Raw genomic sequence first — 72,089 nt, 5'->3', positions numbered from 1 at the left:
AAGACCTAGAAAGGTTGTTATTTGTTTAAGGTCATATAGCTAAGAAAGAACAAAGTTGGAATTTGAACCAGATCTCTCTGACTCTACGTTCTTAACCACTAGGCATGCCGCTCTTCTCTCTCTATTTCTCCCTTTCTAAAAATATGAATAAGGAAAACCAATCACAAGTAAAATGCATTAGCATCCCTTATAAAAGTCTTTTAGGGGCTCTGGAGAAAATAAATTTTGATAGCAGAATTATGCTGGAACATTTCCTATCACAAGGACTCAAGAACTCAGGAACTAACATTTCTGACAATTCATGAAGGTGATTTGTAGCTGCCACTGAGAACCAAAGACGCAGATCACGATATAAGATGCAAGGCTGGATTGTATCCTGCTGCCACTGAGAACCAAAGAAGCAGATCACGATAAGAGATGCAGAGCTGGATTGTATCCTGATTATTTGTGGAAAGATGAAATGAAAAAAGCAGCCAGCAATGATACCGCATACATGTTTATATCACAAGACACAAATCTTCTCTGCTATTCACATAGTCCATGAAAAAGCACTCCTGTCCCAAGGACTTAGTCCACAGAGAAATTTCCCACTGGTATTTCCAGCAAAAGGCCCTGATATTGTTATCTAAAACAAAACACAGTGATTGTTGCAAAATTGCATGGTGGGTAGAATTAAGTTTTCATTCATTCATTCAACTTACATTTATTGATTGTCTACTATACACCAAATATTGAACTCAGTGCTAGGAATTCAGAGATGAACAAAGCAATCAAGATCACTGGAGATTATATTCCCGAAAGGGGCAGGGAGAAAAGAAAAATTAAAAAAAGCAAAATAAAAATAATAATATGTTTTGAAAAGTGCTATGGAGGACATAAACAGAGTTATATAATAGAAAGTAGGAGAGGAATGCCCCATTTAGTGTAAACAAGGCCTCTCAGAGAAGATGACATTTCATCTGAGACCTAAAGAATGAGAATGAGCTAGCCATGAGAAAATAGCATTACACATAGGAGGTAGAGCAAGAGCAAAGCCTCGAGATAGATAAGGGTTTGCTTGGCATGTTTGAGAAACCAAAAAGAGGCCAATGTGGTAGAAGGAAGGAGAGGACTGCTATGAGAGAAGGCTGGAGAAGTGGTCAAGAGCCAGAATATGACATAATAGAGAGGAGCTGTAAGGTTTTTCATCAAAAGAATGCGATGATTTGATTGATTTGAAAAGATAACTTTTGCTACTGTGCAAAGAATGGATTGGAATGAGACAAGAGTAGAAGCAGGGATGCAAAAAATGAGGATGGGGCCAGAGAAATGGGAAGTTCTTTGCATTATGATCTGTAGGACAATACTTTCAAGAGATCCTAAGAGGCACACCTTGTTCCATAGCATCTCCATTTCTTTCCGAAGCATCTTGTTTTTCCTTTCCTGTTGGAGGAAAAAAAAACACAAACACACACACAAGTGTTTGTCCAGCCATTAAAGTAAGGTTGGAAAACATTACTAAGTAATGGTGGTAATGGTGGGGAAGGAATGCAGGGACATAGTAAACCACAGAGGAAATCAATGAATGGGCCTACACCAAAATCCAGAAACATGAGAGATGAGTTTGATGATGATGATGATAATGGAAAAATAGCAATTTTGAATAACTTTATTTATGGTAATTGTGGGATGGCATCAATAGAAATGAATTTCTCACATGTAAAACACTTAAGATGTTCTGATCACATTGCAGTTTCTCTGGGGCTTAGACCACTAATTTTTTTTTTATAATTTAAAAATTTTTTTTAAATACCAAAAAACACGAAACAAATGCAAACATTCTTAACATTTGATCATTCTGTTCTACATATATAATCAGTAATTCACAATATCATCACATAGTTGCATATTCATCATCATGATCATTTCTTGGAACATTTGCGTCTATTCAGAAAAAGAAAAAAAAAGAAAACAAAAAAATTCATACATACCATACCCCCCACCCCCCACCCCCATCGATCACCAGCATTTCACTCTAAATTTATTTAACATTTGTTCCCTCTATTATTCATCTTTATTCCATATGTTTTACTCGTCTGTTGATAAGGTAGATAAAAGGAGCATCAGACACAAGGTTTTCATAATCACACTAGTCACATTGTGAAAGCTATATTATTATACAATCATCTTCAAGAAACATGGCTACTGGAACACAGCTCTACATTTTCAGGCAGTTCCGTCCAGCCTCTTCACTACATCTTGACTAACAAGGTGATATCTATTTAATGAGTAAGAATAACCTCTTGACCCTGTTTGGAATCTGTCAGCCATTGACACTTTATTTTGTCTCATTTCACTCTTCCCCCTTTTGGACGAGAAGGTTTTCTCAATCCCTTGATGCTGAGTCTCAGCTCATTCCAGGATTTCTGTCCCACATTGCCAGGAAGGTCCACACCCCTGGGAGTCATGTCCCACGTAGACAGGGGGAGGGTGGTGAGTTTGCTTGTTGCATTGGCTGGAGAGAGAGGCCACATCTGAGCAACAAAAGAGGTTCTCTTGGGGGTGACTCTTAGGCCTAAGTTTAAGTAGGTTGGACCTATCCTTTGTGGGGTTAAGTTTCAAATGAACAAACCCCAAGATTGGGGGCTCAGCCTGTAGCTTTGGTTGTCCACGCTGCTTGTGAGAATATCAAGAATTCAACTTGGGGAAGTTGAATTTTCCCCCATTCTCACCATTCCCCAGAGGGGACTTTGCAAATACTTTTTTATTCACTGTTCAAATCCCTCTGGGATTTATCAGGGCTTCGCTCTGGACAAACCAACAAAATCTCATGTCCTACTAAAGGTTCCATGTACTTATGGTATTCAATTAAGCTGTCTACATAAGTTATATTAGGAAATGCACTAGTCAAAATATAAGTTTTGTACCAAATAAATATTTTTTGCTTTAGTCTCACACATAAGTTAAAATTTTTAAATGTTAATTACCATTTATTTTCAGCACCCTGCAGTAACAACATTCCTTTGTTATTCCTCATGCAAAAACATTTTTTAAATTTGTACATTTAGTCACTATCATTATACACTGTAGGCATTCCTAGATTATACCATCTCAGTCTTTATCGTCTATCTTTCTTTCTGATTTCATTTGTGCCCCCAGCCCTCTTCCCTCTATCATTCTCACATTCAGCTTCATTCAGTGTTTTAACATAATTGTATTACAGTTAGGTAGTATTGTGCTGTCCATATTTGAGTTTTTACATTCAGTCCTGTTGCACAATCTGTATCCCTTCGGCTCCAATTACCCGATATCTTATCCTATTTCTATCTCCTGATGGTCTCTGTTACCAATGAAATTCTCCAAGTTTATTCACTAATGCCAGTTCATATCAGTGAGACCGTACAGTATTTGTCATTTTGTTTCTGGCTAATCTCACTCAACATAATGTCCTTAAGGTCCATCCATGTTGTTACATACTTCATAACTTTATTCTGTCTTACAGCTGCATAATATTCCATTGTATGTATATACCACAGTTTGTTTAGCCATTCTAGACCACTAATTTTTAAGATCCTTTATGTTGTTGATTTTTTAAATCTTAAATACATGAATGTCAAAGAAAACTATTTCTCTTTCTTTTTCTATGATAGGTATTTTCTACTTTTTCTGAAATGTGAGTAGTTAATATGCTTGTTTCATTAACCCCCAGATGAAATGTTTTACTAACTAGTCCTTGTTCTTCCTAACATTCCACCTGACTCTATTTGGATTGCCCTGGACTTTGTAGATCAAGGAGATAATGGTGTTGGAACATCAGGTGCTAAAGATGGACACTCTGTCTTTCCTTCCACATCTGACATCAGCAATGGAATTAAGCTCTGTTCATGATGCCATTCCCTGGAGTGCCCACCATCCCTCTTACCAGGTTTTGCTTCATCTCCTCTGCTTCCTTGATGAGATCTATGACTGAGGATTCATCACCACCCTTTCCTGCCATGATTTGCCTCATGATCTGCAGACTATAAGGAAGAAAGACATCATAAAACATACATACTTCCTTAAGGGTAATATTAATGTGTGGCAACTTGTAAGAAAGTACTCTATCATGGAAGTTATATGGGGGCTATTGAAGGTCCTCTCATTATAAAAAAATCTCTGTAGTTAGAATGATTCTATTCCTAATTGACATTTGTCTTAGCTATATATTCTTTAAGTTCTGTGTTCTACAATACTTAAAAAATTAGGTCTCCAACAGCCAATAAGAGTCCTCTCCTCCCACTCAAAAGAGAAAATGTTTAAAGTGCAGCTCTGCTCTAGTGAATAAGCAGGTGGAAGAATCTGCTGTCTTCAGGCTAAATCCCAGAGGTATTCTCTACTTCATCTTTGTCTATCTTGCACCTTGCTGCCCTCCCCCATTCTTCTACATATAAATAAATGAAAAAAACATTTGAGCTTGCTGATGAAACCACTTATACCTTAGAGTAACCCCCAGAGAACCCAAGCCGTTAAAAAGTTTCTAAGAAAATCTGAATCAAAACCCAAGTTTTTTACTGTGAGTGAGGATGCTTTTTGTTTTGAGGATTTTTTTAAGACATTAATTTATTTGTGTGTTCCTTCCTAATTCTAAACAGAGACCAGGCCTTTATGTTCTCAGGCCGTGAGAGAAGTCTGTGTTGCTGGATTGTAAACAGCTTAACCACAACCACAAAAGATTTTCACTCTTTAAGAGTCTGCGTTCTTTGAGGTGCTTATGACAAGGATAGAGACTGGAGGTAGACCCATTGAGGGGAGATACCCTTGGACTAGAAAGGAAACAGAGCTCATGGGTTCTGACAGGTGTGAGGGCCCTAGTGAAGAATTACGACCTCAACTGTCTTGTATATTTACGGAAGCCAGACTCTACTACATGGGGCTCATAGGCTCAGAAAACATTGCATTGCTATTGCTTGGCATGGGAAAAGCAGAGCCATCCATCCATAAGGAACTCCAGAGCCATGAACAAGGAAGGCATCCATATGCTATGAGGAACTGAAGATTAAATAACCTGTCTCTGTTTCCTGAGACACCCTAGGAAGAAAGAGTTATAACTGTAGCCCATGAAGTTGAGGCTCTTAGTCACGTTTAATTTTACTAAAAGAAATTAAAGAATTTCTTAACAACCTGATTTTGTGATTACAAATTCATTACCTACTACAGCTGAATTTCTAAACATTTCCAAAAAACAAAACAAATGAACAAAAAAACAGCCAAATAAACAAATGTAAATAATCATCGATGATTCTGTGGAGACTAAAGTTCCCGGGCTTTCTAACTTTTAAAAATCTTGGAGTGGGCAGCCCTTACCTTCTTTGTTTTTCTTCCAAGTTAGACATTAACTTCTGGAATAAGAGGTTGTTCTCATTTCCTAGGGGTTTTAGCATCTCGAGCAGTTCTTGCTTCCGTAGCTTTAAGTCCTCATTCAATTCCTTTAAGTAGTTGTCATCTACTTTACAACTTCTGTGGGAGGAGATACCATTAGTTCCTGTCTTTGTCCTGTCCCTCTGGATAGTTACCACTTGACACCTCCCATCAAAACTCACCTTGTTTTTGAGGGCAAGTAGGTTCCTGAAGAGTTTGCACCACTCATCATCTTGAAGGGAAACTTCTAAGTTAAGAATAAAGAGGTCTTCTTAAAAATATGTGCCTTTTTTTCCCAGCCATTTAAGACATCATTTTTGTGCTGCTGTTCTTGAACCCCCCAAAGCATTGGACTTATTTTGGCTATTGTTTGAGGTCACAATAGCCCCAAGACTACAAAATCAACAGGTCTTTAAGTAGCTCCAACATCACTGGCAGTTTTTTGACTGAAAAAAAAAACTAACTACATCTGATCAGTTCTTGTCTTAGCTTTTACCAAATGGCAAAACATTGTATTCTGAAGTCCTTACTTGTATAAGAAAGAGTCGCACAACATCACATTATAGAATTCCTATTCTGTTAGAGTAATGGTAGCCGGTGAAAGATAATTCATAGACACCATCTTTCATGGCAATAAACCTCCATGGAGTACCTACTATGTGTGGGGCATGGTACTGGATTCTATAAGTGAGGAAGAGATAAAGACAATAGCACCTGTCCTCTGGGAACCTTAGGAAGAGGTTTTAATGCCTTAAGAGACATTACAAAAAAATTAGAAGTCAAACCGGCAAATGCAGGGTAAGGATATAATATTGCCTAATATATGAACCAATTGCCATTATTTTCCTCTCTTTAAAACTTGTTATATCACAATGGCAAGATAGAAGAATACTGGACATGTAGCAAGAGAGTATCATTTACGAAAGATCCATAGTTCGGTATGTCCTTCCACAGCCAAGCTTTGTCCTGGGAGACTGTAGTTCTAGGCTCACCTCCAGATTGTGATTCTACCTCCATTTTCCTCTCCTTATTTCAACTACATTTCTCTTATTAAGATCCCTCATCTTCATCTATGCCACCTAATGAGCAGAAATTAATGCCTTTGTTTCTTCATCCTCTTTAAACATAGTTTTAGGGCAGTATTTTTAGTGAAGGTCTCAAATTTGAACTAAGTCTTGTCAATTCCAAGAATTAACTGAACATTCTCAGGCATTTTCTAGGGGAATTCTCCAAGATAACTTAAAACTTTCTTTTCAGAGAACCTAAAGGTAGAGTTTTGAAGTGGAAATAACATAAGATTCAGTTTGTCAGATTTTGGTTTGAATTTCAGCTTCAGTACTTACCACCAGCCTGATTGTGAGCTCATTACTAAATGAGCCTCAGTTTCCACGTTTATAAAATGGGAATGGTAATACTGAGGTAGATTTGTTGTGAGCATGAAGAGTAATAGTGTATAAAGTACCTAGCATATGTTATGTGTCCTCATTTTAGTGTTTAATATCTCAGCAAGCAGTCAGAGACAAAATAAAAATCTAATTTATTTGAAGCTAATGAAGCTTAAGCTTCAGAGCCCTTCATTTTCACAGACCTCTTTAAAAGGCCCTGTACCTCATTTTTGTATTCATACTTTTGAATTCCTTTTTGGAAAGAGGGTCCCCAAATTATATGAGCTTTAGGGTTGCACAAAACCTGAATCTCTCCCTGGCTAGATAGGCTATGTATCTCTTCTAGGTAGCTTCTACATCAAAATTTTTCTTTAGGTAGTGTTCTGGTTTGCTAGCTGCCGGAATGCAACACACCAGAGACGGATTGGCTTTTAATAAAAGGGGATTTATTTTGTTGGTTTTTCAGAGGAAAGGCAGCTAACTTTCCACTGAGGTTCTTTCTTACGTGGAAGGCACAAGATGGTCTCTGCTGGTCTTCTCTCCAGGCCCCTGGGTTCCAACAACTTTCCCCGGGGTGATTTCTTTCTGCATCTCCAAAGGCCTGGGCTGAGCTGCTAGTGCTGAGATGAGGAATGCCGAGCTGCTTAGCAGTGCTACATTGCAATCTCCCATTTAAGCACCAGCCAATTAAGTCAGACGTCACTCATTGCAGCAGACACACCTCCTAGCTGACTGCAGATGTAATTGGCAACAGATGAGGTTCATGCACCATTGGCTTATGTCCTCAGCAACAAGACTAGGTATGCTCACCTGGCCAAGTTGACAACTGAATCTAACTAACACAGGTAGTCTCTACACATACTTTTTTCTGAAACTTGCATTGTCACTTGCAAGTTTTGTATAATATCTAGTCCAATACAACATTAAATTAGAATAGTTCTATCAGGTGAAGTATTGTGTAACTCACATTGATTGCTCTAAGAGTTCCCGTGGAAAAGTTTGGATTAAATAAGGGTGAGCAAACCCTTTATAGTGAAGAGAAGGTACTGAGTAGGTAAACACTGTAATTATTAATAGTAGCTTCTTATATTGCAGATTTGGCAAGTAGCAGCAAATAGTAGAGGACAAAATGGTATTGATCACTAAAGCATAGCCTCTTTAAATTTCAGTATGACGTTTGGTCAGCAGAACAATGTTATAATTTTAAAACATTTAATGGACAAGTAGTATCCCAACTCACCTTCCATTCTATCCTTGCTTGTGACTAATTGAAAGTGAAAGAACACTTGCTATTATGATGTGCTCTTTTCTATAGCCAATCAGCACATTTCATTTCCTAACATTCCAATGCCCATTTCTTTAACTTTTGATAGACTTCCAAAGAGAATTTCATCTTGTAATAATATACATGGACTTTATAATGAAGGGGTTAAAAACTAAAAAATGGATTTGAAAGAGAATAATTGCCTCACTAACTCATTCTCCGGGAAGGAGAAAGGAAGAGTGAAGCTATAGATCATGTTAGAAGTGGAAGGGAGGAAAATTGAACACCAATTTTTCTTCGAGTATGTTGTGTTGTCTGTTGATTGGGGATATGTGATAAGCAACCTTGGAAGAGGTTTGGAATAGCACTGTGAACAGTGGAAAAGGAAGCTAATTAGGGAAGAGTGGAAGGATCGCCAAGTGGTACTAAGGGTCAGAGTGAGACTTGAAATCGCAGATTTGTCAAGGCCCAAATCAGCAATTATATAGTTTTTTCCATCAGTACTTGGTGAACAAGAAACAATAGTAGAGAGAACAGGTGGTTATTTTGACTCAGGGTTGAGATTTGGCAGAATGAATAAGCAGAAGTTCAAGGAGTAAGAGGACTAAGGGTGCTGGTGAGAGTATTTGTGCTGGTTTGAAAAGATTTATATACCCTGGAAAAGCCATGTTTTAATCCTAATTAATCTTGTTAGAGCAACGGTTTCTTCTAATCCCTATTCAGAGATGTGACTCAATCAAGTGTGGGTATTAAACTTGATTAGGTGGAGGTATGTCTCTATCCATTCTAGTGGGTCTTGATTAGTTTACTGGGATCCTATAAAAGAGGAGACATTTTTTGGAGAGAATGCCTTTTTTTGAGAATGACGAGGAAGTCACAGCAGAGCCGAGCAGAGACACAAGGCCGAGAGAACCACAGAGTCCACCAACCATTGACCTTTGGAGTTTCTGAGAGAACAGAAAATGAAGAGACCTGGAGCCCACGCCACCCCTGGGGAAGCTTCATGAAATGAGTTGGAAGAAAAAACTAGCAGACTACGCCATGTGCCCTTCCAGCTGAGAGAGGAACCTGATTGTCATCAGCCTTCTTGAACCTAGGTATCTTTCCGTGGATGCCTTAGATTGGACATTTCAGTAGACTTGTTTTAATTGTGACATTTTCTCAGCCTTAGAACTGTAAACTAGCAACTTATTAAATTCTCCTTTTTAAAAGACATTCTGTTTCTGGTATATCACATTCTGGCAGCTAGCAAATTAGAACATATCCATCAAAAGTTTGATAATAGAATTCAGGCTCTAAAGGGAAGAAAATGAGAGGGGGTGACTAAGAGAGGGAAATCAGGAAGGGGTAGCGATGAGGACTGTGGGGCAGAAGAACAGGAAGTTATGGTCAGTGAACATCCCACTTAGGAAATAACTTGTAGAACTTGTCCTCAAGGTTTAGATAAACTATAGTCAATTTATAATTTTTCTGCAGTAAACTTTTTATCTATTGCCTTCTGTCATTGCATAATCTTCACTGAAATTCATGTGGTTCCTCAAAATAGGTCTTATAACAAGCTATTCACAATGACCTCATCTAACATTGTAGCATTTGATTTTAGTATCTGTTAAGAAAAAGCGTGATTGTTCTATAATTAGAGAACTCAGAGCAATACCATTTTAGTGTCAGTTTTCCCAGCGGAAAGTCAGATTAGTCTAATTGAGCCAGGTCTCCAAGAGTAGAGATAATTATTTTCATGTTAAAGCAGGAAAACAAAAAGCTTTCCTATCCTTGTTTCCCTCAGCTTTGGTTGTGGCAACAAAATTATGGAAGTCTTCAGGGAGAAACCAATCTTCTGGTTCTCTCTGACCTAGAGCCAGTTTCATCCCTAAGGGGATTTTAAGAATTCCATTAACTAAAATAAGGAGAGAAGTGCTGACAAAATCATAATAGCAAAACTTGTAGGCTCTTAAAGATCACCCACATCTTACTGTGCTATTATGATAATTTGTCCTCTTCTTCATCTTAACCTTAAGCTTGGATTATATTTGAAGTGGACCTAGGAAGTTGAGAACATCATGATACATTTCAAGACCCTTGAATTCTCCATATTATTGCTGAGGTCTTTTTGAAAGTCATGCTTTCTCTCAACATATCCACATACTTAACACAATGGTCTTCAAAGTGGGATATATAGACTCTTAAAAAGACTTCAAGAAATATGAAAGCAAGGGTAGTTTTCAGAGAATCTTTTCCTGGATCTTTAATTTCCATGAATATCTTAACTAAAATGGATCTGTCTGAGAATGCCTCTTGGTCTCTTCTTCCACGTCTCCATTCCCAATTGCTGCTCTCTCTCTTGTTAAAAAAAACGGAATATCTTTCAACCATCAAAACTTTCTTCATTAATTTGTCTTACGGTTCTAAAAAGACCTTCAGGGCACTAAACTAAATACAATTCAAAATGTTCATGTTGGGATTAATGAAAGTGAATGACTGTTAATGACTATATTACAAATTCTTTCAAAGATTAGGTTTCCAATTCTTTGCTTTCAACAAAATTGAATGAAGACCTAATCAAATTGTCAGTGTAAATTTATTTGTTCAGGCCCAGACCGAGTTTATGCAAAGCATGGGTTGGTGCTGCCACGAGACTGAAAAGCACACACAGAAGTAGACATAGATTTATTAGGACTTACAAACAGGAGAGGTTCCCCAGTGGCAGCCAATCCGGAGGGGTAACACCCCCAAAGGCACAGGAGTACAAGTGGGAATATGTATATGATTTTAGAACAAAGACATTCTATATAGTATGATGATATCAGGCCTCTAGTATAATCAGTAAAGGGACTTAAAACCTGATATTTTACTACAATTAATGTTTAAGACTAAGATACAATCAGTGCCATTTTACATCCATGATTACATTCTTCTCCCTCCAGGGACATTGTTTACTTTCTCTACCTTTGTCTTGGTTAAATTAGACTTATGTGCTTGAAGTTTCATTCCTATTTAGGAGGGGGTCCAGGCCCTGGACCACCACATTATTAAAAATAAGTTTTGATGATAAGTCACAGGAGTTCAAAGATTTGAGTCATGCTGCTATAACAAAGCACCTTCTGTTCCTATCTATTCATTTGCCTAAACAAGATTTTTACAAAAAAAAAAGTAGTTTTGCTTTACTGTATGTGAAGCAAAAAAAGATGGATAAAATTGATGCTGAAAACTGTCTTATTCTGGCAATAACTGATATTCATCTATGAATAAGTGAAATAACTGGAATAAAAATAATCTATCAAATTAATCAAGCATTTCCAAAAACAATTTTACTTGTTATGCTTTAAAGTTATTTATGAAAATGTATTTATGTTTTTGTCAGCTGTGTACTACTAATAATTATAATGCTAACTCAATTATGAAGAAATTTTAATAGAGCCTTAAGGTCATTGGAAATGAAAAAAATTTCAATGTACATACATATTTATTTTGCAGAGAAGTATGACAGGGTGACACAAACAATTTTCAAGCATAAAATCCATTGCATTAGAGTAAAATTCTATGGAGGAAGTAGAATGAAAATACAAATTTAAAGAGAAAAAATGTAAACATTTTGACTATTAGAGTTTGTTCATGTATTTAGATTTCATTGGATACATTTAAAAGTGATATAATAGATTTGTGTGTCAATATTATACTACACCAGGAGTTATATTTTTGGTAAGTATTTAAATTTACAAGATATTTTGGATTTCAGCTTTAAAATGTGTAAAAAGATACCTTGGTTTTCAAAATTCTCTTACAGCACACAAGCAAAGGAATCTAAAGACCACTGTTTGAGGGCAATGGTTGTTTGGCTTTGATGTATTAAAGAGTCACAAGGGGAACTTGTGAAAACTTCAGGTGTCCAGGCTTACCCCCCAAAGATTCTTAATAGGTAGAACTGGAGAATCTGAGTTTTTAAGGAGTACTCCCTTGTGATTCTAATATGTAATCTGTTGACCACCCTTTGAGGTTTCTTCTCAGATCCCAATGCATCACTAGAAATCTGCTTCCTGAATCATTTTTTTCAGGGCCATTTGTAGCGCTACCTTCTCAGAATCATATTTTGTATCACATCTTCACCTTTCACTTTGGCATACTCTGAGAAAGTTTTACAAAGCCCATTTCCTGCATTTGTAAGGAAAATTATCCAAGACATCATTCCATGACCAACTCTTCCACCACCACTGCCCATAGGTACAATATAAATTTCTTTCAGAATTAGTTACTCAAGAGAGTGTTACATTTCCTGGTAAATATTGGTATACATTTTTCCTTAGGGACAAATCACTTAACTAATTGTATATTAGTTTTCTTCTGGTTTACTAGGAATTTCAGAGGCAATTTTTTTGACTTTGGATATTTGGATCCTAACATCGTACTTAGGACTTTCTACTCTAATTTTTCTTGGTGCTGATGTTTAAAATAATTTTTATTACATTTTAAAAATTATTTTCATAAACAACAAGATTCTTTGTAGAGAGGTATAAATAAGTAAACAAATAAAAATTATTCTCTCTCAATATATTTATAAGAATGTGTATATAATAGATTGGTAAAAGTATTTTCTAGTTCGTTTCTAATATGTACATCTGTGTTTGTGTGTGTACTTATAGATATCTGTAGTTTGTTTTCCTTGTGGAAGTAGAGAATAAATTGATGGAATTTACTGTTATACCTTGGGTGCATTCAGCTGTATGGCACATTGGAATATCAGGTGTACTAGCTGAGTAAAGAGATGGACTAGAGGGACTAGCTGGGGATGCAGGTTTCAACTCCATCAGTATATACCAATTAGGAAAAGGAATTAGCATCTTCTAGTATCAAGTAGTCCAAATAGTCAATAAGGGAATACAAGTCCATAAAATTCACCTTGAAAGAGGCCCAGATCCCGCAGACTTGTGAGTATGAAAACACCAAAATTCCTTCAAATATAATTTAAATTTCTTGAGAGTCCTTGAAAATAATTATTGGTTGAGAGTATAAGCTAGAAATCGGTATTCAAGAATCATTTATTTGCCCTACATATTTTGATTCCTATTATATGCTCTCAACCTGATAAGCCCCAGAATTAAAAAAAACAGCAAGGGTTGTTAAACATGGACCTCTTTTTGTAATTAGTAAAAGATGTACCCCTGGTCAATAAGTCCCCATTGAGCAAGGCCTGGTAAGGGTAGGGGAAGAGAACTGGATTTCAGCCTTTACTGTCTCCTTAGTGCAAGTGTCCTTGTCAGGGATATATCTGCACATCCATATGGAGGGTAGGACCCTTAAATGAGAAAAACTAGCCAGGTGGATTGTTAAGTGCAAACTCAGCCCCCATTGCATAGTGGTTACTGTGCAGAGGTGGAGGCAGCAGAAAACTTGTCTATGATGGGGCAAAAGGGTGGGGAGCCATCACTCATCTCTGGCTGAGCATGCAGACCCATCCTACCAGTACTTTTTGATTTTTATTTCCTCTACCAGAAAAATTGTGGGTTTACAGAACAATTGTGCGTAAAATATAGGACTCCCATATACTGCCACACCACTAGCATCTTGCACTGGTGTGAAATATTTGTTACAATTGATGATAGCACATTTTTATAATTGAAATATTAATTAAAGTTCACAGTTTAATTTAGGGCTCATTCCAAATAAGGACACTGTACATTTTAAGTCTTAACTTCCCATTCCATATTCTCCCTACCCCTGGCCTGTGGAATCCTATATTCTACATTCTGAATTTGAGATTGCTTATTCTAATCTTCAAATCAGTGAGATCAGACAATATTTGTCCCTTCATGTCTGGCTTATTTCACTCAACTTGAAGTCTTGAGGGTTCATCCATGTTGTTGCTTGTATCAGGACTTCATTCCTTTTTACAGCTGAATAATATTCCATTGTATATATATACCACATTTGATTTATCCATTCATCACTTGATGGACACTTGAGTTGCTTCCATCTTTTGGCAATTGTGAATAACACTGCTATGAACATTGGTGTGCAGATATCTGTTTAAATCCCTGCTTTCAATTCTTTTAGGTATATACCTAGTATTGAGATTGCTAATTCATTTGATAATTCTATTTGTAGCTTTCTGAAGAAAGATCAGTCTTCCACAGTGTCTGCTCCATTTTACATTGCCACCAGCAATGAATGAATCTTCCTATTTCTCCCATCCTCTCTAACACTTGTTATTTTCCTTTTTTTTAAGTAGCAGCGTTTCTAATGGGTGTGAAATGGAATCTTAGTGTAGTTTTGATTTACACTTTCCTGCTGGCTAACGATGCTAACAAGCTATTCATGTGCTTTCTGGGTATTTGTATACCTTCTATGGAGAGATGTCTGTTCAAATCTTTTGCCCATTTTTTTTTAATTTAAAAAATATTTTTTGTCTTTTTGTCATTCAGTTGAAGGATTTCTTTATATATACTTGCTATTAATCCTTTGTCAGATATGTGGTTTCCAAATATTTTATCTCATTGTGTAGGTTGTCTTTCTACTTGCATGATAAAGTCCTTTGAGGAATAAAAGTTTTTATTTTGGTAAGATTCCATTAATCTATTTTTTCTTTTGTTGCTTGTACAAACTTTTTTGTTTGTACAAGCAACAAATAGTTGCTTGTACTATTTTTTTTGTTGTTGCTTGTGTAAACTCTGAGGAAACATTGCCTAATACAAGATCCTGAAGATGTTTCCCTATATTTTCTTCTAGGAATTTAATAATTCTAGCTTTTATATTTCGGTGTTTGATCCATTTTGAATTGATTTTTATATAAAGTGTGAAGTAGGGATCCACCTTCTTTTTTTGCAAAAGGAGCTCCAGTTTTCCAAGCACCATTATATAGAGAGACTATTCTTTTCCAACTGCCGTCTTGTCTAAAATCAGTTGGCCATAAATATGAGGGTTGATTTCTAAGCATTCAGTTCTATTGCATTAGTCTATGTGTCTTCTTGGGCCAGTACTATGCTGTTTTGACTACTGTGGATTTGTAATGTGTTTTAAAATCAGGAAGTGTGAGTCCTCTAACTTCATTCTTCTTTTTCAGAATGGCTATAGCTATTCAGGGCAATTTACTTTCCCATATAAATGTAATGATTAGCATTTCCATTTCTGCAAAGAAGGTTGTTGAAATCTTTTTTTTTTTAGCATGGTCAGGCACCAGGAATTGAACCTGGGTCTCTGGCATGGCAGGAGAGAACTGCCATGGAATTTTGATTGGGATTGCATTTTGAATCTATAAATTGCTTTGGTCATATTGACATCTTAATGATATTTAGTTTTCCAATCCATGAAAATGGGATTTTTTTTTCCATTAATTTAGGACTTCTTTTATTTCTTTTAGCAATGTGTTGTAGTTTTCTATGTACGAGTTCTTTATCTCCTTGGTTAGATTTATTCCTAGATAATTTGATTATTTTCATTGCTATTGTGAATGGATATTTTTCCCTGGTATCTTTTGTGGTTTTCTATTTCCTTTTTATCTCTTCTCTACTCTTTATTACTTCCTTCCTTCCACTTGCTTTGGGTTTAGTTTGCTCTTCTTTTTCTAGGCCAGTTTTGAGGTTAGGTCTCTGATTCAAAGTCTTTCTTCTTTTTTAGTGTAATTTGTTTAGAGCTATAAATTTTCCTTTGAGCACTGCGTTCATTGAATCCCAAAAGTTTTAGTATGTTGTATTTTAATTTTCCTCAAGATATTTCCTGTTTCACTTCTGATTTCCTCTTTAACCCATTGGTTATTTAAGAATATATTGTTTCAGATGAATTGTTAAACAAAGTGTGGTATGTATATATAATGGATTATTCAGCTGTAAAAAGGAATACATGTATCACATGTGTCTGATACATGTGACAATATGGATGAATCTTGAAGGCATCATGTTCAGTAAAATAAGCCAGACACAAAAGAGCATATATTATATGATCTCACTGACTTGAAATAATTCGAATAACTAAATTCAGTGTCAGAAACTAGAACACAGGTTACCAGGGGTCAGGATGAGGCTAGGGAATGGGGAGTTAAGGCTTAATTGGTCGGGAATTTCTGTTTGGGTTGATGATAAGGTGTTGGTAATGGATGGTGTTGATGGTAGCATTTTGTGAATATGATTGACATCAATGAATTGCATATTTGAATGTGGTTAAAGGAGAATTTTAAAATTATATATATATTACTAGAATTATGTATATATATATATATATTACTAGAAAAACTTAAATACACAAAAGTCTGTACAACACAAACAGTGAACTGTAATTTAGACTATAGACTGTAGTTAATAGTATAATTATAATAATATTGTTTTGATTATAATAAAGATATCACACTAATGGAAAGTATTCATAATAAGAGGGGATGGTATAAGGGAACTCTATATTTTCTGCAAGATTTTTCTGTAAACCTAGAACTCCTCTAATTACATATATATATATATTTCCTTTTCATATATATATATATGAAAAAAGAATATGTTGTTTAATTTCAATTTCATTAGCAGAGGGAGATAAGAATTTTCCATATCTCCCTCTGCTAATGATTTCTAGCTTAATTCCTTTGTGGTCAGAGAATATACATTGTATGATTTCAATTTTTTTTTAACTTATTGAAACTTATTTTGTGCTCTAACATATAGTCTATTCTGGAGAATGATCCGTGCACATTTGAGAAGAATGTGTATTCTGTTTTCTTTGGGTGCAGTGTTCTATATGTATCTGTTAGGTCTAGTTGGTTTAGTGTATCATTCAAGTCCTGTACTTCCTTACTGATTTTCTAACTAGATATTCTATCCATTATTCAGAGTGGTATGTTAAGGTCTCCTACTATTAATGTAGAAACTGTCGATTTTTCCTTTCAAATCTATCAGTATTTGTTTTCTATATTTTGGGGCTCTGCTATTAGGTGCAAATAAATTTATAATTGTAACATCTTCCTGTTGCATTGTTCCTTTCATCAGTAAATAATGACCATCTTTGCCCCTTGCAACTGTTTTTTACTTAAAGACTATTTTATCCAATATTAGTATAGCCACCCCAACTCTCTTTTGGTTATTACTTTCATGGTTCATATTTTTCCAGTCTTTCATTATCAACCTATTTGTATCTCTGACTTTAAGATGCGTTTCTTGCAGACAGCAAAAAGTTGGTTCTTGCTTTTTTATCTATTGTGCCAATCTCTGCCTTTAAATTGGAGAGTTTAACCTATTTACATTTAAAGTCACTACTGATAGTGCAAGTCTTCCTTTTGCCATTTGCTATTTAGCCTTTGTAAGTCTTGTGCCTTTAATCTCCTCACTTCCGTTAAAGCCTTCTTTTGTATTTATTTGCTTTCACCATATTGAGTTCCTTCTCATCTCTATCTAGATATATTTTTTCATCTGTTTTCCTTCTGGTTACCAAAAGGTTAAAACTTAACCTCTTAAGGCAATTTTCCTCAGCCAGCAGCCCAGGACGCAGTGGAGAGGCCATGCTGTCTGGGCCTTGGCCTCCAGGGGCAGGAGAAGGTGGAGAGGGCCAGGCTGGAGGACAGAATCTCACCTAAAGTATCAAAGATGACCCCCTTCTGGATGCCTAGCTTCTCCTGCATCTCTCAATACATGCTCATTTTAGACCCAGATCCCATCCTCTTCCTACAGTCATCATAGCAAATCTTTTCTTGTTCGTACAGGTTGTATTTGTTACTTTAGGATTTTTAACAAGCATTCTTTGTTCTTACCCTAATCCAAATATGGACAAGTACCCAGGAAACTACACTAACCCACTGAAAGTTCAGACTGTTATAATCCTTAGTAAAGTTATTTTGTGGACCCTGCATTTACTTCTTGAACGCTACATCCAGTATGACCACAGCATGATGCTCCACAGGGCATCTTAAAAGACTTGCATTCATGGTACACTCCACTGGGCAAACTGCAAGTTCATACACTCAATGAAGTTCTCAGTGGAAGCCAAGAGTCCTACTGTAGTAGAGACAGAAGCAGGGCCAAGTCATTTTGTAGCGACAAGTGATCTTGATTGACCTGGAAAGGAAGACTATTTACTGCCTAATGCTGAAAAGTCCTTGCTTTGGGCCAGAAGATGTCACTATAATCCTCCCCCCAAAATAAAAGCAGAAATTGTTTTGAACAACAACAAAACAAAACAAAAAGCCAACATCTTAAATATATGACAATTATATTTGGTTTGATGCCAATTTTATTTCAATAGCATGCACATACACTTTTCCTTAACCCTTCCTTCCCTCACCATTGTTTTTACTTGTTACCATTTATATCTTTGTATCTCGTATGTCCAAAAACTTAGATCTTATTACTTTTTATGTAACTGCATTTTAGCACCTGTTAGAAGTAAGAACTGAAATTACATACCAAACAATACAATACAATAATACTGCAATTTATACTTGCCTAAATGGCTACTTTTATTGCAGGTCCTTATTTCTTTATGCTGCTTTGAAGAACTCCATTTAGCATTGCTTGTAGAGCAGATCCAGTGGTAAGGAACTCATTTAGCTTTTTACTTATTTTTTACTTTTTTCCCTCGACTTTTGTTCATTTCAGAGTGTTTTATTCTGTCCCTCAATTTTGAAAAAGAGTCACACTTTATATAAAATTCTTGGCTGGCAATTGTTTTCCTTCGCCACTTTAAATATCTCAAACCATTGCTTTCTTATCTCTATGTTTTCTGATGAGAAATCAGCATTCAATCTTTTTGGGATTCCCTTTTCTGTAACACATTGCTTTTCTTTTACAACTTCAGATCTCTCTCTTTGTCTTTTGCATTTGATAGTGTAATCAGTATAAGATGGTGTATTTTTCTTCATGTTTATCCGGTTTGGTGTTCTCTGGGCTTCTTGGGTATTCCTATTCACATCTTTTGCTAAGTTTGGTAAGTTCTCTGACATTATTTCTTTGACTATTCCTTCTGCTCCTTTCTCTCTTTCTTCTCCTTCTGGGGGTTTCCATAGCATGTATATTGGTGCACTTGCTGGAGTCCCCTAGCTGTCTCATGCTAGTTTCATTTTTAATATTCCTTTTTTCTTCCCATTCCTCAGCCTGACTCATTTCAAGTGACTTGTCTTCAAATTCACTGATTCTTTTCTCTCCCAGCTCCAATCTGCTCTTGAAACCCTCCTGGGCATTTTTCATTTCAGTTATTGTAGTCTTCAACTGTGTTCTATTTAGTTCCTTTTAAAAATGTCTCTTTACTTAGACTCTGATATTGTTCATTCATTGTTTTCCTAATATCCTGTACTTCTTTGTCTGTACTTTCCTTTATCTCCTTAAGTATTATAAAGATCATTTTTTTAAAAGACTTTATTCAGTAGTATGTCCACATTCTCATCTTCTTCATCTATGTTTTCTATATTTTTATCCTCTTCTTTTGAATGGGACATCATTTCTGGTTTCTTTGTTCATCTTATACCCTTTTGTTGTATGCTGTACATTTAATATTTTAAATGTTAACTCTTGGATTTGCTTCCTGGAATGTCTGTTTCCTGGTTTTGAAACCAACTGATGATAAGACTGAGATTTTCTTGAGCTTCAGCCCTCTAATCAGGAAGGTTTTCCCAAAATGAATGCACTGAGCTGAGTTTTCTTTGTCTTACTGGGCCTCTGTCTTTTCCTCAGCTTTTGCTTGCTAGTTGTTTTAGAATTCCCCTGTTTACAGGAATTTTATTGTCTCCTCTGTTTCCCAGGGGGCAAACCTCCCTCTGAAGTGGGCAGGCCTTTGTCCCAGACTGTCTGTATCTATAGATTCATATACTCTTTTCATTGTCTACGCTGCTTTTGTCTGGAGGACAAATTCTGGGAAGAAGGTCACTCCTGGGAAGAATTTCCCAATTCGATCTTTCCTAGCCAAAGCACATCCCCATAAAGGGGGCTAAAGAGTGCCAAAAACTTATCCAATGGCTCCTCAAAGCTGAGCTTTCCTGGCCTATCCAACAGATACAGCCCTTCAGCTAACTTTCCCGTGGGGTCCTGAGGAAACCCTGCAAAAATCTCCACCACCTACACCTACTGTTCTGGGTGGTTGAAACAATGGCTGCTGTTGCCTTTGTCAGGGGTAGGTAGAGCCGTCCTCAAAGCCAGGACCCAGTGATCTGAATTTGCTAATCAAAAGCCATGATCACTGATCGGTGGTGGCCACCCCTGTTCTTGAGGAAGAGAATTTTTATGTCACTTTGTGTTAGCAGCAGCTAGCCACACTGGACCCTGTGACATCCTGCTACAAGAGTGGGGGATGGGTACCAGCAGCAGCCATGTGGAGAGAGCAAGTTATCGTTCTTTACAGTAATTTATCAGCCTCTTCCTCCTGTTCTTCCCTGGATGCTATACAGTGTTCTTCTGGGCTCTGCTGTTTCAAAATAGTTGTTTCAGACAGTTCCTGTCTGTATAATAGTTGTCTGGGGAGGACTGAGTCCTGGAGCTCCCTAGTCCTCCATTTTCCCTGAAAGTCTCTTCCTTTGCAATTTTTAAGAGAAGGTGGAAATCTAGATTTTCATTGTGGCTTCCTGACTTTTAAGTGCTGTAGAGATCAAACAACATATTCATGAGCTGCCAGCTCCCATTTTGAACCTCAATTCAAGATGTCAACCCATTTATTTTCTGTGCTAAGTTGTCTTGTAGCAAGCAGTCCTCCCTTTCTCCCCCTTAATTGGGCTGCCTTTCTGTAGAAAACCCCAGACCCCCTCTCCTGACCTCTGGGAATGGGTGAAGCTGCAGGCAATAAAGATAGATTCCTGGGGTAAAGACTTTCTCTCCCAACCCCGGGGAAGGGATGAAACTGCAGGCAGTAAAGATAAGACACATTCCTGGGACAAGGACCCCTCCCCTAACCACTCATCTGCTTCTGTAACCTGCTTCACGCCTCAAACTGACCGATTATCTTTCCTTTAATATTGCTATTTACCATATTAGGCTTGCCCTATCTATAGCATGTGATAGTGTCTATAAAAACCAATGTTGCCTATTGTTCGGGGCTCAGACTTTCGAGGTGACTTGGCTGAGCCCCGTGCGCACAAGCTAATAAATCACTTGCTTCCCGAAACTGCGGACCCTTAGTCTCAGCCTGCTCTAATTTCGCGGAACGTTCCTGGAGGCCTGCGGCCTCGATCCTGGTTTTCGAGCTACAGTCTTATCCCTTTCTTTTGTTTTTGCACTGAAATTATCATTTTTAAAGGAGACGTCTACATCCAGATATTCAAGCAGTGTTTTTCTTACATTGTGTAAAATGATAATTTGATCTTATTCCCTAATTTGATAGATTTAGATTCAGTGTGTCAAAGAGTGACAGACAGAGGTAACACTTCAAAATAAAGGGAAAACCAAAACCCCAAACAACATATTTCTTGACACATATTGTTAGGCATTATAGGGGACATGGAAAATAATTAGACAGATAAGATATAAAAATTGTAAAGAGTTAGGGGGTATACAATTTGTACAATCTAGTCATATTGCATAGCCCAAATCAAAAGTAGGCACAATAGTCTAAACTGATCAGAGAATTCTCTAGTTCTGCGTTAGCTGTCCATATAGGTTTATACCACCTAACCTGAAAAGATTGAACAATCAAACATATTCCAGGAATGTAATTTTCTTAATTTAATAATAACTATCTATAATTTTAGGCACTACGAGTAAAAATAAATGCCATATTACACACCTCTGTTCCCTCTACTCTTTCAATGATTAATTACTATAAGATATGACATTTGTTGTACTATTAAGCCTTTCTTCTGTATAGCAGTATTTTTCTGGTTTTCTCATTTGTAATTGCAAACAAATAGAGGACTGTAAATGATAACTAGGAAAATGTAAAGAAGCAGAGTCTTAGCAGGGACTGTATTTTTTAAAGGATATGTGGTCCTAGGTGACACAATTCAGAATCTTCCGGCTGCATAAGCTATTCGTTGTCATACAAAACAAGTTTAGAGACTCCCTCCCCAGTTTCAGTTTGGGGATACTGTAGCAACCTTCCTGAGTGTTGCAAAATGAAATATCAAATAAAACTATTTATGAACTACAGAATGGTTTTAAAGAAATAAAGTGTTATTGCTTGTGCATATGCATTAAAAACTAACCCATAAACCAAGCAGCATTTATTAATAAATAAAATGAGGCACAATACATAGTAATGTATCATGACAAAGTCCTGAATTAGGACACTAATTCTGAATTTTTAAAATTCATTAAGGTCCATTTCTCCCGGTCACAAAGTGGTCACAAAGCCTGATTTATGGGGTTCACATTAATTAAGTAAAATTTCTTTGGAAGTTATGATATGGATCAACATTTAAATATTGCCCACAGAGCATAAGGAAATTAAAAAAGGTTAAGTGTATTAATGGCAATGCTGGGAAGTCATCTATAAAATCACTTTTGAGCATGTGGTCATAATGAGAGAAATAGATACATTTTTGTTTTTTGCCCATTGGACAGCCTTGGCAATTATTGAATTGGAGTTGGTAGTTGAAAACATTAGCATTTTCACCTTGAAGCCCATTTATGCATAGTAGACACTGTTGTTTGCCTATATCAATGCCACCTCCTTTTTCTACCTTGTGTGCAGCCTCAGGGTTAGAATCAAAATTGGTCTGAGACAATTGTGACAATTCACATCCTCTTTACCAGGGACATGTTTAAGAATGGACATGTGCTTCAGTCTCAACTAATGAAACACTGGGAACAACTACTGGGGTTTCTGGGGAAAATATTTCCTATCTAATAAAAGGTTAAAAAAAAAAACAAGGAAAAAAACATATATATTCTCTGTCTTTTCTTTCTATTTTTGACACTGTCCCGAAAGAACATAAAGCTTGGAGCTACTGTAGCCATTTTGTAGCAAGAAACTGGAAGATCAAGAGAGTCATAAAGAAGCGGAACCAGCACCCTGATATGGTGAAACTGCTCAAATAAGTTTGGAAACACCTACTCCTAAACTTCTCGTTGCATGAAAAAATAAATAAATATTTTTATTGTTTAAGTCATTGATAGATTTCCTATCACTTGCAACTCAATGCATTCTTTTGGGAATATCAGATAAATGAAGGGACAGTGGTGTGTTGGAGTCAGCTCAAGGTGGCTTACAAGAAATGATTTATGCAAATCTCTTTCCAGTTTTCATCCAGTGACTTCAAGTTAGTACCTTTAAACCGTCTATGGGACTATTTACACAGTGGAGCTTGGAAAGTGATTCATATCATGGGCTTTTCCCTCAAGAGAGCCAGCTGTTAAACGTTTATCAGCACATTACTGGGCGACTTATTTCCACAGATAAGGCAATAACAACTACTATGCTATGTATTAGCTTTTAAAGTGCATGTTAATAGAAAATAAATAATGAGTTATATAAATTTTAAAAAGAGCAAAAATAAATTTCGAGTGATTTTAAAATTCACTGAGTGCTACTTAGCTAGTTAGTAGCAGAATCAAGTCAAATCTACAATTTCTGACTCATTAACCCCATTTTAGTGATTTTTCCAATACAACACAAAGTCATTATATTAATTATACAACATTAATAACTCCTTGATTACCATCAAGTCTCAAATCAAAATATTAAGCCAGTGAGATGTTCGATTTCTTTATAAAAAGACCAGCCTACTTTTGATAACATATATAATAAACCATGTTTAGTTGTATGTTCTAAATTTTGGCCTATTCAGCAAAGATGCAGACCTTGAAGATGGCTGACATATGGAATTGCTATCATGAGATTAAAAGCTGCAAACAACCTTCAATAATCATTGCTCACAGTAAGTCCCAATGAGTAACCAATGACCAGAGTTGGGCTTTGGCTGCCTGAGTATACCAAGGATACTTTCATAGAAGGGGAGCTACTGCCCACATCCACTTGCCATTGGCTGAAGTATTATCTGTTGAAGTCTGAGTTTTTCTGCTCAGTTGAAGATTGACAGGCAGTCTTGAAAGATAGAAATACTTTGTGGGGATGAAATGAATTCTCAAAGGATCTGAGCTGGACTCTTGTAACAATGCAATGCCAGATTCTGCCAACTTAGATTTGGAACGCTGACCAGATTAGCCAACAAAGATCAGATATTGAAAATATTCAGTACTGGTTCGAATACTTAATAGGGCCTTCACGGTGCTGGTAAAAGTCAAAACTGGTACAGTTCTGGAAAGCAAGTAGACAATATCCTGCATATCAACAACCTTAAAAATAAAAATGTTGTTAAATCTTGATAGAATGTTGAGTCCAGAGTGATATGTATGACAAAGATCATTATACTAGTCTCTCCATTTATGGATATAGTTGACAAGTTTCATAAAATTTTATGAAAATGTTTATACTACTTAGCTCAGGAATTCTAATTTCATGAACCATTTTAAGGAAATATCATAGATGTAAAGATTAATGTACATTCACTATAGAGTCACAAAAAATTGGAAACAATCTAAATTTCTAACAATAGGAGAATGAGTGAATAAATTATGATATATCCATGTGAAAGACTGCAATGAAGCCATTAAAATAATACCTTGAAGAATATTTAATTAAAATTGAAAATACTCAGCTACAGTGCCAAATAAAAAGGAACACAACAGTATAGAATAAATGTGGTATGTGTGTGTGTTTAAAAGACAATATAAAATACACTAAAGTTAGAAGTATTCTAGGTGATTATATTTTCCTCTATCTTTATGAATTTTTCAAATTTTCTAAAGTGAGCATATACCAACTTTTGAATTAGAATACAATTTTATTACAAATTCAATACATGTTAAAATTTAAAATAGAAAAAAAGAAAATATTGAAACATATGCATTTATAAAATATTTTAAAATATTATAAAGTTAAAAATGGAACAAATAAAAATTCTTCAAGTTACTTGGAGGTATTGTGACAATAAAGGGTACCTGTTTCTCAATCAGCATTAAATTCTGGAAGGGAAAATCACATGCCCAGATTAGGGTCAAAATGGATTGACTGATAAATGACATCAGAGAGGTAGGAAAGAGGAGAGATAGATCCATGGGCTAGGTGTAGTATAGAGAGTTGGGAGTTGAAAGTAGGCATTTGGAGAAGCAGATGCCCTCTGCGTGAGGCTATTGAAAAGGGCACTGATGGGAAAAGGGTCTAAAAGATATTTGCTGTGCATTTAGAATGCACTCTCCTCTTTGGAGTTTAATCAACAAATAAAGAGTGAAGGGATTATTGTTCTATTAATTACTTTGTGACTCCCAGTTGTATTTCTCTGAATCTGGCAAGAAAGTGAGAGTGAGCCATGTGAAGCCCAATACAGTTTTTTTTTTTAGTTATACTATGATTCTCCAATTTAAGACCTTTGTTGTCCCAGATATACAGCTCTAGAAATCAGACCAATTTTCTTACATGACCCAAAAAACCCTTGTTGAGACCAGTGGTTGTCAACTTAATTTCTTTGGCAACATACAGGACAGACAATATACCCATATGGAACATATACCTGTGGTATCCCAGACTTAGGAGATATTTCCCTGACTCCAATTTTTTTCTCTCCAAATTAAGAAAGCAATGCTAGCAAGTGTAATGTTATTATAAAGAAACCCTTGACTGCACTTTGATCTATATTTGATAATAGTAATTCACACACTTTGGCTGTAAAGGTAGCAGCCGGGCTGCATACATGATGCACTTAATTCCTTTTTTCTAAACACAATTAAAATCACTTAAAAAAAAAAAACTTCTGTCTTTAATGTTATCCAAAGAAGCTTAAGAAAGTTGCTAATGTTATAACTTCTTTCAAGTGAGATTATCTTGGGCAGTTTTTTTTTTTATGATATATATTTTTTTATTAATTAAAGAAAAAAAAGAAATTAACCCAACATTTAGAAATCATTCCATTCTACATATGCAATCAGTAATTCTTAACATCATCACATAGATGCATGATCATCATTTCTTAGTACATTTGCATTGATTTAGGAAAAGAACTAGCAAAACAACAGAAAAGATATAGAATGTTAATATAGAGAAAAAAATAAAAATAATAATAATAGTAAAAAAAAAGAAAGGGAAAAAGAAAAAAAAAGACAAACAAACAGACAGACCAAAAAAAACAAAAACAAAAAAAACCTATAGCTCAGATGCAGCTTCATTCAGTGTTTTAACATGATTACTTTACAATTAGGTATTATTGTGCTGTCCATTTTTGAGTTTTTGTATCTAGTCCTGTTGCACAGTCTGTATCCCTTCAGCTCAAATTACCCATTATCTTACCCTGTTTCTAACTCCTGCTGGACTCTGTTACCAATGACATATTCCAAGTTTATTCTCGAATGTCGGTTCACATCAGTGGGACCATACAGTATTTGTCCTTTAGTTTTTGACTAGTCTCACTCAGCATAATGTTCTCTAGGTCCATCCATGTTATTACATGCTTCATAAGTTTATCCTGTCTTAAAGCTGCATAATATTCCATCGTATGTATATACCACAGTTTGTTTAGCCACTCGTCTGTTGATGGACATTTTGGCTGTTTCCATCTCTTTGCAATTGTAAATAACGCTGCTATAAACATTGGTGTGCAAATGTCCGTTTGTGTCTTTGCCCTTAAGTCCTTTGAGTAGATACCTAGCAATGGTATTGCTGGGTCGTATGGCAATTCTATATTCAGCTTTTTGAGGAACCGCCAAACTGCCTTCCACAGTGGTTGCACCATTTGACATTCCCACCAAGAGTGGATAAGTGTGCCTCTTTCTCCACATCCTCTCCAGCACTTGTCATTTTCTGTTTTGTTGATAATGGCCATTCTGGTGGGTGTGAGATGATATCTCATTGTGGTTTTGATTTGCATTTCTCTAATGGCCAGGGACATTGAGCATCTCTTCATGTGCCTTTTGGCCATCCGTATTTCCTCTTCTGAGAGGTGTCTGTTCAAGTCTTTTTCCCATTTTGTAATTGGGTTGGCTGTCTTTTTGTTGTTGTTGAGTTGAATAATCTCTTTATAAATTCTGGATACTAGACCTTTATCTGATATATCGTTTCCAAATATTGTCTCCCATTGTGTAGGCTGTCTTTCTACTTTCTTTTTTTTTTTTTTTTTTTTTTAAAGGAAAGACAGAGAGAAGGAAGGAAGGATAGAAGGAAGGAAGGAAGGAAGAAAGGGAAACATCTTTAAACATTTTCTTGTTTTATTGTATTTTGTTTTTCCGTTTTTTTGTTACATGGGCTGGGGCCGGGAATTGAACCGAGGTCCTCCGGCATAGCAGGCAAGCACTTTGCCCGCTGAGCCACCGCGGCCCACCCTCTTTCTACTTTCTTGATGAAGTTCTTTGATGCACAAAAGTGTTTAATTTTGAGGAGCTCCCATTTCTTTCTTTCTTTCTTCAGTGTTCTTGCTTTAGGTTTAAGGTCCATAAAACCGCCTCCAACTGTAAGTTTCATAAGATATCTCCCTACATTTTCCTCTAACTGTTTTATGGTCTTAGACCTAATGTTTAGATCTTTGATCCATTTTGAGTTAACTTTTGTATAGGGTGTGAGATACGGGTCCTCTTTCATTCTTTTGCATATGGATATCCAGTTCTCTAGGCACCATTTATTGAAGAGACTGTTCTCTCCCAGGTGAGTTGGCTTGACTGCCTTATCAAAGATCAAATGTCCATAGATGAGAGGGTCTATATCTGAGCACTCTATTCGATTCCATTTGTCGATATATCTATCTTTATGCCAATACCATGCTGTTTTGACCACTGTGGCTTCATAATATGCCTTAAAGTCAGGCAGCGCGAGACCTCCAGCTTCGTTTTTTTTCCTCAAGATGTTTTTAGCAATTCGGGGCACCCTGCCCTTCCAGATAAATTTGCTTATTGGTTTTTCTATTTCTGAAAAATAAGTTGTTGGGATTTTGATTGGTATTGCATTGAATCTGTAAATCAATTTAGGTAGGATTGACATCTTGACTATATTTAGTCTTCCAATCCATGAACACGGTATGCCCTTCCATCTATTTAGGTCTTCTGTGATTTCTTTTAACAGTTTTTTGTAGTTTTCTTTGTATAGGTTTTTTGTCTCTTTAGTTAAATTTATTCCTAGGTATTTTATTCTTTTAGTTGCAATTGTAAATGGGATTCGTTTGTTGATTCCCCCTCAGCTTATTTATTACTAGTGTATAGAAATGCTACAGATTTTTGAATGTTGATCTTGTAACCTGCTACTTTGCTGTACTCATTTATTAGCTCTAGTAGTTTTGTTGTGGATTTTTCCGGGTTTTTGATGTATAGTATCATATCATCTGCAAACAGTGATAGTTTTACTTCTTCCTTTCCAATTTTGATGCCTTGTATTTCTTTTTCTTGTCTAATTGCTCTGGCTAGAACCTCCAAAACAATGTTCAATAATAGTGGTGATAGTGGACATCCTTGTCTTGTTCCTTATCTTAGGGGGAAAGTTTTCAATTTTTCCCCATTGAGGATGATATTAGCTGTGGGTTTTTCATATATTCCCTCTATCATTTAAAGGAAGTTCCCTTGTATTCCTATCTTTTGAAGTGTTTTCAACAGGAAAGGATGTTGAATCTTGTCAAATGCCTTCTCTGCATCGATTGAGATGATCATGTGATTTTTCTGCTTTGATTTGTTGATATGGTGTATTACATTAATTGATTTTCTTATGTTGAACCATCCTTGCATACCTGGGATGAATCCTACTTGGTCATGATGTATAATTCTTTTAATGTGTTGTTGGATTCGATTTGCTAGAATTTTATTGAGGATTTTTGCATCTATATTCATTAGAGAGATTGGTCTGTAGTTTTCTTTTTTTTGTAATATCTTTGCCTGGTTTTGGTATGAGGGTGATGTTGGCTTCATAGAATGAATTAGGTAGTTTTCCCTCCACTTCGATTTTTTTGAAGAGTTTGAGGAGAGTTGGTACTAATTCTTTCTGGAATGTTTGATAGAATTCACATGTGAAGCCATCTGGTCCTGGACTTTTCTTTTTAGGAAGCTTTTGAATGACTAATTCAATTTCTTTACTTGTGATTGGTTTGTTGAGGTCATCTATGTCTTCTTGAGTCAAAGTTGATTTTTCATGTCTTTCCAGGAACCCGTCCATTTCATCTAAATTGTTGTATTTATTAGCGTAAAGTTGTTCATAGTATCTTGTCATTACCTCCTTTATTTCTGTGAGGTCAGTAGTTATGTCTCCTCTTCCATTTCTGATCTTATTTATTTGCATCCTCTCTCTTCTTCTTTTTGTCAATCTTGCTAAGGGCCCATCAATCTTATTGATTTTCTCATAGAACCCACTTCTGGTCTTATTGATTTTCTCTATTGTTTTCATGTTTTCAATTTCATTTATTTCTGCTCTAATCTTTGTTATTTCTTTCCTTTTGCTTGCTTTGGGATTAGTTTGCTGTTCTTTCTCCAGTTCTTCCAAGTGGACAGTTAATTCCTGCATTTTTGCCTTTTCTTCTTTTCTGATATAGGCATTTAGAGCAATAAGTTTCCCTCTTAGCACTGCCTTTGCTGCGTCCCATAAGTTTTGATATGTTGTGTTTTCATTTTCATTCGCCTCGAGGTATTTGCTAATTTCTCTAGCAATTTCTTCTTTGACCCACTCGTTGTTTAGGAGTGTGTTGTTGAGCTTCCACGTATTTGTGAATTTTCTGGCACTCCGCCTATTATTGATTTCCAACTTCATTCCTTTATGATCCGAGAAAGTGTTGTGTATGATTTAAATCTTTTTAAATTTGTTAAGACTTGCTTTGTGCCCCAGCATATGGTCTATCTTTGAGAATGATCCATGAGCACTTGAGAAAAAGGTGTATCCTGCTGTTGTGGGATGTAATGTCCTATAAATGTCTGTTAAGTCTAACTCATTTATAGTAATATTCAGATTCTCTATTTCTTTATTGATCCTCTGTGTAGATGTTCTGTCCATTGATGAGAGTGGTGAATTGAAGTCTCCAACTATTATGGTATATGTGTCTATTTCCCTTTTCAGTGTTTGTAGTGTATTCCTCACGTATTTAGGGGCATTCCGGTTCAGTGCATAAATATTTATGATTGTTATGTCTTCTTGTTTAATTGTTCCTTTTATAAGTAGATAGTGTCCTTCTTTGTCTCTTTTAACTGTTTTACATTTGAAGTCTAATTTGTTGGATATTAGTATAGCTACTCCTGCTCTTTTCTGGTTGTTATTTGCTTGAAATATCTTTTCCCAACCTTTCACTTTCAACCTATGTTTATCTTTGGGTCTAAGATGTATTTCCTGTAGACAGCATATAGAAGGATCCTGTTTTTTGATCCTTTCTGCCAGTCTATGTCTTTTGATTGGGGAATTCAGTCCATTAACATTTAGTGTTATTACTCTTTGGATAATATTTTCCTCTACCATTTTGTCTTTTGTATTATGTACATCATATCTGATTTTTCTTGGGCAGTTTTGACAGGTAGAATTTGCCAGAGCCCCATACTCCTCTAGGGGTGGCCTTGTACTTTATAATTTTTCTCAGAATCATACTACAAAAAGTCTCACTTGAAAGGAGGCTGAGCTGCCTTTCAAATTAATTAGGCCCTTTTACCTTGTAATTAAAACTATGGGTCAAAGAAAAGTAAGGATGATGTCTGACAACATTTATTCATTTGTTAAACAATTTCTTATTTAAAAATTTACTGCATACAGGTACTGTTCTAGGCTCTGGGGATTCAGCAGTGAACGAAGACTGAAAAGACTATCTCTGCTTTCATGAAGCTCTCATTCTAATGGGTGGCAATGGATATCAGACAGGAAACAAAAGAAAGCATTCATTCATTCATGAGAAGTCTCTCATTCATTCATTCATTGATTCATTCATTTAACTAGTGTAGTAAAAATGACTAATATTTTGTGAAATGACTAACATTGCACATAAATTATCTCATTAATACTTTTTCTTAATTTTTTTAAAACATAACAACATACAAAAACAAACATTCTTACCATATGATCATTCCATTCTTGGTATATAATCAATAACTCACAATATCATCACATAGTTGTATATTTATCACCATGATCATATCTTGGAACATTTGCATCAGTTCAGAAAAAGAAAAAAAAGAAAAAAAACTCATACATACCATACTCCTTACCCCTCCCTCTCATTGATTGCTAGTATTTCCATCTACCCAATATAATTGAGTCTTTGTTTCTCCTTTTTTTCTATATCCCTTTTCACTCCCTTTCATTGATCACTAGCATTTCAATCTACTAAATTTATTTTAATATTTGTTCCCCCAATTATTTATTTATTTTTAATCTGTATGACTTACTCATCTGTCCATACCATAGATAAAAGGAGCATCAGACACAAGGTTTTCACAATCACACAGTCACATTGCAAAAGCTATATCATTATACAACCATCTTCAAGAAACATGGCTACTGGTACACAGCTCTACATTTTCAGACCCTTCCCTCCAGCCTCTCCAATATACCTTAACTAAAAAGGTGATATCTATATAATATGTGAGAATAACCTCCAGGATAACCTCTCGACTCTGTTTGAAATCTCTCAGCCATTGACACTTTATTTTGTCTCATCTCTCTGTCCCTCCTTTTGGTCTAGGTTTTCACAATCCCTTGATGCTGAGTCTCATCTCCTTCTAAGATTTCTGTCCCACAATTCCAGGAAAGTTTACACCCCAGGGAGTCATGTTCCACGTAGAGAGGGGGAGGGCAGTGAGTTTCCTTGTCATGTTGGCTGAGAGAGAAAGAGAGCACATCTAAGCAACAAAAGAGGGTCTCTGGGAGTGACTCTTGGGCCTAATTTTAAGTAGGCTTAGCCTATCCTTTGTGGGGGTAGGTTTCATATGAACAAATCCCAAGATTGAGGGCTCAGCCTATTGCTTTGGTTGTCCCCACTGCTTTGAGAATATCAGGAATTTTCCACATGTGGAAGTTGAATTTTCCCCCTTTCTTGCCAGTCCCCCAAGGGCACTTTGCAGATACTTTTTTATTCACTGTTCAAATCACTCTGGGATTTATTAGGGCATCACTGTGGACAAACCTACAAACTCTCATGCACTATTCAAGGTTCCATATACTTATGGTGTTCAATTAAACTGTCCACATAAGTTATATTAGGAAATGCACTAGTCAAATTATAAATTTTGTGCCAAATATTTTTTGCTTTAGTCTTACACACAAGTTAAAGTTTTAACATATGAATTACCATCTATTTTCAACACCCTGCAATATTTCTTTTGCCATTTTTAAATTATTTGTTTTTATTGATATATATCATATAATCACACACCGTGTAATCATCCAAAGTGTACAAAGTTCACAGTATCATCATATAGCTGTGTATTTACAACCACAAAGACTTTTTTGTGAAAAATAACATATATACCAAAAACCAATAAATTTCAAAGCACATCACAATAACTAGTTGTAGAACAGATTTCAGAGTTTAGTATGGGTTACAATTCTACAATTTTAGGTTTTTACTTCTAGCTGCTCTAAGATACTAGAGACTAAAAGAAATATCAATATAATGATTCAGTAATCATACTCATTTGTTAAACCCGACCTCTGTATAACTCCACCATCATCTTTGATCTTTAACCCACTCTTTAGGACTATTTGGGCTGTGCCCATTCTAACTTTTTCATGTTGAAAGGGGCTGTCAATAATATGGGGTAGGGGTATGGAACTAGTTGATGTTATGGAGAGACTGGCCCCTCTGCATTTCAGGATTTATCTGGTCCAGGGATCCATCTGGAGGTTGTAGGTTTCTGGAAAGTTATATTAGTGCTTGTGTTAAGAGAAACTTTCAGAGTAGCCTCTCAACTCTATTTGAACTCTTTCAACCACTGACATTTTTGTTACACTTCTTTCCCCCCTTTTGTTCACAATGGCAATGTTGAACCCGTGGTCTCAGGGCCAGACTTATCCTGGAAGTCATCTCCCATGCTGCCAGGGAGATTTTCACTCCTGGATGTCATGTCCCACATAGGTAGGGGGGAGGGCAATGGTTTCACCTGCAGAGTTGGGTTTAGGGAGAGAGAGGCCGCATCTGAGCAACAAAAGAGATCCTCCAGAAGGAGCACTAGGGCATACCTATAGGTAGTCTAAGCTTCTCTGCTATATGCATAAGCTTCACAAGAGCAAGCCTCAAGCTCAAGGGTTTGGCCTATTGATTTGGGTGTCCCTAATGTGTGACACAGTATCAGAGGTTTCCCTGGTGGTAAAGTATAATAGTTCCATATTTTTTCTCCCATCCCTCAAGGGACTTTGCCAATAATTTTTGAGTATCTGCTTGTGCCAGTTTGATTTTGTTGTGGACTCCAGAAAACCAAAGTTCTTAAAACCTCATTCAATATTACTGGGTGGGAGCTTTTGGGTTGTTTCCATGGAAATACGTCTCTACCCATTCAAGGTGGGATTGCTTACTGGAGCCCTTTATGAGGAAACCATTTTGAATAAAGCTTTAGAGCCATAAGAGCCCAAGCAGCCAGAGACCTTTGGAGATGAAGAAGGAAAACTCCTCTCAGGGAGCTTCATGAACCAAGAGTTGGGAGAGAAAGCTAGCAGACTTTGCCATGTACCCTTCCAGCTGACAGAGAAACCCTGAACTTCATCAGTCTTTCTTGAGTGAAGGTAACCTCTTCTTGTATTTTCAACAACCTGCAATATTGACAAATTCCTATGTTCTTCCTTATGCAAAAACATTCTTTTAATTTGTACATTTAGTCACTATCATTGTATACTCTAGCCATTCCTAGATTATATCATCTCAGTCTTTATTGTCTATCTTTCCTTCTGATTTCATTTGTTCCCCCAGCCTTCCTCCCTACTATCATTCTCACATTCAGCTTCTTTCAGTGTACTAATATTATTGTATTGCAGATAGGTAGTACTGTGCAATCCATTTCTGAATTTTTACAATCAGTCCTGTTGTGCCATCTGCATCCCTTCAACTCCAATTACCCAATATCTACCTTATTTCTATCTCCTGATGTTCTCTGTTCTTAGCTGAAATTCTTCAAGTTTATTCACTAATGTTAGTTCATGTCAGTGAGACCATACAATATTTGTCCTTTTGTTTCTGGCTAATCTCACTCAGCATAATGTCTTCATGGTCCATCCATATTGTTACATGCTTCATGACATAGTTCTATATTACAGCTGCATAATATTCCATCATATGTATATACCACAGCTTGTTTAGCCACCCTTCTGTTGATGGACATTTGGGCTGTTTCCATCTCTTGGCAATTGTAAATAATGCTGCTATAACACTGGTGTGGAAATGTCCATTTGTGTCCTTGCCCTCATGTCTTCTGAGTACATACCTAGCAATGGTATTGCCAGATCATATGGCCATTCTATAGTTAGCTTCCTAAGGAACCACCAAACTGCCTTCCACAGTGCTTGTACCATTTTACATTCCCACCAACAGTGGATAAGTGTGCCTCTTTCTCCATATCCTCTCCAGCACTTGTTGTTTTCTGTTTTATTGATAATGGCCATTCTTGTGGGTGTGAGATGATATCTCATTGTGGTTTTGATTTGCATTTCCCTAATCGCCAGGGAAATTAAGCATCTTTTCATGCGTCTTTTGGCCATTTGTATTTCCTCTTCTGAGAAATGTCTGTTCATGTCTTTTGCCCATTTTGTAATTGGGTTGTCTCTCTTTTTGTTGTTGAGTTGAACAATCTCTTTATATATTCTGGATATTAGACCTTTATTTGATATATCGTTTCCAAATATTGTCTCTCATTGTATGGCTGTCTTTTTACTTTCTTGACAAAGTTGTTTGATGCGCAAAAGTGTTTAATTTTGAGGAATTTTCATTTATCTATTTCTTTCTTCAATGCTTGTGCTTTGAGTGTAAGATCTAGGAAACCGCCTCCTATTATAAAATTTATAAGAGATTTCCCTACATTTTCTTCTAAAAGTTTTATGGTCTTAAATCTGATGTTTAGATCTTTGATCCATTTTGAGTTAGTTTTTGTATTGAGTGTGAAATATGGATCCTCTTTCATTCTTTTGCATGTGGATATCCAGTTCTCTAGGTACCATTTATTGAAGAGACTGTTCTGTCCCAGGTGAGTTATCTTGACTGCTTTATCAAAGATCAATTGTCCGTAGATGAAAAGGTCTATATCTGAACACTCTATTTGATTCCATTGGTCAGTATATCATCTTTATGTCAGTACCATGCTGTTTTGACCACTGTAGCTTCGTAATACACCTTGAAGTCAGGTAGCATGAGACCTCTGACTTCATTTTTCTTTCTCAGGATAATTTTAGCTATTCAGGGCACCCTGATAAATTTGGTTATTGGTTTTTCTATTTCTGAAAAGTAAGTTTTTGGGATTTTAATTGGTATTTCATTGAATCTGTAAATCAATTTAGGTTGAATTGACATCTTAACTATATTTAGTCTTCCAATCCATGAACACAGTATGCTCTTCCATTTATTTAGGCCTTCTATCTCATTAATTCTTACAGCAACCTTGCCAAAAGTACATTATTGTCTCCTTTTTATAGAATCATAAATAATATAGTTCATAATAATAGTAGAAGACAGGAAGCAATCAGCATGTTCAATATAAGAGACTTGATAAGTAAATTATGGCAATCCATATAAAAATATTATATTATGCAACTACTATATGAATCGCCATGTATTCATGTCCAAATATATACTGTTGTCCAAAATATATTGTTAACTTAAAAAAATAGGCAAAATTCAGAACATGGTTTAAAATCAGCTCTTGTTTATGTTAAAAAAAGATTTACATATAGATGTGCTTGTTTGAGAAAAGTATATGAAAGGCCACATAAATAATTCAGGAGAGACCACCTCTGGTGATTTAGGATGGTAGGGATACTTACATTCCATTCTATTAAAAATCTGAAGTGTTAACCATATATACATGATTACTTTTTTAATTAAAATTCCAGTTAATACCGTTTTTGAAGACTGCTGATAAGTCTTCTATGAATTATAGCGATATGATTGCCTTGTTTAGGGTCATGGGAATTTAATTCCTAAGTCTTCAGTTTAGAACTGAAGGTAGATAAATGCCATGTTAAAGAGAAATGTTTTAACTTATGTGTTTGTGGGTGTGTGCGTAGGGAGAGAGGGGCTTGAAGGGCAGCTATAGGTCATGAACCAAAAACTGTGGGGCCTGAGGTGAGCAAGATGATTTAGGTTATATGCTAATATTTAATTCTTCCTGTTCCCAGTACTTAGCCCAGTACTAGGCATTCAATAGATGATTAAAGTTTGTTAAAAGCGTGTTTGATTATCTGAGGATATTAGGAGTGAGAATGCAATGGAGATGATTTGCATAAAGTTAAAGCAGTTTCTGGGGTTTATAATATGGTTCCATCATCTTGGCTGGATGAAGACACAAGAGAAAATGTGGTCAGAATATAAATTACTCAGTTCCTTCTTATTCCCAGAGGAAGGCAGATCTCCGAAGTTTGCTGATTCGGAAAATCCTTATATTTTGCAAGAACTGAATTCTCTTGCTTGCTATTTATCAGCATTCTGCTGACAAGTCTTGTTCCTTCTCTGCCCTTAGACCCTTTTTGTTTTTCTTTCTAAAAGATCTATTTTTTTTAAAAAAAGCAGTTCAGTAGTCCAACTATTTTAAAATCTCATTTTATCTCATTTGTCATTTATTAATGGGCCTATTTTCTCTCCAGTGTTTCTTATCCCCCCGATATATTTGAGGAAACTCTTTTAAATCCCTGAGGCTATAATTACCTCACTGGAGCTTTTTACTGCCTTTTTTTTTTTTTTTTAATCAGACTCAGACTTCGTCACACTCTATATTACTTCTTAAATATTTTCTCCCTGCTTTTCTATTTCAAGCACCCTCCCACCCCAAACCGGTGCTCTGAAAAATCTCTGGTGAGGCCAGGCTGGATGTGTTTTTGTTTTGAGAAAGTTATCAGGTGAATTATAATTTATTACTGCTTACCTCTAGGTTATTTTAGGATAATCTTATCTTTTTATTAGTTAACCAATTTCCTATATTCTCCATCATTAGGAAACCCATAGCTGTGGCTTATTTTGTTGGTAGTTTATATTTTCCTCTAATTTTGATTTGCTATTAGTTTCTCAATTTTTAAAATGGGCTTATTTAGAACCCATTTCTAGTAAACCCAGCTTTCTAAATGTTTGTCTGTTCCCCGTACCCAATTCTAAGGGTCATTTTAATGTTCTTTTGCTTTTCAATACTTACTTGGTGGTATAAATAGAAGACTCACAGAAAGAAAAGGAAATCCTTCAGTATTAGAAGGATAATGGAAAGAGCATTTGGTTCTGAGTCAGGAGTTCACTGTCAAGCTTTCTACCTCACACTCGATGTATATATGTGTTGTGTGTGTGTGTTTATATATATATATATATATACACTTGATATATATGTGTGTGTGTGTGTATATATATATATTTTAAATTCAGGCTTCTCCTACTCTTCTCTACCTAGAAACAGCCATCTCTCCACTTTTCTTATTCAACACTGGGAAAATGTATAAGAAGTTTTGCAAAGAATTCTGAAGCCCTGTGAAAAGGGATATTATGTAAATGTCCAATATTATTATGGTGGAATTTTGCCATCACACTGTTTGTAAAATAATGAGATTTAAAATAATAGCTTCTTATAGCCTCCAGTCCAAGGAGGTTCTGTTACCAAAATACTAGGAGGATAGTGCTAAAAGGTAGGCCCACAACAAAGCTCCAAGACACTAGATTTATACCATTAATTTTTAAGGTGGTCACTGTCATTATTATTATGTTCCTCCTCTTGGGAAAGTCATGGCAATAGAGGGAATTGAGGGCAGAATATGCTGCTGCCTTTGTTCACTTGTCCTTAGACAAGGGAAATGGCACCGGAGGAATGGTCCTGACCATGTTCCAAATAGAGCAAGAATCTCAGTTTACATGGAAAGGAAGAAAAACAGACAAAAAGATGCTGCACAATGCAAGTGAAATTTGAATAAATATTGACACTGTGCATGGGATAGAAGGATATGTGCTGCCTCCGGAGCCACTGGAGTTTACAACGTGCACTAGACATTCCTAGATATAAAGGAGGAAGCATTCTACACAGGGTAAAAGACAAACCCAGCCAGCCTCAAAATAGCTCTTGTTTCCTGGATGCCACAGTCAGAAATTGTTGCATTTGCAGTTAGTGACTTTATTCAGAGCCCCTGTATAGGACAAGATGTTTATTTTTAATGCAATTAGCTATTACTGTAAGTATGCAGAGGATTTATTTTCTTTGGGGGAATCAAACCTTCACAGAAAAGGTGACCTAGAAAATGGGACTGAAGGATGAATAGGGGTTATAAACTTCAGCACCCTGTGCAGTTAACATCAAAATGTAAAGTAGACTAGATGCAACACAACAAATATTAAGCTGCTTGTGTTGCAGGGTAAGAATAATGTCTGCCTATCACCTGTATAATGAAAAAGCCAAATGAAATACATCTGGGTCCTACTGGAGCCCAAAGCCACCAGTTTGAGGAATTTAAATAGATAAGGAAGCATAGTGGGGCATTACAGATTGAAGGAGTAGTATGAAAAAAACAATGCCACTGGGACTTGCATGTTACCTAAGAAAACTCTACTGAATTGACTACTTTATCCCAAAGTCTGGCAATCTTTTGGAACTGGGAATATAATCACCTTTATTCCTTTGAAGAGACAGAAACTGGTAGAGCAAGACCTGGTAGCCCAGAGTGAGCAAAGTGCATCTCAATGGTCCAAGCATTCAGAAATATTTCTCATAAATATTTCACTATTTATGCTAATACATTCTTCTTTAAAATGCATATGTCTAGCAGAAAATTTAAATCCGATTACCTTGTATACCTAGCTGAAATTAACATCAAAGCGGGAAGGGAAAATTAAATAGGGGGGAGAGAGGGGGCAGTTTTAGAGCTTGAGGCTTGGGAGGGAATAAAAAGTTTAGGTGGGTTTGAGTGCTCTGGCAGGCTACAGGCAGTGGAGGAAGAGGCCGTAGTGGGGGTGGGTACTGCAGGAGAGGGAGGAGGCAAACTTTGCCTACTGCGCAGTTTTGCCTAGGGCAGCTAATTGCTTGTGCCCAGAAAATTGTCTCTGGAAGCCTTGGGCAATATGCAGTAGGTTTTCCCTGATGCCTAGTTTATCAGGTTAAGTTGAAATTGGGTGGAGAGGAGACTGGGGAAATGATGAGCCAAAAGAATTCCTGAGCTGAAAGAAACCCCAAAGGTCACCAACTTTTTCAACAAAGTATCTCTTAATGACAAGAGACGGAATCTGAATTCCCTGGAATCTGGGGCCTTAGCCCAAAGTAAGCCACCACAAGGGCAAATATTTTTTAACTCTCTTGGTTCATCTTAAAATGGTACATAAGTTTTATATTTGGTTCAACATACCCATCTTTATTTTAATATAAAAATATATGTTACCATACTGCACTCACCAATCTCTGAAGAAAATTGTCTAAGGCCCTACTCCAGACATGCTGAATGACTTGACCAAGACATTGTGAGGGCCAGAGAGAGGATACGAATTCAGATCTCCTACCTACCCTCCACGACCTCAGCTATATGTCAGTGGAGAGGGGTGATAATCATGTGTGGAGTATTGAATCATGTCCCCCACAAATCCCCTACAAAGACAGGTTCAAGCACTAAGCCTTGTCTTGTGGGTGCACCCGTTTGTAATGAGATCTTCGAGTCCTAACCCAGGTCCTGTGACTGTAGACTCATTTGTAAACAGGATCCTCAAAGATCCTGTTTTGATGAGGCCAAAGCAAATCAGGGTGGGCCTTAATCCAATATGACTGGAGTTCTTCTAAGCCAAGAAAATTTGGAAACTGGACCAGAGGCCACAGGAGGAGGCAGAAAGAGACAGATGGCCATGTGACAGACGCAGGGATGGATTGCCAGCAAACCATCACCAGAACCCCGCATATTTCAGAGAAAGGTCCTTCCAATTCCTTCATTTTGGTCTTCTAGCTTCCAAAACTGTGAGACAGTAAATTGCTAAGACAACCTGTTTGTGGTATCTGTCATAGAAGCCCTGGCAAACTAAGACCCAGTGCAAGGTGGTGAGGGCCCTGAATATCTGGGGAGACGGGTACCAAAAGGGAAAGTGGAAAGGATCTTTGTCTACTTTATAAATAGAAAGGGGAATGATCTAACATTAAAAAAAAAGTCCTTATTATATTGACCACATTTTGTCCTGGCCACACTGTATTTATTATTTTACTTCATTTTCATAGCAATGGTGAAACAAGTTGTCACTATTTATAATACATGATTAACAAACCCTGAGATGAACAAATTGGCTTGTAGCTGCTTAGCTGGAAGAAGGTAGAGTTAGAATTTGATCCAGGAGTGTCTGACTAGGCCACCTGCCTCTTTTCTATAGACATTTATTAAATGTCTGCTATATGCAAGATACTGTGCTACATGCTTTAGGGATATAAATAAGGAGATGATTTGGGATGTAAGCAAGTGGTGGATATTCTCTTTATTTTCCGAGTTTATGGTCTAAAGAAGGAACTCCTTCTTAATTAACTGGTCATTTTAGCTTTCTATTGAATGTCCCAATCTGATAATGAAAATTGATGAAGAAGTAGATGAGTTCGCTCATAGCCACATACATACATAAAAAATTAGGTGAGGTGCCACATATGGCAGAACTAATCATTTATTCCTTTGCATGGCACATAGAACAAACTTCCCAAACTGTCCTAAGATATTAACAGGTTCAGCAAAAACAAAAACAAAAATCCTGTTGTTAACATATTTTTCTTCAAAAGGGCATTTTGAAAATGTATGTAAGAAAAATACTAAGTTTATTTCTGTTGTTTTTATTATGTAAAAGTCTGTCTTTAAAGAACAGTGGGCAATTCCAAGAGCAAAGGATGTTGTATATGTCATTTACAGGATGTTGTATATGTCATTTACAGGATAAATGGCTGTTGCTCAGTTTGTTAGTCAATACCGAGTCAGCCTTTACCAACTTAATGTACACTTTGATGTATGCCCACTCGTTAATTAGCTTCAACCAATATTAGGTACATTTGTGATATGGATCAAATTTTGATCATGTCTTGCAGCAGTTACTTTTTCTTTGAGACCTTTTTAAACTGTCTTCTCTAATCCAGATGACTATTATATTTCGTGAGCTCATGTTGAGTTTTCATCTCCCCATGATAATGAGTTTTGAGATCAAACATGTTTGGGAAATATGGATATAATTCCTCCCGCCAAATTGGTACCATGCTCTGATTGCCAGTTTCCCAAAGGTTGTGTTGGTCTTGATTTGGTTTCCTATACTTCAAACTTTTTGTGCATCACTGGACAAACCTATAGTGTCCAATGCACATAGATTTAGTGTTAAATTTGCACAGATATAACACTTTCATCAAACACTTGATGACAAAAAAGCATATAGCCAGCGTGGTTAACATGGTAAAATTTATGTGATGTGCATTTTACCAAAAAAGTGTAATGAGGTGATAGTGGTACATAAACAAGAACGTAAGTTTACAAATTGCAAAAACTAATATTTTGGTATCATACTTGTATATAAAACAATACATAATAATATTTTATTAGTGTGGAAAAAACATATAACCAAGAGCTAAATGTCTCCTAGACTCTAAACAAGAAATATAGCCATTATAGTATTTACATAGAATTAAGTAAAAAACTGAACCATAATTTCCATGTGGAAATTGTTCTTTGCTGCTTCCTTAGCACTTGGCATAGTCTTTGGGAGATAATATGTATTCAGTAATAATCTGACCAGATTATTTCAACTCTGGGTCTCTCTCCCTTGCTATCCATTTAACCTGTTTGCTTCCTTGAACAATTTACATAGCTTTTGCTTAAGGTTTTCATGTTCCTATTTCCCTTAAAACAGAGTGAGACTGAACTAGTGTGATTACAGAACTCTTGATAAATCTCAGGAAAAAACTTTATATATTAAATATATTTGAATAAAATAATTATTTAGAATATTTTTTAGGAAACTTTATTTTAAAAATGACACTTATCTTTATTACCATATTGGGATAAACTATAGAAAATTGCCATTAGTTTGTAGGTCAAAATTTGGCAATTTGATATGGTTTGATCTTAGTTTATAGATTACTTGCTAATTTGTGCCTCCTGTTTCAAATGAAGGAAACCTTAGGAGAAAATGTACTTTAATGTTCATTAAAAGGGCTCTTTGCTTACAAATGCCAGGGACTGAAAAGTGAGCTCAAAAATTAGAACAAATATTATAGCACCTTCATTAAAATATGTGAAGAGGACACTTTTACTACCAACTTTTATGAGCAATTGCAAATCTCCTACCAGAGACTATGGAATGACCACTAGAAAGCATTGTAAGAAGATTTAATGGTCTTAAATATTGATTGCTTTAACACAGAGCAGTCTCTTCCATTTCTGAAGTTAAAATAAGCATCTCCAATTATTATGGTTACAGCGGATGGTGAAGTCATATATTTCATAATAAAAATAATAGTAATGAAGTGGGTCTATAATTTGTTTTTTAAATTATTGTCAATAATGATAAGAGTCTGGGAAGTTAATTTTGATCCTCACTATTTTAACAATTTAAAATCCCTCAATGGTTCTGAGTTTAAAACATTTCATTAATTTTTTTTTCAGCAGCAACCTGTACTTTGTTCTCAGTGTTAAGTAGGTCATTCAAAATTTTTTCATCATCAACCAGAGAATTGGGGAGTTTCTACAATACATTAAAGAGTTTGGACTTTGCGGTTGAAAATTCAAAACCACAACAGCAACAACAACAAAACCCCTAAATAATCATAATCATTTGAATGGTGTAGGTCAATCCAGGGCAATAGCCCAGGAGCCATAGCAGTGACCATACACACTGTCCTACACAGGAAATACAACCTGTGTTGTCATCTATGACACCTTTAGCAACTGAGGGCATTGCCATAAGAGTGACTCCAGGGAAAAAAGCCTCCAAAGCTGAGAGGTATAAGGGAAAGAATTAGGGAGACTCAACTGCTACCCCTTGTAACCGTTTCTTTTCACATTCTTAGTTTCACAAGGGAGGAGTTAGGCTGAGAGTCCACAAGAATGGCCAGTCATCCAGACTTGCAAGTACTCGATCCCAGTATTAACGGGAAGAATGAGTAGGTGATGCACTACATTTTGATGACCCTAAAACCGTCCAGATATTTTCTATACTTACATTTACATTTAAAAATTAGAATCATATAGCATTTAAAAAATAGAATCATATAGCAATGTTGCCTTGCAGACTGCTTTTTTTTTTGCATGGGCAGGCACCGGGAATCAAACCCAGGTCTTCAGCATGGCAGGCAAGAACTCTGCCTGCTGAGCCACTGTGGCCCACCCTACAGACTGCTTTTTAAAAATTATATATATAACTCAACTTCATTCTCTATCATTATTTCACAGAACGTCCCTTTTGGAGCTGCTTACAATTCTATTGCACATGTGTGTTCCTCAATGTATCCAACCCATCCTCTATTTTTGGTCACTAAGATGGTCTTAATTCATTTCTTCACTATTATGAACTACGCGCAACTTTTTCAAAAGTGTGAATTTTCTACCAATGCCTCAGTCTCTCTTGTTAACAAATACAATAGCGTAACCTTCATTATTTTACTAAAAGTCATGAATATCACTTTTTGAATGATCTTTGTTAATTCTAAGATGCTACATCAACTGTTGTTACAGTTTAACTACTAAATTCTGATAGTTGTAAGTAAGCAATTTTGTGTGCATTGATTGTACTAAGTTCTTAATTCCTTCTTTAGTATAAAATCCTAGAAATGAAAGTTCCTGGTTGACAATGGGGATTTTGAATGATTTCCCATAGAAAACCCAAGAGCAAAGTTAAGAAGAGTTCAGAGACAGTAGGGTGGACACTTTCATACCAGGGGAACTTCTGAGAGTGCAGCCTACACAGTTTAGAAATAGGGAAAATATATTTGCTACCTTATACTTACACAATTATTTCAGATGAAGGCCAGAAAGACAGGTAGGGAGAATTCTTGAAATGATTAACATTTACTGAGTGCTCGTTTTGTGCCAGACACTGTTCTAAGCACTTTCTATGTATTTTCTTATTTAATTTCTACCATAACTCTACGTAGATAAGGAAACATAGGCAAGAGAAGTTAAGTAACTTTGCCAAAGTCCCACAGTGAGTACATGGCAGAGCACCCAGCCACCTGTGCACAACTGTGCATTGTTTCCTCTCATCCAAAACACAGGCTGCTCAGGTGTAAAGGAAAAAAATCATAAAGAGTGTATATTATATTTTTTGAAAATCTCTTACTTTTCTCTTTTTTTCAAAAGTTTGCATTTTCTACCAATGCCTCAATCTCTCTTGTTGACAAATACAATAACTGTAACCTTCATTATTTTACTATTTGTCACTAGTCATGAATATCACTTTTTGAATGATCTTTGTTAATTCTAAGGTGCTGCATCAACTGTTGCTACAGTTTAACTACTAAATTCTATTAGTTGTAAGTAAGCAATTTTGTGTGTGTTGATTGTACTTAATCAGGACATTTCCGAGTTCCAACTGAATAAATTCTTTATATTCCATTAGCCTAAAAGTCAATCAGGGTTCCACAAACTCATCAGGGAAGATTGTGGTGATTGTCCTTTCCAGGAAGGAATGTTGCACAGGTTTTGTATTTCACGTATAAAAATAATGTCCAAGGCAACATATCCTGCAGAAAGCATGGACCCCCATAACACTGTCTCCTCCTTTAAAATGGCTGGAATTATAGTTACTCAGTTGTACTAGCCACATTTCAAATACTCAGTAACCACAAGTGGCTAGTGGATACCATATTGGAGAGGACAAGTATAGAACATTTCCAACACTGCAGATAGTTCTATTGGACAGTGCTGTTCTAAATTTTAACTCCAAGAGAAAAAGAATCTTGTCTTATTAACTGCTGTATCCCCAGATCTTTGAATTTGTGTGTTATGTAACAAAGAATAAATAAATATTTCTTGAATGAAGAACGTATGAGATTTCCAGAAAAACATTTCTGAGAATTGATGTCAATGAGCTTCGTAAAAGTGAAGGCAATGTCACTGCTACTGATGTTGAAAGATGACTTTTGCTCTCTTTGCCTTTCCTCCTGAGCAGAGTTCCTATAACCACACAATCCATTGATTATTCTTTCCATTTTGTTTGTTTACTCAATAAACACTTAAAAGTAGATCTAGTTGTAAAGAGGATTCCAACAAATTCTCTCATCCTGAGTTGTGGCCTCTTTGGTTCGTAAATATACCTTTTTAGTAAAGATACATTGAGGAGAAGTGGGAGGAAGTGGGGTAGGGGGTGTGGGTTGAATATTACCTTCTGTGCAGTATAGTGTTTACTCTAGACATCTAAAAAGACTGTTTTCAATTTCACATCTTTTGTAATCATTTCTCTGTACTTCGATTAATGTGGGTGTAAAATATGTCTCATGCAGCAGCATGTATCTGAAACATTCTGACACAAGAAGATCAAAAAGTATTTTAACTTAAAAATGAATTTTAAACAGAGTAAAAGGGAATGAGATTACTTAATATAATGGGTAAAATATTATATTACTTCATTAGAAGAAAAAGCAGGGAAATATATCTTTGTCAGTCTTGAAGAACAAATAAAGCCAGTATATTTTTAAACCATTAACTCTGTGATTATAATGTCCCGTTGTGTTTTCAAATAATCACCATAAGGTTAAATCCAAAATTTGTGAGTGTCTAATACTGTGAATATCATATTAAAAAAGTCAATGTTGATTTTTTTTTCCCCATTTCATTCCTCTATTTTAAGATTCAGATGTATTTCAAATCTCTTACAAGGTTGCTCATTAATACACTAATGGAGATTTATTACTTCAAGAGCACCTTTGGTTGAAAGACTAGGGACTGATAAAATCTGAAAACCGGTTAAGAATGGGTGAACTTGAATAAATGCGATACTGTTATCCATTTCCTATTGCAAAAATTGACCGGAGAATGGGGTTAGGGTAATGTGGAAATGTAATAATCATAACTTGGTCTGAAATACTATACAGCTGCTCCATACACTACCACATAATTAGAACATAATATTTCCAAATCATAAACTTTATGGTTTTAGAATCATTGCTGATGTTTTTATATTCAGTTGAAATGGAGGAAGGTAAAGGGAATCAGAATAGTAGTTCTTTGCTGTAAATAGAATAAAGAAGTGAGGTGAGGGTGGAGAAAAAAAGGAGAATCAAGAATTAGAAATGTTGGGGGTATTCTGATTTTGGAAATAAAATAGAAACTAGAAAGAATTCAGAAAGTTCTGTCGAGACTTTAGAGCTTTGTTTTCTGTTCTTCTGCTCTAACACTCCAATGCAGAGGGACTCTCAGCATTTCTGTGTGTTTAGTGGCCCGAAGAAGCCCATGCCTGAATGACAAAGCTGCTCCAGCAGAGGTTACCTCATCCCTACTGGGTTTCTGGTGGGAAGCAAGAAAGGAGGATGAGGGTCACAGCACAATAACTCTTGGAAACTTATGAATAGTGCTTTGGATAAAGTGATCACTTTCAGATCCACCAATGTAGGTAAGAGGGAGTCCTTTGGCTGGAGACAAAAACAATGTGGAAGCAAGAGAGTCCTGTTTGGGGGTTTCCCTGCATGGTCCACCTTGTCCAGGAAGAGAGTTTCCTGTACTAGAGTCATTATTTCTTCAGAAAGGTCCAATATTTTCTCTGACTTTGTGTGTTTTCTGCCATGAATGATAAAGGAGCAGGAGACAGTAGAGAGAGTTGAGTCCGGGAGGAAGGGATAAGAGAAAGAACGGAGACATAAAATGTGGCAGTAAGGAACATTTGTCAGGATTCCAGATATGCCTAGACTCGAGATCCACCATGGGCCTACTAATAAAAGGGTTTTTGGTAAATATATGTTTAGATAGACAGATGATAGATAGAAGATGCATATAGACACAAGAGCATCACTTATAAATATGTGCTCCCCATAAAAAATCAAATGTCAGTCCCTTCTGTGTTTAACCAAAAGATCTTCCTTTCTCCTTTGAACAGTGGAAGTGGGTCTGGATAATAAAAGAAAAAAGAATTGGTTTCTGGAAGGGAGTGGGGTAGGTTATGGAAAGTAAGTGCATATATGTATATATATGGAAGGAAACAGTGGAGAAAGGAGAGAAGGTGAATGCCTCTACTGGAGTGCTACCCAGTCTCCTCCCTTAATGCTCAAGACAGCTGCAGAACTGAGCATGTGCCTTCAATTGGCCCCATGGCTTATTCTCCTACATGGGAAAATAGGTTGAGTCCTGAGCAGAGTCCACAGCTTCATAGAGCTTACTTACGACCACTTTTCTTCTCCCTATTAACTGCTCCTCCATTCTTTTTACTTCTCAACTCTTCTCCAGGAACTTTTCTGTCAGTCTTGGAGACAGGGAAGGGATGGGTGTGCAGAAAGAGAAATTGTTGTGGCGGTCTCTCTTGATTCTTTCTGTTTTCAACCTCTAGTTTCTTATCCCAGAAAAGCTCTGAGAACCCACCACCCTCATAGCCTTATTTAATTTCTTCCAGGCACTCGCTGAGCCTGGATATTTCAGGAAGAAAAAGATGTAATGGTATTACTTTGCTGACATCATTTTAACTCAACCCTGAGCCAGGATAAAGACCCGAAGGTAGTGAAGAAATAAAAGCTGGGCAAATAAATAACTTCTCTCTTTTTGAGAAAAATTTTTGCATGAAAAATCTTAAATTGAACAAGTAAGATTAGTACTTTATATTGCATGAGCCATCTGTCACTGCAAGTTCGGCAAATCAAACACCAGATCTAAAATCCCTAAGTGATATATTCTTCTACAAACAATAGGTGAAATATCTGTGATTTGGGTGTTGCAGAAATTGGAAATGTAGGGCAAGAAGGATCCAGTCTTCTTATGCTTTTGTTGCTGCACCCTAAAATTTAGTCAACATGCCAGTACCAGACCAACCCCCCTTAAAGTTCTTTCATAACATCAATTCCCTGCTCTAGAAATTTTAACCTCTTTCTATTTTGAGTATTTTCTGTCTTCCTACACACTTTCTTCTAAACTAACATTCCTGTAAATATTAAATTGGGCTTTCAAAGTCCAACTGTAGTTTCCCAACATTCCTTAAAAAGGTATCTGCTCCAGTAAAAGCATATGCCTGTAAATACACTATGATCAGCCTGTCCTGTTTCTTGCCTCCTTTAGAATTGATCCTTTTGCTCTGGAATGTGCTTCCTTCTATCCAACTTTAGCTACTCCAAAAAAGCTCAACATCTTTGCTCAGTTCAAGGCCTCTATACTTCAATGCAGCTTAATTGATACCACTCTCCTCCAACCTTTCACAGCTCTTAAAAGACTGCACAGTCTAGCTTTTATTGCATACCTTGCTTACTCTTAAGTAGCAAACGTGTACAAGAGCCTTACAGACTAAAAAGCATAGCAATGTCTGAAATACGGTAGATACCCAGTAAATATCCATTAATTCGTGCATTCATCTATTCATTGCTATTGCATATTAATTGTTTTCTACCCAACAAAGTTGGCAGCTAATTGAGGGAAATGATTATTTTTGGTTCCTATTCTATATGTCCCCCACAGGGCCTTGCACCTTGGAGAGTACTCAGTAGATAATCAATAGGTACTTGCAGACTGAATGATTGATTGACTAATACACTTTGCATTTGGATTCCAAGTGCAGAAACCCTTGAGAATGCCCTAGATTTCCTCCAGTGATCTGAAATTGACCTTTAGTTCATGGTGGAAAATTCACTGCTCTTTTGCCGATGAGAAAGATGAAATACAGAGAGAGGATTAAAATATACCCAGAGTCGTGCAGGAGATTATTGATAGCTACAAATTAAAATTAAAGGCCAGGTATCCTGACAGCCAGTCCATTGAATCTGGAGTCACAGAACCATGTTTCTTTTCTGACATGAGTAGCTTTTGTTTACCTATTAATCTTTCATGGACAAGCTGCTGTATGAGTCCACTTCTCTTTTTTCCTTTGTTTCATTTAGCTTGTTTTTGAGTAACTCTTACAGGTAAAAAAGTATCAATTATCTATTGTGGTGGTTTCTTTTTGTTTCTTAGGTGGTCTTTTACAGTCAGGAACTGTGCCTTACGTGTCTTTACTTACTTGGCGCCTAGCATAGTACCTGGCATGCTTAATATATGTTGAAGGGATGAATATTATCAGATAAAATGATCTTTTAGAGCACTGAAAGTTAACATCCCTAAATCCTCTCTGTAATGTTAAGAAGTCAAACTTATGAATTATCTTATTTTATTTAGAGCATCCTTTTCTTAATGCTGAATCATAATTCCTTTAGTTAGTTATTGTTCTTTAGGGATTAAATAAGAAATTGAACCCACTCTATCATTGTTTTTGGTTTGATAACAATTGATCTAAGCTAAACTAGGCATTAATTTCCAATCCACAGGTAAGACTATACACATGTATTTAAGGAAAGAAAATAAGGTAAGACTATACACATTTATTTAAGGAAAGAAAATAACTTCTCCCAATAGAAATAAGAGGTAATTTAAGGAAATGGAATTTTTGGCCCTAAGTTACCAAAAAAGTGTCTTATCCGTGACTCATCTGTGCTGTATGGATTTCATAACTGATGATTAGTTTCTCTTAATCAGTTGAACATCCATCCAAGGGACAAATTGATTAGCTCCTTGCATAATTAACAGAACATTAAGTACCATCACTTTGAGTAGAACAAATTGTTTTGATTAACAGCAAGTATGCAGAGTTTAATATTAAGACATTAAATGGTGTTATATCAAATCATTACTAATCTGTTTTTTTTCCAAATGTTAAGGGGGTGTTTGCAGCTAGCTCAGTGACCAATGTTTGCAATTTCCAAAGTATTTTCATTTTTGTTTTGGCTGGCATTGAATTTGATATAATTCAAATTTTTCCACAGAGACTAAGACATAATGTAATATACAAATAACAACCAACACTACTATGTGATCAAACTCTCAATTTTTACTAACTCTTTCCATAGTAAAATGGCAAAAGACATGGCCAGTAGAAATTACATAGTTGAACAATGTGTAAATATAAAAGAGTAGAAGCGAACAAGACGTTAGGAAAATGAAAGGTGAGGAAGGCTCTCTCTACTGAAGTTAGGTCCAAGGAGACATTCAAATGGGAAAACATCTGGGAAAGAGATCTTACAATCTGCAGGGGGTCAGCAAAGTTGTTTAAAGATATGCTATGTCAGTAGTACAAAGAAGATTGCATTAAATTGCACAAACACATAATTAAAGCTAAAACATTCAGAATGGTAGGCGGCACCATCATGAGCCAGATGGTAGATGATTCTGACTACACCTTGGGCACTGAGGACCTAATTAGTCTTCACAAGAAGGTGTGCAGGTGTCAGTCAATCCTGGAGTTAGTGCTGAGCAGGACAGGTTAATGGAGACACTGGAATATTCGAATTGGATGAGGCCTGAGGCAAATTTCAAACACTATTTGCAGAAGTTTGGAAGCTTAGTGAACATGCAGGAAATTTGGTTTAAACCTCTTTCTGCAAGTCTAGAAGTATGTGCTATATGTTTGTCTTTATAATTCTTCATCTCAGATACCAGCCCCTGTAAGGATTAGTTTAAAGGAGAACCATTTTATCCGATCTATAGGCTACTGAACAGCTAATCTAAAATGACTACATCATTTTAATTTTATTGCATTCTACTGATTCACCAAGATATCTGGATGTGACCATACAAATGTTACCTAAATGGTAGGAGAAATCACATAGTTCCTGAAAAATAATCAAATAATATGAATTCTACAAGACCAGCTTCCAAATATTAGTGTTGATAAGTATTGCCTGGTTAGCAAGTTAAAATACAGATTCCCAGGCTCCTCCACAATGATTCTAATTCAGTAAGTTTGACATAGACCTAAGAATCTGATAGGAGATCAGTGGACCATGCTGGAAAAACATACAAACATACAACAGTCACTTGAAGGTAAGCATCTTTATCTTATTTATGTTTTTATATCTGTTTCAGGACCTTATGTGAAGATGCTTGGCAATAGTTGTTTGTTGAGTTAATAAATAAACAAATGGGTGACCTTTTATATCTCATGATTATTTCCCACTCTGGCTTATTCTCCTTCAATATCCAAAGTGTTTTCAGGTTCTACAATTTTGCCTAGAAGTTCTGATCTTAAATTCTTCATCCTAAACAACAGAATTTTGTCTTATAGTTATTTTGCTCATTCATTTATTTAACACATTCAAAAAATTCATTGAGCTCGTACTATATACTAGGGACTGTTATATACTTTTGGGATATTTCAGTGAAATAGAACAAATTGACCAAGATCTCTTCTTCATGGAGTTTATATTCTAGAAGCATGTGTGTACCATACTTCTAACCCTGAGGTTTTAAAATTATTTTGGGAGAATATAATTATATGCTATGGGTTACAAGTTTCTCACAGCAAAGTGTTTTTATAGAGTTTTGAATTAAGTAAAAAATTCATTTGGGCAACTTTCAAAGCTCACTGAGAAGAAGAGAGGTTGACTTAAAGCACTAGGGAGTTTTACTTTTGCACTTAAATATTTATGTGTGTACAGGGGTGTGTGGTTAATTATAAGTGACAGGAGGAGAATGACAGATGCTTAGATCCTCTGTCCCCGTGGTGAGACAGACCTTCCTTGTTGGAGTGTAGTGGCACATCGTGTGGTCTGTGTACAGAATCACTGATTTAAATATTGCAGCAGCTGGAGTGCAAAGTATATCAGCAAATACTACAGGAGGAGGAGCGCGTGTGTCCTGAATACAAAGTAAGAATGAAATAGGTTTGCACAGTTACACTGAACAGGCTTTTGATGGCCTTTCCTTTTTATACTTCTGGTTTAGAGGAGAATTGAAGAAGGGAAACTGGACATACCAGGGGGTCCAGGAGGTAAGTGGGAAAAGGACCTGGTACTGCTTCCCTAAATCCTACATTTCCTTTCCCTGCACTGGGAGGGGATAGTAGGTGGCAGAGGAGAGACAGAGATCACATCCTGCCAGGGATAAACTACTCAGAAAATTCAATTCGATAATGAAAACACTAAATGGAACAAGTGTAGTTCCTTCTTCAGTGCTCACGGGGAAAATGAGAAGGAAAAATTCCAATTTTTTTTTTTTTTTAGCAACTTTCATTTTATTGCTTCTATTTTCAGTGTGATTTCAAGTTCAAAATCCTTTTCTCTTTCCCTTTAATAAAAAAATCTATACAGGGCTTCTTAGTTTACACAGACCACACCTTAACGTATTTATTATTATTTCCTCTATTTTACAGATGAGGAGGCTGAAGGCCAGTGAATTGAAATGATGAGATACAAAGATCACTCATTTAGTAAATAGAAAAACCAAGAAGAAATTCAGATTCTTTGCTTACTAAATCTGTCTCCACCATCAGGCTGTTGCTTCTTACTCTAGCTCCTTTTTGTTGTTGTTGTTTTGTCTCTCCTTTTCCTTTATAATTACCAAAGTCAGAACTGACAGGAAAGCTTGGGAAGTGAGGCATTGGGTGTGGGAGGTGATGAAAGTGCTTAACATGATGGATAGAGCTTTTCTACTTACAGATATGGTGTTGGAGTAGGAAAAAATACAGCAACTTCAGAAGAAGTATGAATTGAAAGATTAAAGAACAGCTACTTTTCTTACTTGAAACAATCAAATAGCTAAAAATGTAATTTTATTTCTCATTATTCTAGGTCTTCACTCTATTGCCTGTACTAAAGATTTCACATCATCTGGTGAGCTAGAGACCTCCTAATTAATAGTATTCTCCAAATCTCTACAATATCCCAAGAAGAGCCACCTCCTCAGTCTCCATCTGGAAATGACAGTTAAATTTATTAGAAATCAACCCTTCTCAAAAATGGCCTGGGGTCATTTAACATGTTTAATTCCTTGTGAGTCTGAATCACAGCTCACCATTCACGTTGACGCCATTGAGTTTTGTAATATTCATGTGCAAACAGCAGGGAACAGTGAGCTGGAATCCATTCTGCCTCATGCTTCATCAACCAGATGGTTGGCTGTATCAAAGCCAGGAATGCTGATGTCAGAGGCGAGAGAACACAGCTGGATTTTCAGGTTCAAGGGGAAAGAGGGAATCTGTAATGCTAAGAGTTTGAGAGGATATTGCCTTTGGACTGGTGGATAGAGACAACTAGAACTGATGGAGACTTTTTTGTGTGAAGTCTTGCAGTAACATTTCTGTGTAATTGCTTTTTTAGGATTTGAGTCCCCATTGTCTCACACCTGCTAACAGGCCTAGTGGTGCCAGTCTGCTAGTTATTGTGTACTAGATCATGAAGAGATTTTAGCACTCATATATTAGATTTCCATCAACTCCTGGCTGCTACCATGGACCTTCTATTATCCCTGGAATTTCTGGTGACTAGCCTGGAACCAAAGGGTGGAAAATAACTCAGAATACCTACACCTAGGAACCTGATGAAAATCTTATTTTTTCAAGACTCTTAATATAATTTTCCCTTTTGACTAGGGTAATAAATTTCTTTGTTTTGTTTTATTTTGGCTTGGTCAAGCTAAGACTAGAAAGAAATCTAATCGTAAGCATATGGGTAAGGGAAAGGAGGAGCAGTATTGTTCCCTTACCAGGACTTACACAGTGTAGGAAACTGGGAAGAAGGGCCTTGGTCTTTATTTAATCAAGGTTGCTGGTAAGGTATTCCTTGTCCAACCCTACCTGGTCTATTTGAATATGAACAGTCCCTTGCACCAAACTTGGTCATGGCTCAAAAGTCACACTGGAGGTCCTTCTACTCTTGTGCTACTGCCTGGGAGTGGGGCTCAAGTTTTCCATACACATTTGAAACCCTTAGAATACCCCCGCCCCCACAAACAAAAACAAAAACAAAATCCCAACAACTCTCACTTTACAGGAATCTTTCCCTCTTTTTACAGGAATGAGTTCAGGCCATATTCCTTGTTTTCCAAATACCAGCTTCTTCTCAAAGATCTACTGTTGAAGTTAGGGGAGTGGGAGCAGCATTACCTTCATGGTCTCCTGAAACACAAAGAAGCTACTATAATAATTTCTACCAAGCAAGGGAGACTGAACTCAGGGGTATGACCACTCATCTTGAAAGGGAGGTAGGAGGAAGAAAATTTCCCTTTCATTCTTTGTATTCTTTTACTGCAGCAAGAACAGGATAAAATTAATATCTCAATGAATCATTCTGCCACAGAGAAGTAGGTGACTTGTAGGTTACTGAGGTTTAGTGAAGACTTGTGGGCTATGCATGCACTATCTGTGATTAAATCAAATTGGAAATGTAGGACTAGAGAATGATTGAGCCATGATTTGCAGATGGGTGCTTGATCCAGGAAGATTCAGACAATATTTCACTGGGATAATAAATATGGCAGTTGGTGTTGGGAGAGTAACACATCCAGGGAGGGAGAGCTATTCGGTCCAAAATGTGAGGAAGGAATAAATAGCATTTCTTTTGCCAGGAGTACCCACATATACATGTGCATGAAATGCTTAAACAGCATCCCCTCTGATGCTGCAAAAAAAAGTGTTTCTCCCTCAGAGGCTTCTGCAAAAAGGGGGGTTGTAGATTTTAACCCCCAGGAATTAACCTATGTAAATGACTTCTGGGTAGCAGGAGAGATTTTTTTTTTAATCATTCAACCCAGAAGTAGCTCTATTCTTGCCAAGATTCTGGGTGATTTATAGAACTGTTCCCACTAAAGAGGGCAGAGAGAAGGAATTTTGCAGCAGAACGTGATTGTAGAACTAGAGGCAAGAGTAGTCCCCTGAAGTTCTAACAATTGCACAGAAACACAGTGAAGAAGATCAGCTGGACCAAGACAAAGACATTTATTTTATAACAGCTAAAATAAGCCCTGACCTGATGAGATAGAGTTAACACCTTAGCTACATTGTTCTTAAAACTGTCTAAAATGACTACATCTTTGTTATATTTATGATATTTTACAATAAAATAAAGCAAAAAAACTAGTATGCATTAAACAGTTACAATTTTGCTAAGTGCTTATTGAAGATTGCAAAATGGTCACAAATTTGTTCCCTCCTTGTATTCATACCTTTGATGGTATCTTCCTGTACTGACTCTGGGCTATATGACATATTGATAAATAGAAAAACAGCAAATGTGATGCAGGCAGAGACTTGAAAAGTACTTTGGCAATGGGGCTTGCACAGTTGCTGCTGTTAGAACACTGAGTAGTCATGTGAACAAGCTTGTGATACCCTGCTGGAGGATGGGGGACAAGTGATATAGTTACCCTCAGTGTCAGAGTCGACAGTGAGCCAAACCTTAGATGCAGAGCTAACTAGCTTATCGGCAACTGACTGTAGATGCATGACTAAGCTGCATTAATACCAGGAGAAGAACTGTCCAAAGGACATAAAGAATTACTTACTGTTGACATAGATGTGGGATAAAATTAATCCTAAATTAAAGCCTCCCTGAAGCCACACTAAGAGAGCTTATGACCAATCCTTGAGGGGATCAAACCAATTCCAAGTAATTTACCTGCATTCCAGAACAAAGCCCAACAATAGTTAAAAGAATACAATAAAATCTAGCACCCAACAACAAAGAGTTCAAAACATCCCATGTCTGGCAAAAAAATACCAGATATCCAATTGTGGCACTTTGAAAGGATTACATACTCTAGAAAAGCCATGTTTTAACCCTGATCCCAGCATATGGAGGCAACCATTTCTCTTAATCCCTATTCAATAATGTAGTTTGGATACTCGATTAGATTATGTCCATGGAGATGTGACTCACCTAATTGTGGGTATGAACTTTTGAATAGTGGGAGATGTGACTCCACCCATTCTGGGTGGTCTTGATTACTTTACTGGAATCCTTTAAAAGAGGAAGTGTTTTGAAAAAGGTTTGAGATTCTGAGAGCACAGAGAATGATGACAGAATGACAAAAGCTATGAAGCAGAGGGCCCACGCTGCCTCATCTTCATCTTTGGAGATGAAGAAGGAATACACCTCTGGGGGAGCTTCATGAAACAAGAAAAAGCTAGCAAATCTCACCATGTTCACCACATGCCTTTGCAGTTGAAAAAGAAACCCTGAACTTCATAGGCCTTTCTTGGGTGAAGGTGACCTCTTGTTGGTACCTTAATTTGGACATTTTCTCAGCCTTAGAATTGCAAACTAGCAACTTACTAAATTCCCCTTTTTAGAAGCCATTCTATTTCTGGAATATTGCATTATGGCAGCTAGCAAACTAGAACACCAATGATGCTGGAAAATATGTTCTATAACCATGGAAAAAATCAATCAAAGACTACCTAGAAATGACTAAGATGACAGAATTATCTGACAAGGACATTAAAATACTTATTATAATGGTACTCCACATGTTTGAAAGGAGAAAAAAGCATGAACATGAAGGGCAGAGAAAGAACGGATACAAAAAAAAGATCTCAATCGAAAAATAGAAATGAAAATACAATCTCAGAAATGAAAAATACATTGAAAGGGATTAACAAGAAGTTAGAAATCTGCAGAAGAAAAGATCAGTGAATTTGAAGCTGCCACAATATACCTTACCCAAAGTGAAAAATATAAAGAACAAAAGATGGTAGCATGAAAAGGTGGTGTTTTAGTTTGCTAGCTGTTGGTATGAAGTATACCAGAAATGGAAGTTTTATAAAGGAGATTTTAATAAGTTACAATTTTACACTTATAAGCCTATTGAAATGTCCAAACTAAGGTATCCAGGGAAAGATACCTTAATTCAAGTAAAGATAATGCATCTGGAACACCTCTGTCAGTGGGGAAAGATATTGGTCCCTTGCTCCTGGGATCTGTTGCTTTCAGCCTCTATTTCTGTGGAGGTTCCTCACTTTACTTCTCCAAGGCTGGCCTTCATCTCTTGACTTCCCTTCAGTCTTTCCAGGTTGAGGTTTGCTTAACATCTCATGGCAACATCTGCTGGGCTCCAAACATCTCCAAACCTCCCTGTCTCTGTTCTCCACATGCCCATATCTGTGTCAGCTCTGCTGTGAAATTTCTGTCAGCGCTGAGGCTTCTGTCATTTCTCCAAAATATTTCCTCTTTTAAACACTCTAGTAATCGAATCAAGATCCACCTGCAATGGGTAGAGTCACATCTCCATCTTGTCAAAAGTTTTTCCCCACCATTGGGCACATCACATCTAATCAAGTTTCCAGCTTATAATACTGAATAGGGATTAAAAGAAACAGCTGCCTCCACAAGATGGAATCAGGAATAAAACATGGCTTTTCTAGGGTACATAATACTTTCAAACCTGCACAGATGGTAACAAGAAATAACTTGTGGACACTACCAAGGAGTCTGATGCACATATAATTAGATCCCAAAAGGGAGGGCACAAAAAGGAGGGACAAAAAAAAATTGAAAAAATGATAGCTGGATGATTTCCAAATATGATAAAAACTGAAGCTGCACAGATCCAAGTAATTCAATATACCCCCAAGTAGAAGACACTAAAGAAAACCACACAAGGAATATCACAATCAAATTACTGAAATCCAACAATGAAAACAAAATCTTAAAAGCAGTCAGAGATTTTGGTAATCAATGGTAGTGATGGTAGTGCAACATTGTGAATATAGTTAACGCCACTGAATTATATATTTGAATGTGGTTAAAAGAGGAAATTTTAGGTTGGATACATGTTACTAGAATACAATTAAAAAAAAATAGAAGAGTACAACACAAACAGTGAACCCAAATGTAACTATGGACTATAGTTAATAGTTAATAGTACAATTATAATAATATTCCTTCATCAATTGTAACAAAGGCACAACACTAATGCAAAGTGTTAATAATAGGGAAAACTGTGTGTGTGTGTGTGGTTGGGTTATAGGAACTCTGCATTTTCTGCATGGTTTTTCTGTAAACCTACCACTTCTTATAAAATAATAATAATAAAAGTAGGCAGAGCTAAAACACATTACATCCAGATATTAAAGATAAGAATGACAACAGACTCCTTATTTAAAAACATGCAAAACAGGGACTTCCGGGAAGATGGCCAACTAGAATAGCTCAAGATTAGTCCTGCTCTACAGAAAAGTTAGACAAGGGACAGGACAGTGACTGAGGTGGTGATTCAGGAGTGCGGCTGACCTGAGAGAGCCTTCTGCACCACATGGGGCATCACTGGTTGCAGAGCCTGAGGAACTGACAGGCAGAAAGCTAGAGCCTGGCAGAGAGGCATGGAGCTCACAGGAGTGCACCAATGGGAACCGGGGACTAAGAAGTAATCCAGGCCGCATCCCTTGGGCGCGCTACCCTCACCAGCACAGCCCTGTGATTGATGACTCACCCCATACCCCACACACCCAAACCCCATCACTCACTCTCATTCTCCGTGCTCCAGGTGCCCTCAACCCACCAGCACCCAGTGCACGTAACTGCCCCCCACCCCCACCCCAAGTGGAGCCCAACCCACCTCTCCTGCACCCCTTCTGAGCACCACCTCCCCTTCCCCATTCCCTGCAGGCTGTTGCCAGCACATAAAGGCTGTGGGCACTAACCTCCATATCTAGGCTACCCCCAACCTCTGCCCATAGTGTCACACAGCTTCACCCCACCCCCACTGAACACTATGCATCGGTTTACAGCACTCCTAGACCCACGCATGGTCACAGGTGCCCAATCATGTCACTCAGCTCTGGGAACTGCACTTTACAGAAGTCCTAGAACCGTGCATGTGCACAGCCCTCAGCCATACTTCCCAGCTCTGAGAAAGTGCTGACCTGCACAGCTGGGTCACAGCTGACTCCAATCCATGAAGGCATAAAACCAACCTGCTGCTACATCTCTATGCATGCTCACAAAGATCCTCATGCCTTAGACCAGTGCACACCAGAGCTATGCCCCCCAGACCAGTGCACCCACACAGCTACATCCTCCCCGGCCATTGGGCACCCATGTTCACAAGCATCAGCATAACATCCCCAACCTGCACCTATACCTGCCCTGAAGCAAATCACTACACTGAGTGCCTTACCCCATACCCTGCTCTCTGCTGTACAATCATCCCACAAACACAAGACCTTAGACTACTGAAAGAAGTCAACTCCAAAAGTAAATCAATCAAGATATTTATATGCCATGAAGACAGCTAAAGACCATTAAGCATATCACAATGCAGACAGATATAGCCTTGCCTAATGACCAAATTAAAACACCAGAGGAGACACAGATGTTGGAACAACTAATCAAAGATGTTCATACAACAACACTATTTAATAAAATAAGTGGGATAGCAAATGACATAAAGGAGATCAAAAAGACAGTAGAAGAGCATAAAGAGGAAATTGAAAGAATAAATAGAAAAATAGTGGATATCAGAGATTAAAGACCCTGTTTGACCAAGTAAAAAACATACTAGAGGCACACAACACCAGATTTGAAGAGACAGAAGAAAGAATAAGTGATATAGAGGACAAAATAATTGACTTCAAAGACTCAAAACAGCAAATGGCAAAAAAAGATGAAAAATTTGAATTGGATATCAGGGAAATGATAGCCAAAACAAAGTGTACAAATATAAGAATAATTTGTGTCCTAGAAGAAGAAGAGAGGAGTAAAGGGCTAGGAAGAGTAGTTGAAGATATAATGGGGAGAAACTTCCCAACCCTCATAAAGGACATGAATATACAAGTCAAAGAAGCCCAATGAACTCCAAACAGAATAACACCAAGACACACACTAATCAGTCTGTCAAATGTTGAAGAGAATCAGAAACTTCTGAAAGTGGCAAGAGAAAAACAATCTACTACATACAAAGGAAACCAAATAAGACTGAGTTCAGACTACTCAACTAGCACCCTGAGGTGAGAAGGCACTGGTATGATACATTCAAGATCTTGAAAGAGAAAGACTTCCAGCCAAGAATTCTGTACCCAGCCAAATTGTCCTTCAAAACTGATGGAAAGATTAAAGTTTTCACAGACAAAGAAGTCCTGAAAGAATTTGTCAACAAGAAACTTGCCCTACAAGAAATACTAAAAGGAGTTCTGCTGGGTGAAAATAAAAGACAGGAGAGGGAGGTCTGGAGGAGGGCACAGAACTGAAGAGTACCACTAAGGGTAATTTAAAGAATACAAAGAGAAAGAAGGAAAAGAATATATTGATCTAACAAATAAAATTTAAAAGATTAGGTGGTGGATTCAAGAAATGCCTTTTAAGTAATAACTTTGAATATTAACGGACTAAATTTACAATCAAAAGATACAGATTGGCATAATGAATTAAGAAACATAATATAGCTATATGCTGCTTACAAGAGGCTCATCTTAGACACAAGGATACAAATAGATTGAAAGTGAAAGGATGGAAAAAGATGTTCCACGCAAGTTGTTACCAAAAGAAAACAGGAGTAACTATACTAATATCAGACATAATAGACTTTACATGTAAAAATATCATAAAAGACACAGAAGGACTATATACTAATTAAAGTGTCAATTCACCGAGAAGATATAACAATCATAAATTTTTATGCTCCCAATCAAGGAGCTCTAAAGTACATGAGACAGACATTGGAAAAAACTGAAGGGAGTGATAGATGTTTGAACAATAATAGTAGGAAACTTCAATACACCACTCTCCTCTATAGCTAGAACAACCAGACAGTAGATCAACAAAGAAATTGAGAAGTTAACTTGGTAAATTAATTAGACTTAACAGATATATAAAGTCATTGCACCCTGTCATGGTCAGGTTCATATGTCAACTTGGCCAGGTGGTGGTACCTGTTAGTTTGGTTGGGCAAGTGCTGGCCTGTCTGTTGCTATGAGGATATTTTATTGAATTAAATCATGATCACGTCAGCTACATCCACAGCTGATTCCATTTGTAATCAGCCAAGGGGAGTGTCTTCTTTAATGAGTGATGCTTAATCTAATCACTGGAAACCTTTTAAGGAGGATTCAGAACAGGTGGGCTCTCTTCCTGCTTCGGCCAGTGAGCCTCTCCTGTGGAGTTCATCTAAACCTCCATCAGCATCATCAGCATCACAGCCTGTCCTACAGATTTTGGACTTTACATTCCCATGGTTACAAGAGACACTTTTATAAATTTTTTATTTATGAATATTTCCTGTTGATTTTGTTTCTCTTGAGAACCCTAACTAATACAGATTTGGTACCGGAGAAGTGGGGTCTTGCTGCAGTTTGCAAATACCAGACATTTTGGAACAGTTTTTTGTATAGAAAAGGGGAAGATTTTGGAGAAACTGTGAAGAGAATGATGGAGAAATCCTGGAGTGTTTGAAGAGACTGTTGGTGTAAACGGAACCACTGCCAAACTGGACAAAGGAGTCACAAAAGGAACAAATTGAAGTTTGCAGAGTGAGAACCACAGAAGCTTGGGTCTGAAGCAAGAAGCCTTGGGCCAGGAGCTTGGGCCAAACTCACCACCCATATACATGGAGAGGGTGAGTTTCCCTGAAGGCAGAGAATGAGTCTCCCACCTTGTTGCAGTGGAAGAGTTGTGCCACCTCAGGCCTTGGAGAAGGTACAGCAAGCTCCTTGGGAGCTGGGGAAAGCCTGGCTGCCACCACATAGAGGGCTTGAGTGTGTGCCCTGGAAATGGCAGAGAGCCCAGGTGGGGTCCTGGTGCTTGGAGATGGTGGAGCCAAGAAAAAGGCAGTCTCCTCAAGTCCCCTGAGGTTGATTCAAAAAGATCAGCCCACCGCATAGGCCCTTGGAAAGGGTGGGTCTGCCACTTTCTAAAGCCAAAAGATAAATGGCTTTCAGACTTTGAAATCCAATGGAGTTTGCCCTGCAGGTTTTCAGAACTGTTTGGGTGTTGTGACTCCTGTGTTCCTTCCAATTTCTCCCTATGGAAATGAAAAACTATATCCTGTGACTGTCCTCCTTTGCATATTGTCACCAGATAACTTGTTTTGAGATTCATAGGTCTACAGAGAGAAGGGAATTTTTGCCACTTTAATATCATTTAAAGTGATGAATATAGCTGCCAAACTGACAAGGGGTGGACTGTCATGGTCAGGTTCATGTATCAACTTGGCCAGGTGGAGGTACCTGTTTGTCTGGTTGAGCAAGTGCTGGCCTGTCTGTTGTTATTGAGGACATTTCATAGAATTAAATCATGATCACGTTGGCTACATCCACAGCTGATTCCATTTGTAATCAGCCAAGGGGAGTGTCTTCTGCAATGAGTGATGCTTAATCTAATCATTGGAAGCCTTTTAAGGAGGATTCAGAATAGACAGGCTCTCTTCCTGCTTCAGCTGGTGAGCCTCTCCTGTGGAGTTCATCCAGACCCTCCATCGGAGTCATCAGCTTCACAGCCTGCCTTACGGATTTTGGACTCTACATTCCCATTGTTAGGTGAGACACTTTTATAAATTTTATATTTATGAATATTTCCTGTTGATTCTGTTTCTCTTGAAAACCCTAACTAATATACACCCCAAAGCACAAGGATATACATTATTCTCTAGTGCTCATGGAACATTCTCCGGAATAGATCATATGCTGGGGCAGAAAACTGGTCTTTATAAATTTAAAAACATTGAAATTGCTCAAAGCACTTTCTCTGATCACAATAGGATGAAGATGGATCTCAATAACCACCAAAGAATGAGAACATTCACAAATATATGGAGATTAAATAACACACTCTTAAACAACTAGTAGGTCAAAGAAGAAATTGCTAGAGAAATCAGTAGCTGTCTGGAGATGAATGAAAATGGGAATACAACTTATCAGAACTTATGGGATGTGGCAAAGGCTGTGCCGAGAGGGAAATTTATTACCCTAAATGCCTATATTAAAAAACAAGAAAGAGCAAAAATCGAGGACTTAACAGCACACCTGGAGGAACATGACAAAGAATAGCCAGCTAATCCCAAAGCAAATAGAAGAAGAGAAATAACAAAGATTAAAGCAGAGGTAAATGAACGGGAGAACAGAAGAACAATAGAAAGAATCAATAAAACCAAAAGTTAGTTCTTTGAGAAAAGCAGTAAAATTGGTGGGCCACTAGCAAGACTGACAAAGACAAAAAGAGAGAGGATGCAAATAAACAAAATCAGATATGAGAAGGGATGCATTACCACAGACCCTGAAGAAATGAAAGAAATCATAAGAGGATCTTATGAACAGCTATATGCCAACAAACTAGACAACTTAGATGAAATGGACAAATTCCTGGAGCCACACAAACAAGCTACACTGATTAGGAAGTAATAGAAGATCTCAACAAACCAATCACAAGTAAAGAGATTCAATCTGTCATCAAAAATTTTCCTACAAAGAAGAGCCCAGGGCCAGATGGCTTCAGAGGGGAGTTTTATCAAACATCCCAAAAAGAACTAACACCAATCCTGCTCAAACTTTTCCAAAAAAATTAAGGAAAAAAGAACTCTACCTAACTCATTTTATGAAGCTAATATCATTTTAACACCAAAACCAGGTAAAGATGCTAACAGAAAAGAAAACTACAGGCCAATCTCCCTAATGGACATAGATGCAAAAATTATAGATAAAATATTAGGAAATTGAATCCAATAACACATTAAAAAATTATACACCATGACCAAGTGGGGTTATACCAGGAATGCAAGGATGGTTCAACACAAGAAAATCGGTTAACGTAATACAGCACATTAACAAATCGAAAGGGGAAAATCACATGATCATCTTGATTGATGCTGAAAAAGCATTCGACAAAATTCAGTATCTTTTTCTGATAAAAACACTCCAAAAGATAAACATCAAAGATAATTACCTCAATATGATAAAGGGAATATATGAAAAACCAATAGCTAGCATCATACTCAATGGAGAGAGACTGAAAGCTTCCCCCCTAAGATCAGGAACAAAACAAGGATGTCCACTATCACCACTATTATTCAACATTGTACTAGAGGTTCTAGCTAGAGCAATCATGCAGGACAAAGAAATAAAAGTCATCTTAATTATAAAGCAATAAGTAAAACTCTCACTACTTGCAAATGATGTGATACTATACTTGAAAGATCCTGAGAAATCTACAGGAAAGTTACTTGAGCTAATAAACAAATTCAGCAAGGTGGGGGGATATAAAATTAATATGCAAAAATCAGTAACATTTCTATACACAAGCAGTGGCCTAGCTGAGGATTCAGTTAAGGAAAACATTCCATTCAAAATAGCAACTAAAAGAATCAAGTATTTAGGAATGAACTTAACTAGGGACATAAAGGACTTGTACACAGAAAACTACATAACATTGCTAAAAGAAATCAAAGGAGCTCTAAATAGGTGGAAAGACATTCCCTGCTCGTGGATAGGAAAGCTAAATATAGTTAAGATGTCAATTCTCCCCAAATTGATCTACAGATTCAACACAGTACAAATCAAAATTCCAACAACCTACTTTAAAGATTTGGAAAAGCTATCAAATTCATCTGGAAGGGAAAGAGACCCCAAATAGCTAAAAGCATCCTAAAAAAGAAGAACCAAGTGAGAGGATTAGCACTTCCTGACTTTAAAACCTATTATAAAGCTATAGTGGTCGAAACAGCACAAAGATAGAAGCATTGACCAATGGAATTGAATTGAAAGTGCAGAAATTGGCGACCAAGTCTATGGTCAACTGATTTTTGACAGAGTCCCTAAATCCTCTGAACTGGGACAAAATAATCTTCAATAATTGGGCATGGAAGAACTGGATATCAATAGCCAAAAGAATGAAAGAGGACCCCTATCTTACAGTAAATCATTAAATTGATGTCTCTTTTAGACTCCAGTATTTTAGAATAGTTAGAAGTAAAAACCTAAAATTGTGGAATTGTAACCCCTGTCAAACTCTGTACAACTACTTGTGATGCTGTGCTTTGAAATTTATAGCTTTTTTGTATTAATGTTATTTTTCACAAAAAAGGGGAAAAAAGCCAATTGTGATGATAAAAAAGTATTTAAGCCTTCTAGGCTCCTATATTATGGGGCAGTTAGAAGGAACAATGTGAGAGGATTGTATGGTAGCCTATGACAAACTCTGGTATCTGTCTTTTAACTAATTGTTGAAGAGTGCTTTGAAAACTATTGCTTTTTTATTTCTTTGCTTTGTATGTATGTTATACTATACAATGAAAAAAGTTAAAAATAAAAAAAGCATGCAAAACAGAAGACAATGGAATATCTATAGTACAGAAGGAAAAAAATCTGTCAACACAGGAATTTATACCCAGAAAACATAGCTTTCAAAAACAAAGGCAAAAAAAAAAAAGACTTTTGAGAAAAAACAAAAGCTTTAAATGGCAAATAGATGGGTAAAATATTTTTTCTCATTAAAAACTCTCTAAAAGATAATTTATTTAAAAATAATAACAATGTGTTTTGGGATTAATATTATATGTAGAAATAAAATTTAGGGCAACCATAGTACAATGTATAGAAGGGGAGGAATGAACGTACACTATGGGAATATTCTTATAATATACACGAAGTGATATCACATTATCTGAGGGTAGGCTATGATAAGTTTCAGATGTATGTTTTAAACCTGAGAATAAAAAATCTTCTGCAAACTTAGAAAAAGGCTTTAGCCAGGGTAAAAAATAGCCACAGGAACTGGTTTAAAACTTGTTCAATCATTAGCAACTCACCTCAGTGAACATGCTTTTGCCAGCCAACCAGTATCAGACCCTCTCTACCAGAGTCAGCTAATGCAGAATGGACTCACTCCCATAAACATGCCTCTCATGTCAACAGTTTCATCTGAGTAACCATACTTCCAAAAATGATGTCAATTCACTTATATGTCTCAAAGCCCGCCAATCCCTGAACTCCAAACCAAATATAAAATCAGTCATCTGGTCTGTTCTGAAATACAGAGTCTGACCAGCACAGCTCTTCCTTTCTATTATCTTTTTTATTTAAAATATTGAGTGGTAGTCTCATCATCCCTTGACAAACCCTGGAACAACCAGTAAAACAAAACAAAAGAAGGAACTACAGATAATAAGATGATAGTGAAGATAAAATGGGATCATTTAATGCCTCTAATGAAGGCAGGAAAAAAAGAACACAGAAAAGATGTGACAAATAGAAAACAAATAGCAAAATTGTAGCTATGAAATCAATTACAACAATAACATTAAACGTAAATTATCTAAACAAATCAAAAGGCAGAGATTTCCAGATTGGATTAAAAAAGCAAGTCCCAACTATAGCCTGTCTATAAGAAACTCTATATAACTTTAAAGACAAATAAATTAAAAACAAAAGGATAAAGATACACCATGTAAATGCTAGTTTAAAGAAATCTAGAGTGATTATATTGATATCAGCTAAACTAAATTTCGGAACCACAAATATTACCAAGGATAATGATAAATGGATCAATTCATCAAGAAGATATAACAGTTCTAAGTATGGAAGCACTTAATAACAAATACTCAAAATTTATGATGCAAAAACTGATAGAACTGAAAGAAGAAATGGAAATCTACAATTATAGTTGGAGATTCAACATTCCTATCTCAGTAATTGATAGTAGAAGTAGAAAGAAAATCATTGAGGATAGAATACTTGAACAACACTATCAACCAACGTTATAATCAACATTTATAAAATCAAGATCAATTTAAGCCGAATGTAAGCAGAAGATGGGAAATTAAAAAAAATAGAAATAAAATAGAAAACAGAAAAACAATAGAGAAAATCAACAAAATGAAAACCTGATTATTAGAGAAAATCCATGAAAATGATAAAACTTTATCCAGAGTGAGGAGGTGGAAAGAGAAAGACATAAATTACAAATATAAAAAGTAAAGAGGGCACATCACTAGAGAACCTCCAGACACTAAAAGTATAAGGAAACTCCATTAACCACTTTATAGCAATAAATTTGATGACTTAGATGAAATGGAAAAGTTCCTTGAAAGACACAAACCATCAAAACTCATTCAAGGGTGCACGGGTAGTTCAGTGGTTAGAATGCCTGCCTTCTATGCGGGAGACCCGGTCCGATTCCCGGACCACGCACTCATGCACCAGCCCCTCCCCACCCCGGGAAAAAATAAAAACACCTCACTCAAGACCAAATAGATAATCCAAATAGTCCCATTTCTGTAAAAGAAGTTAGAGTCATAGTTTAAAGTAACCCAACAAATAAGACTTTAGACCCATATGACTTCGTTGGTGAAGTTTGTGGAAGATTTTAAGAAGGAATAATACCAATTTTACACAAATTCTTCTAGAAGGGAAGGGAACACTTCCCAACTTATTTCATGAGGCCAGTATTACCCTGATACCAAAGCCAGGCAAAAATAATAATAAAAAAGAAAACTATAGACCACTACTCCTTATGAACATAGATGTGAAAATCTGCAGCAAAATGTTTCTAGGTAAATTTAATGATGTATAAAAAGAATAATACAACATGACCAAGTGAGGTTTATCTCAGGAATGCAAGGATGATTTAATATTCAATGCTCAATCAATGCAATTTGCCATATTAATAGACTGAAAAAGAAAACCTTATGATCATTCCAAATGATGCAGAAAAAACGTTTTACAAAATTCAACAGCCATTCACATCAACATAAACAAGCACACCCTCAGCAAACTAGGAAGAGAAGAGAATGTCCTCAACGTGGTAAAGAGCATCTATGAAAAATGTACAACTGGTATCAAACATAATGATGAATGACTGAATGATTTCCCCCCAAAGATCAGGAACAATACAAAGATATTCTCTCTCACTATTCTTATCTGGTATTATACTGGATGTCCAGCCAAGGCAATAGGCAAGAAAAAGAAATGAAAGGCATTCAGATTTAAAACAAAGAAGTAAAACTGTCCTTATTTCCAGACTTCCTGATCATATATGTGGAAAATTCTAATAGCCAAAAAGCTACTAAAACTTATGAGTTTAACAGGATCACAGGATACAAGCTCATTGTCAATTGTGTAAACAATTTGAAAAATAAGTAGTATTTCTATATATTCTTTCAATGAACAACTAGAAAGTTAAATAAAAATACCATTCCAATAATATAAAAAAAAACTACGAAATGCTCAGATAATATAAAAAATGTGCTAGATCTGTGCATGAAAAACTACAAAACCTAGTTTTGAGAAATTAAAGAAGACCTATATAAATGGAAAGATATACCAGGCTCATGAATTGGATGACAGTATCATAAAGAAGGAAAAAATCCTAGTAGGCTTTTCCCCCTCAGAAATTGATAAGCTGTTTCTAAAATTTATATGGAAATGGAAATGACCCAGTATAAAGAAAACAAATTTGATAAAGATGAACAAATATGGAGGACTGTTTTAGAGTATCTTATTTTAAGATTCATAATAGAGCCAAATTAATCAAGACAAGTGTGATTTTGGCATAAAGATAGTCACAGAAATCAATGAAACAGAATAAGTCTAAAAATATACCCTCACATAGATAGTCCACTGATTTTTGGCAAAGGCTCCAAGATGATTCAATTAGAAAATAGAATCTTTTCAATAAATGTGCTAGAACAATTTGGATATCCATATGCAAAAAGAAGCACTCAGGTACCATTTGAGTCATTTTATGAGTGGACAATTGGAAACAAGATTCAGGGATTTGGGACCCTTACAAGGTGATGCCTGAAAAAGACCTGTTTCTGGTATATTTCAACTTTGAGGTACATTTTTGATGCCTCAGTTTCTGGGGATGGATCATATTTCTGAAGATTTATATTCTTAAGTACCTGTGTTACTTATTAGTTTGGATTGACAAGATGCCCCTTCTTGGTACTCCAATAGCCAATCTCACCAAGTGTCTAAGGTACTTGTATTTGTTTTAATAGAAAATATAGTAGACATCTAAGACTATATTTTACTAGAGACCTGTGCATGGAAAGCGGAGAGGGAGATATGTTGAAGGCACAAGAGAGAAATCTGTTTCTTATTTCATCAAGAATCATTCTAGCTTGTTTAATGGTCCATTACTGCCTTAGCCATAAACGTCAAATACTTTGTCTAAATTTTCCTTTTTGATTTTTTTTTTCAGTCTTTAGACAGGATGATTTTTTGAAAGCATAAATACTGTGTGGCCGTAATGGAAAGTCAAACTACAGAGACAAGCTTGACAAAGAAGCAATATTTTCCTGTTAGTAGTGAATTACTCTTCCAATCTTGTTCTGAGCTTCTTAGCTAGCCTAGCTTAATGTTTAGATATGAAGTTGGGTATACATGTTACCTGAAAGTAGTTCTTGTAATCACCTTCTTTTTACACCCAGATCAAAAGTGAGATGACTACCTTTCTAAGCAGGCAGAGAACATAAGGAAATCATAGCTGAGGTAGCTTCGGAGTAGGCTGACCAACTTCACAAGCAACCAAATTCCGGTTTGCTTGTGAATTTCCTGTTTAGCACTGAACGTCTAACACCCAGGAAAACCCTCATTCTCAGGCATACTGGGCCAGTAGGTCACCCTACTTCAGAGTCTGCCAATGACCTGATATTCTTTTCCATAAGACTAATTTTGTTTTTGTTGTTGACTCTGCTACCTAGAAAAGTGTGCTGGGGATTTGGTTTTTCCATTTGCAACAATAGGTATAACATTTACTCTAAATACTACGTACTTATTTTGGAGAACGATGCGTGGAAATGCTTTGGAAAGGTAAAAATATTAGCATAATGTCTAGCGACAGTGCTGTTGAGGTCTTAGAGAGGTGGGGGATCTCTACATAACAATTTTTCACCAACACTTTCAAGAATTTTTTTAATCAAACTTTTTGTCCAAGAACCTGATAATTAGGTGAACACTGATTTAATTTTGGTTCTTTTCTCTTTTCCTTCATTATCTTTGGAAAGTCAAATGAGTAAAACCTGATTTGCAGGAAGAATTGGTAGGTACTATATTGAGCTCTCTGTAGGAAAAGCACGGGTGACAGGTGAATCGCAGGATTTCCAGATATGTTGCTGGATTATAGTATTTACAGGCCACCGTGAGGGAATTACATAATTTGTGTAGATTACATAATGCTGCAAGCAGGGTCTGTAGCAAGTGCCCCATAATCAAACGCATGGATATTTCTGCAGTGGGATATGTAAAGACTATAAATAGCTTCCCAGCCATCTAGTTCAGGATTGTCAACAAATGAGTTAGAAAAAAACTTTAAGTTTCAAGAGCACTTTGGGTTTTGTAATTGTAAACAGGAAATTCATAGTTTTGAATGAATCATCCTAGTATCTTTTGTATTGGAATCACGGAATATTTGAAAGCAGAGATTTTTATTTTTCCCAGGTAGGAAGTAATAAAATATTAAACACTTACTTAAGATGCCAGGACCCGTATCATATTTAATTAATAAATGTCAGTACTAGACTCCAATAAAGGATCAGACCTAGATAATAGTTGGGTAAATCAAACAAGTTTACTTTCTAAATGACACAGAAAGAAATCAGCATAGCTGCAAAGTTCTCCAAAGAGACAGAAATCTAAGTCTCCAGGGTTTATCACAAAGGGCCACACCGATGGATGCACAGTAGTTGGTTTCTAAGTTTGAGGGACTTAGCACCATTGAGACATGAAATTGATTCATGAAAGCTATTTTTCTTGGATACTCCATTTAAAAATTATTTTCCAACAATATTTCCTCTTCAGCCTCATCACTTTCTCATCTTCTGTTGGAAGCTCTGATTATAATAGCTTGCTTTTATTAATTGCCTACTCTGTTGTCAGGAGCACATCACTTTCCAATCCTCACAACCCTCCAAGGTAGATATTATCACCATCATTAATAAATAAGGGAACTGAAGTTTTAATAAGCTAACCGTCATGTCCAAGACTGCACAAAAGAGACATAACTGGGATTAAAAAAAATAATTTAATAATATTGAATTAATTTCACTAAATGAAAACCTTATAATTTCCATTACAAATGATTCTGGACAATAAACACTTACATACATCTGTATGATTATTTCAACTGAATATTTCATATAATACAAGAATTAAACGTGTATACAATACTAGAAGGACGATTGAGGAAGTAATGAGATATCTAGTTGAATGTCAATCGTCAGCCATTGAAACAAAATTTTTATGATTAAGTAGAATCCTCAAGTACAGCCAAAATGAAAGAAAAAAATAAAAGGTAGTTATTTTTGTATATGAGGTATCAATGAAGTATATTTATGTTGCAATAAAAATAAACCATCAGCCAAATTGATACTCATTTCACTATGACACTAGAACCATAGTGCCTCTATTCCCTTAGGTTTTTTATTTTTATTTTTATTGATAAACCTTAATGCACAAACATTCCATACATGGTGTACAATCAATGGCTCACATTATTATCACATAGTTGTGTATCCATCACCATGATCATTTTTCATAACTGGTCTTTTAATATGGGCTTGTTTTCTTTTCTGATGCTCAGCAGAAGCCTGAACACAGGCCTAGATAAATTAGGAATTTATTATTCACATTATAAAATAGTACTTACAATAAATACATTTTCTTAAATAGAAGAGTTTCTTTAAATTATAGCTCCTTGGCACATCCTATTTATTGGTCATTATTTTATGGGGTCTGGGGAACTGAACTACTGCTAGATGCCAATCAATCAGAAATGAGGATAACGAATTTCCAACATAATAAAAATAAATCACTGGGAAGTACCTTTAAATATATTAACTATATTTCATTTTCCATAAATACATAAATGCATGCATCCTAGAAGTAGACAGTGGATTGACTTGGCCTAGAAGGGAATTCTTGCCTAGGTAGTTAGAAGACATTCTAAAAGTACTGCATTAAAAAGAACACTGTCAGATGTCATTAACAGAATTGCTGAACTGAGCTGAAAACTGCAGATAAGATTCTGATTTTTGAAAAGGCAGATCAGGTAAATAGGTTATACTAAATGCTGTAAGTAAAGAGACGCTGCTAAAAACTAACCAAAAATTTTGCCACAGTTACTTTTACTTTATCAGGATCTTCAGGCTTGAAGATTCCCAGTTCCCCTTTT

The 72,089-nt window shown here is 36.5% G+C and overlaps 1 protein-coding gene and 1 long non-coding RNA gene across 5 annotated transcripts in view; one reads left to right on the top strand and one right to left on the bottom strand.

Moving 5' to 3' along the window:
- The window catches only part of CCDC196 (coiled-coil domain containing 196), a 16,777-nt gene extending 8,711 nt beyond the window's left edge, over positions 1–8,066 (bottom strand). For 2 of the 4 annotated variants that reach the window (XM_077122735.1, XM_077122738.1), the window contains exons 1-3: positions 5,559–5,623; positions 5,323–5,475; positions 3,902–3,998 (exon numbers count right to left, since the gene is read on the bottom strand). In XM_077122735.1, the coding sequence (XP_076978850.1) occupies positions 3,902–3,998; positions 5,323–5,475; positions 5,559–5,608 (300 nt within the window). In that variant the 5' untranslated portion in view covers positions 5,609–5,623. Of the gene's footprint in view, positions 1–1,371; positions 1,423–3,901; positions 3,999–5,322; positions 5,476–5,558; positions 5,776–8,001 lie in introns of those variants that run through there. The other 2 variants (XM_077122737.1, XM_077122736.1) reach the window with 2 other exon arrangements.
- A 25,442-nt stretch (positions 8,067–33,508) lies between these two features.
- On the top strand, positions 33,509–52,960 carry LOC143651272 (uncharacterized). The gene is made up of 3 exons (XR_013159946.1): positions 33,509–33,624; positions 51,943–51,988; positions 52,788–52,960. It is a non-coding gene; the product is annotated as an uncharacterized LOC143651272 (long non-coding RNA).
- The last annotated feature ends 19,129 nt before the right edge of the window (positions 52,961–72,089 follow it).

This window comes from Tamandua tetradactyla, chromosome 12 (assembly GCF_023851605.1).
Source record: "Tamandua tetradactyla isolate mTamTet1 chromosome 12, mTamTet1.pri, whole genome shotgun sequence".
Lineage (NCBI taxonomy): Eukaryota > Metazoa > Chordata > Mammalia > Pilosa > Myrmecophagidae > Tamandua > Tamandua tetradactyla.
The sequence above is the reverse complement of the archived record's forward strand: the minus strand, read 5'-3'. Positions and strand labels throughout refer to the sequence as shown.